Source organism: Gopherus evgoodei, chromosome 4 (genome assembly GCF_007399415.2).
Source record: "Gopherus evgoodei ecotype Sinaloan lineage chromosome 4, rGopEvg1_v1.p, whole genome shotgun sequence".
Lineage (NCBI taxonomy): Eukaryota > Metazoa > Chordata > Testudines > Testudinidae > Gopherus > Gopherus evgoodei.
This window is the reverse complement of record NC_044325.1, coordinates 151,662,324-151,720,593: the sequence shown is the minus strand read 5'-3', so window position 1 is coordinate 151,720,593 and position 58,270 is coordinate 151,662,324. Positions and strand designations below refer to the sequence as shown.

The 58,270-nt window shown below is 53.8% G+C and overlaps 3 protein-coding genes and 1 long non-coding RNA gene across 4 annotated transcripts; 2 read left to right on the top strand and 2 right to left on the bottom strand.

Annotated features, from left to right (window-relative positions):
• Positions 1-6,391: 6,391 nt before the first annotated feature.
• LOC115651498 lies at positions 6,392-8,863 on the top strand. Its single transcript, XR_004000366.1, has 2 exons — positions 6,392-6,444; positions 6,490-8,863. It is a non-coding gene; the product is annotated as an uncharacterized LOC115651498 (long non-coding RNA).
• Positions 8,864-9,719: 856 nt separating this feature from the next.
• Positions 9,720-16,494, top strand: NUDT8 (nudix hydrolase 8). The gene is given in 8 exon segments (XM_030562584.1): positions 9,720-9,734; positions 9,736-9,986; positions 10,692-10,824; positions 11,818-11,871; positions 11,873-11,893; positions 15,929-16,027; positions 16,029-16,094; positions 16,097-16,494. Coding segments are annotated over 8 exon segments (696 nt in total). The 3' UTR covers positions 16,154-16,494.
• An 846-nt stretch (positions 16,495-17,340) lies between these two features.
• NDUFV1 (NADH:ubiquinone oxidoreductase core subunit V1) lies at positions 17,341-22,412 on the bottom strand. Its single transcript, XM_030562518.1, is given in 11 exon segments — positions 17,341-17,723; positions 17,964-18,109; positions 18,512-18,593; positions 18,697-18,863; positions 19,224-19,259; positions 19,262-19,435; positions 19,643-19,832; positions 20,045-20,228; positions 20,637-20,805; positions 21,507-21,588; positions 22,276-22,412. Coding segments are annotated over 9 exon segments (1,086 nt in total). The 5' UTR covers positions 20,660-20,805; positions 21,507-21,588; positions 22,276-22,412; the 3' UTR covers positions 17,341-17,639.
• A 19,941-nt stretch (positions 22,413-42,353) lies between these two features.
• On the bottom strand, positions 42,354-45,313 carry GSTP1 (glutathione S-transferase pi 1). The gene is made up of 7 exons (XM_030562555.1): positions 45,203-45,313; positions 45,077-45,115; positions 44,117-44,223; positions 43,522-43,609; positions 43,217-43,320; positions 42,784-42,891; positions 42,354-42,601 (listed from the first exon to the last, which is right to left on the bottom strand). Coding segments are annotated over exons 1-7 (636 nt in total). The 5' UTR covers positions 45,204-45,313; the 3' UTR covers positions 42,354-42,412.
• Between the last annotated feature and the right edge of the window lie 12,957 nt (positions 45,314-58,270).

The window sequence follows — 58,270 nt, the reverse complement described above, 5'->3', positions numbered from 1 at the left end:
GAAAATGCTACAGATGGGTATAATCCGCTCATCTACCAGTGCATGGGCATCTCCAGTGGTTCTGGTACCCAAACCAGATGGGGAAATACGCTTTTGCGTGGACTGCCGTAAGCTAAATGCGGTAACTCATCCGGACAACTATCCAATGCCACGCACCGATGAGCTATTGGAGAAGTTGGGACGTGCCCAGTTCATCTCTACAATAGACTTAACCAAGGGGTACTGGCAAGTACCACTAGATGAACCTGCCAAGGAGAGGTCAGCATTCGTCACCCATGCGGGGGTGTATGAATTCAATGTCCTTCCTTTCGGCCTTCGAAATGCACCCGCCTCCTTCCAGAGGCTGGTAGATGGTCTACTAGCTGGACTGGGAGAATTTGCAGTTGCCTACCTCGATGATGTGGCTATTTTTTCAGACTCCTGGCCCGAACACCTACTACACCTGGAAAAGGTCTTTGAGCGCATCAGGCAGGCAGGACTAACTGTTAAGGCCAAAAAGTGTCAAATAGGCCAAAACAGAGTAACTTACCTGGGGCACCAGGTGGGTCGAGGAACCATAAACCCCCTACAGGCCAAGGTGGATGCTATCCAAAAGTGGCCTGTCCCAAGGTCAAAGAAACAGGTCCAATCCTTCTTAGGCTTGGCCGGATACTACAGGCGATTTGTACCACACTACAGCCAAATCGCTGCCCCATTGACCGACCTGACCAAAAAGACCCAGCCAAATGCCGTTAAGTGGACTAATAAGTGTCAAAAGGCCTTTACCCAGCTTAAGGCAACGCTCATGTCTGACCCTGTGCTCAGGGCCCTGGACTTTGACAAGCCATTCCTAGTAACCACGGATGCATCTGAGCGTGGTATAGGAGCAGTGCTCATGCAGGAAGCAACAGATCACAACTTCCATCCTGTCGTGTTTCTCAGCAAGAAACTGTCTGAGAGGGAAAGTCACTGGTCAGTCAGTGAAAAGGAATGCTATGCCATTGTGTACGCCCTGGAAAAGCTACGCCCATATGTTTGGGGACGGCGGTTCAAACTACAAACTGACCATGCTGCACTAAAGTGGCTTCATACTGCCAAGGGGAACAACAAAAAACTTCTTCGTTGGAGTTTAGCTCTCCAAGATTTTAATTTTGAAATTCAACACATCACAGGAGCTTCTAACAAAGTTGCTGATGCACTCTCCCGTGAGAGTTTCCCAGAATCCAGTAGTTAAAAAGTGTTCTTAAAATGTAAAAGTCTGTTAGTTATATACTTAGTAGTATATGTAAAGGTGCATGTGTTGTATTAACCTGTTTATTTTCAAGTTCTAGAAGGAAATTGCCGCCAGTGAGCTTCCCCACTGTCTGCAATTTGGGGGGCGTGTCATAAACAGATAGCTAAGGGTTAATGTCTCTTTCACCTGAAACACCTGACCAGAGAACCAATCAGGAAACCGGATTTTTTCAACTTTGGGTGGAGGGAATTGTGTGTCTGAGTCTTTTGTCTGCCTGCCTGCTTTCTCTGAGCTTTGGAGAAGTAGTTCTACTTTCTAATCTTCTGTTTCTAAGTGTAAGGACAAAAAGATCAGATAGTAAGTTCTATGGTTTTCTTTTCTTTGGTATTTGCATGAATATAAGTGCTGGAATGCTTTGATTTGTCTTCTTTTTGAATAAGGCTGTTTATTCAATATTCTTTTAAGCAATTGACCCTGTGTTGTATCATCTTAATACAGAGAGCACATTTGTATGTATTTTTCTTTCTTTTTATATAAAGCTTTCTTTTAAGACCTGTTGAAGTTTTCTTTACTTCAGGGAAATTGAGTCTATACTCACCAGGGAATTGGTGGGAGGAAGAAACCGGGGAGATCTGTGTGTTGGATTGCTAGCCTGATTTTGCATTCCCTCTGAGGGGAATAGGAAAGTACTTTTTGTTTCCAGGATTGGGAACAGAGAGGGGGGAGTCTCTGTGTAGTTTCACAGAGCTTGTGTCTGTGTATCTCTCCAGGAGCACCTGGAGGGGGGAAGGGAAAAAGGATTATTTCCCTTTGTTGTGAGACTCAAGGGATTTGGGTCTTGGGGTCCCCAGGGAAGGTTTTTCAGGGGGACCAGAGTGCCCCAAAACACTCTAATTTTTTGGGTGGTGGCAGCAGGTACCAGGTCCAAGCTGGTAACTAAGCTTGGAGGTTTTCATGCTAACCCCCATATTTTGGACGCTAAGGTCCAAATCTGGGACTAAGGTTATAATACACCCCCCCCCCATGAGCTTGAAAAAATAATCCATGTTGGGTTGTGTTTACCTTGGAGCATGTGATTATTCTGGAGAGGCGATTTCAATAATACACTGAGCTACCACACGCAATGAGGCATAAACTGACCGACCCTGTAGCCCAATAGCCAGACTTCCCTAAACTGACACCAATTAATCTAGCTGTTCAGATTAGCTCTTTTAGCTGCTGTTTATATCCCTCAGTCCACTTTGCAAATATTATGGAGTGTGCAGCAGGCAGCTATGACCACAAGAATATTTTCTTCATTTAGGTCTAACCTGTCATAAAGGCAGCACCAGCGCGCTTTTAATCTGTCAAAGGCTCATTCTATGGTCAGTCTGCACCTGCTCAACTTATTGTTGAAGCTCTTCTTGCTTCTTCTGTCCGGGTTTCCTGTGTAAGGCTTCATGAGCCACAGGACCAAGGAGTAGCCTAGGTCTCCCAGGATCACTATGGGCATTTCAATATTCCCCACTGGAGTCTTCTGGTCTGGAAAGAAAGGCCCTGCTTGGAGCTATCTGTACAGGCCAGTGTTCCTGAAGATGTGTGCATCATGCACCTTCCCGAACCACCCTGTGTTGATGTCAGTGAAATGCTCATAGTGAACTACAAGTGCCTGTAATACCATAGAGAAGTATCCCTTTCTACTGATATACTCCATCGCAAGATGGTCTGTGGGACAAAACTGAATATGTGTGCCATCTTTCACCCATGGGAAATGGGAATCCCATTTCATAAATCATAGGACTGGAAGGGAACTCAAGAGGCAATCTAGTCCAGTCCCCTGTCCCCCTGGCAGGACTAAGTATTATCTAGACCTTCTGAAAAGCCATCTAATATTTCAAGCACATTGCCAAGAGTCACAGTCCTTCGTAGCAGGATGCAATTAATGGCCCTGCACACTTGTGTTACTGCAGCCCCAGTGGTTGACTTCCCAATGCCAAACTGATTCGTGACCAACAGGAGTCTGGAGTCCAGTAGTCTGGAGTTGCCAGCTTCCACACAGCAATCACCATGTGCTTCTCCACTGAAAGGGCAGCTGGCATAGCCCAGAGGAGAGGGTTTGGGTGCCTGAAAGGCTGGTGGTGTTAGGGGGCTGACACCCACCCACCACAGGCAAGACTCCCTCTCACTAGGGGTGTGTGTGTGGGAGGGGTAACAGGATGACTCAGACTCCTAGATTCCACAGGAACTGCCACAGCAGGGTTCCTGGGAGGCAGGGACACAATTCCCAGAGGGGAGGAGGACTTCTCAGGGAAAGCAGGTAGGTTCCCAGGGACAGAGTTCCTAAGGGTGTCAGGGCACATAATGTCAGCAGTCTGACCTAGGAGCTGGAGCCCAGAGTAGAGTCAGGGTCATAGTCAGGAATCACACCAAGGGTCCCAGTCGGTCAGTAACTAGAGTTAGTGTGAGGAAGCAGGGACAAGGAGCAGGAGCCAGTCCAGAAGGCAGGAACTTGATCTCAGGGGTCTGCTCAGCCCAGCAGCAGCTGCTCAGAGGAGCGATTTGGCAGGAGCAGGATGCCATATGCCCAGAGGATCTATGGCTAGTCAGCAGCATCTGCTAAATCAGTGGGAGCAGGCCCTGTCTGTGGGGGATCAGCCACAGTTTCCATGCTGAGCCTTGCCATGGGTGGCAGGGGCTTGAGAGCTGCAGGGCCTGATCAGGAACGGGTGGGGTTTCTGCAAGAACAGTTCTCGGGGAGAGGGGGGCTCAGGGGACTCCCAGGATGTGATTCCCAGAGGTCAGGCAGCAGGGTTCTGTGGGGGACGTGAGGGGGTTCCCAGGGGTTGGGTTGTGGGGAAGGGGGTGAGATTCCCAGAGGCTGGCAGCAGGGCTGGGGAGAGGTGAAGGGGCTCCCAGAGGTGGGGTTTGTGGGCTGGGGGATAGGATTCCCAGAGGCCAGCAGCAGGGCTGGGGGGAAGTAAGAGGGCACTGGCCGGTTGTGGGGAGAGAGTGGGATTCCCAGAGGCCAGCAGCAGGGCTGCGGGGAAGTGAGAGGGCATTGGAGGGGTTGTGGGGAGGGGGTGGGATTCCCAGATGCCAGCAGCAGGGCTGGGAGGAAGTAAGGGGGCACTGGTGGGGTTGTGGGGAGGGGGTAGGATTCCCAGAGGCCTGCAGCAGGGTTGGGGGGAAGTGAGAGAGCACTAGGGGGGCTGTGAGGAGGGGGTAGGATTCCCAGAGGCCAGGCAGCAGGGCTGGGAGGGAGTGAGGGGTACTGGGGGGGTTGTGGGGAGGGGGTGTGATTCCCAGAGGCCAGGCAGCAGGGCTGGGAGGAGTGAGAGGGCACTAGGGGGGCTGTGAGGAGGGGGTGGGATTCCCAGAGGCCAAGCAGCAGGGCTGGGAGAGAGTGAGGGGGCACTGGGGGGGGCGGGGGTTGTGGGTAGGTGGTGGGATTCCCAGAGGCCTGCAGCAGGGTTGGGGGGAAGTGAAAGGGCACTAGGGGGGCTGTGAGGAGGGGGTGGGATTCCCAGAGGCCAGGCAGCAGGGCTGGGAGAGAGTGAGGGGGCACTGGGGGGGTTGTGGGGAGGGGGTGTGATTCCCAGAGGCCAGGCAGCAGGGCTGGGAGGGAGTGAGGGGGCACTGGGGTGGTTGTGGGGAGGGGGTGGGATTCCCAGAGGCCAGGCAGCAGGGCTGGGAGGGAGTGAGAGGGCACTAGGGGGGTTGTGGGGAGGGGGTGTGATTCCCAGAGGCCAGGCAGCAGGGCTGGGAGGAGTGAGAGGGCACTAGGGGGGTTGTGGGGAGGGGGCGGGATTCCCAGAGACCAGCAGCAGGGCTGGGGAGGAAGTGAGAGGGCACTGGGGGGGGGCGGGGGTTGTGGGTAGGCGGTGGGATTCCCAGAGGCCTGCAGCAGGGTTGGGGGGAAGTGAGAGGGCACTAGGGGGGCTGTGAGGAGGGGGTGGGATTCCCAGAGGCCAGGCAGCAGGGCTGGGAGGGAGGGGGCACTGGGGAGGGGGTGTGATTCCCAGAGGCCTGCAGCAGGGTTGGGGGGAAGTGAGAGGGCACTAGGGGGGTTGTGGGTAGGTGGTGGGATTCCCAGAGGCCTGCAGCAGGGTTGGGAATGAGGGGGCACTGGGGGGGTCCCTGGAGAGGGGGTGTGATTCCCAGAGGCCAGGCAGCAGGGCTGGGAGGGAGTGAGGGGGCACTGGGGTGGTTGTGGGGAGGGGGGTGTGATTCCCAGAGGCCAGGCAGCAGGGCTGGGAGGGAGTGAGGGTACGGGGGGGTGTGGGGAGGGGGTGTGATTCCCAGAGGCCAGGGAGCAGGGCTGGGAGGGAGTGAGGGGTACTGGGGGGAGTGTGGGGAGGGGGTGTGATTCCCAGAGGCCAGGCAGCAGGGCTGGGAGTGAGGGGGCACTGGGGGGGGGTCCCCTGGAAAGGGGAGGGCTCTGAATGGTCAGGTGTTTCAGGCCTGGATCACTGCCCCAGACCCTCTGCCCAAGCTCCCTCCCCACGTGCCCACCAGGAGGCAGCAGGCTCCAAGCCCAGCCCAACAGCGAAGAGGGAGGGTCCAGCAAGGGGGCGCGTCTGCGCCTCACCTCGCCCTCCCGTGATCTGATTGGCTGTTAGCGTCGGGAGGCGGGGCTTATTCCGCCATGTTGTTCCGGGGCGGAAGGCGCCTGGGGCGGTCGGAGAGGCTGGCGCAGAGGCCATCTTTGTTGAGGGCAAGCGGGCGGTTTGACCCCGCGGTGTCCGAGGAGCTGCCCGGTGAGACTCGGCCCTGCGGTACCTGCCGGGGGGGCCTGGTGCCGGGACGAGCGCGGCCAGGGGCGCCCCAGAGCACGTGGGGCCGGACGCTGCCGCGCGAGCCCCTGCGAGTGGGGGCCGGGGTGGCGGTACGGCGGGTGCAGAGAGATGGAGGGGGTGGAGGGTGCGGGGGGTGATACAAATATGGTGGGGGCGTGCAGGGGAGGGGGGTGCATGGAGTGGGGGGGTATAAATGTCGGGGGGTGCAGGGGGTGGGATGCAGGTGGAGGGGGTGCATGGATTGGGAGGGTGCATGGAGTGGGGGGGTATAAATGTCGGGGGGTGCAGGGGGTGGGATGCAGGTGGAGGGGGTGCATGGATTGGGAGGGTGCATGGGAGGGGGGTGCATGGAGTGGGGGGGTATAAATGTCGGGGGTGCAGGGGGTGGGATGCAGGTGGAGGGGGTGCATGGATTGGGAGGGTGCAGGGGGTCAGATGCAGGGGATGGGGATGCAGGTGGGGGGGTGCATGGATTGGGAGGGTGCAGGGGGTCGGATGCAGGTGGGGGGGGTGCATGGGCAGTATACACTGTTGCCTTGGCTCCCTCCAACAGAAGGGGAAAGGTCAGAGCCTGGGCTTGCCCCTACCCTGCAGGGTGTGGGAAATTCCCTATGCGCCTTCTGCAAACCCATCCCGGGACTCCCAGGCACAGAAGCCTGTTGGTGGGGAGCTGCCTAGCCCGGGCCTTTGTTCCTTGGCTGGGTGGCTAGAGCGTGGCTGCTGCACATGGACTCAGTACGCATGGTGACTCCAAGTTCAAATATTTCAGCACGAGCGAAAGGTGGAAAAACCACTTGGCCCAATTCATGGCTATTGTGAGAAAGTTTGCGAATGTGGCGAATTGAGACAGAGCTGCAGAATTTGCAAAGAACAAGCGAGTGGGCCAACCGAGATCTCAGGCGGGGAGCCTTTTTGCTGAATGCATGGAAAGAAGAAGGAGAGGCCCAGAACGGACTGACTTTGGCTAAACATCTGTGAGTGTTAGACTCAGACTCTGAGGATGAAGGTACTGATATTGCTGCATTGCCAAGTACATCAGAAGGAAGCTGGATCCAGGTCAGCCAAAGACAAAGAGCAGGAAGTATTATGTTGTTTTCAATCATAAATGCTTTTGTAACAAAAACAACTCCAGAACTTAAACAAAAGAGAGACTGGAAAATTGCTAATTTTTTTTAAAGCTGTAATATTCCCTTTTCTGTTATTGAGCATCCAACTTTTCTAGCAATGAGCAGCTGCCTATGGCCAGGCAACCAAGACCCAGTCAAAAGCAGGTAGCAGGTAAACAGTGAAATGAAGTTACTGATGGCTTGAGGGGCGGAAGCATGCAACACATTAAATGGAAAAGCAGTTACATTATGGCTGGCGTAATGTGCACAACCAGTGATTGCTAACTGTATGCAAACAGGGAAGACTGTACTTCGTGCATCAGTGGTTGATACTGGATGGAATGAGAAGACAGGACTGGACAGGACAGTGCTATGCTACCCTGGCAAGAGAAGCCAAGGCATTAGCAAATGAACTGTACGGTTGCATTGTGAAGAGCTACATGACAGAAAACAAGAGAAAGATGCAAAGTCTGACGAGTGATTTGGAAGAAGGTGACGGCACTTGAGTAATGTATGGATGTGCATCATATTGACTCAATCTACTTGGACAAGAACGTAAACCAAGTGCTTTGATGAAATGTTGTAGATTGCCAAAAGTATTTTGGCAATTGTGTGCAGCCTGGAACTTGGCTAAAAGAATGCCAAATCCCCAGTGACACGATGGAACAATCAGATAACATGCCTGAAAACGTATGTTAAAGTCGGCCATATTATGTCAGAATGATTTAGTTGGGGATTGGTCCTGCTTTGAGCAGGGGGTTGGAATAGATGACCTCCTGAGGTCCCCCAACCCTGGTATTCTATGATTCTAGGACAGTGAGAAATTGTGAGGCAGAATTTGAAGATAGAGCAATCAGTATAATTAATACTCAAGGAATTTTCCAAGAAGCAAAGAACCTGATCGCTCAGTTGAAACCAGTTGCTGTGGCACTTGACTCACTTCAAAAGGACACATATCAACAGTTGCTGTTACAGATGAAGTATGGTTGGATCTGCAGATAAATGAAGATCTTGCACCGCATAAAGCAAAAGTACAAAAGAGAGGTCATGAGGCAATTACTCCTGTACACATGTTGATCAACCATACGCAGGAAAAAAAATTGTCAGCTGAACAAGAATATATTTCAAGGCAGTGGGTGCTTGGCAAAAATCCAGATGTTGTGCCATATTTACTTGCCTTTAAAGCAGAAGAATCTCTTGATTCAAAAATCTGCGTTTTTCATCCGCTATGAAGAAAAAGGATGGAAAAATCTGAAGGCTGCTGATAGTCCATCTAACTTCATAGAACTGGTGGTGCAATTGCATCAGTGCCCAGAAAGTGCAGGAAGCATAGAATGAATTTGAAACTTTGGATACATCCATTCATAACTGAAGAATGGGCTCGGTCTATCCGCTGCGTCAGAGTTGGTCTCCTGCTGCAGAATGCTGCATGGCCAAATGGACCCAGACCGGCAGCCTGTAACTCTGCATGCTTCTGATTGCATAATGTGTCAAGCTAGCACCTCTGCATTACTGTCGCTTTCTTATCATCAAGTGTTTTTAATTATTTGTATAATCAAAACCGAAATGAGTCATGATCTGTATGATTTCCTTGAGGAAAACACCAAACCAAATCAGACACAGGCATTCTGACATTCCTAATCACATACATTCGTATTATGCCCTGTGTAGTTTTACTTTTTATTTGTACAACCCTAAATTAATCACTGAATCTACTGCCATATGGAACCATAATTTGAATATGTAAATAAACCAAGTATAAAGTGGTATGCATTACTGAAACAGTGTTTAAAATGCCTTAAATTGGGACTAATTAGTTTTTCTCAGGGAGATAAAAACTCTGATTTTACCTGGTAAAAAAACCCACCTCTGATAAATACCATGCTATCCCTGGTGTGCATAGGGGTGGAGGAAGGGATGGGTGAGTGTACATAGCAATGATGGGGGGAGGGGGAGGAGAGATGGGTGAGTGAGAGTGCATGGGGTTGAATGGGGGGAGGGATAGGAGGGGTGGGTGTTCTTAAGGGTGGCATAGTGTGGTGGTGGGATGGGTGGGGATCGTGGGGGTTGTAGCAGTGGGGGGGTGGCATGGCAGTGGGTGAGTGGAGGCATGGGGGGATGTGTGAGTGGGCATGGTAGTAGATGGGTTCTGCTAGGGCTGCTGTGAGGGGAAACCAAGCCTTTGTACTCGGGATCCCTGGGGTATATCAAACACCCGGAGCCTGAACAGAGTCCAGCTACTGCCCCAATCTCAGGGTCTCCAGGCACACACTCAGAGGAGACCTGCTATCTGGCACCCCCTGTAAGGCTGGAACCCACTGTCCAGCCACCTACCCCCTCTAGACTCCCCAATACTTGAACTCATCTGCCACAGATCCACAGGATTGGAGCTAGGCCCCCGTTTTTAAACAGTGCTTAGAACCCTTCAGTGCACCAGACCCCCAAGGGGTCCCACTCTCCTTCAGGGCAGGCCACCCGGCCTCACTGCCTCCGAGATGGAGCCTCTGGCCTCCAGCCCCCTTGCTCCACCCAGTGAGCTCTGCCCTGCTAGCTGACGTGCCCATGGTTCGGTGAAGGGCAGAGGGCCTCAGTTGTGCTGTCCTCTCGCTCTCTCTGCAGGGTGTGATGTTCCCTGCCCTGTAACCATCTCCGCCTGGGCGCCTGCCCCACACCCGGTGCCACGAGGGCAGCTGGCTCTGCACGGGGGTATCTGTCCCAGGAGAACGAGCAGCGGTGCCGAGGGCTGCTGGAAAGCCTCCACCAGACGTTACCAGGGCAGGAGGCGCTGGCAGCGGCTGTGCTGGTGACACTGTGTTCTGTGGGCGGGTATCCTGCGCTGCTCTACACGCTGCGCTCCAGCACACTGACAGGCCAGCACAAGGGAGATGTCAGGTACCCCGGCCCTCGGCTCACCGAGTGCCCTGCAGGCCCTGCTCCCCATGCCCTACCTCCACTGCATGCACAGCTCTGCCAGTGCCCCTCAATTCCAGCCTGCCCCCCTGCTATCCCCGCCCTGCCCCCCCCCCCCACTCGAGCTCTGCCGGTGCCCCTCAGTCCTGACCCACAGCCCCTGCTAGCCCAGCCCTGGGCTATCCCCACCTCTCCCACAGCTCTGCCAGTGCCCCTCAATTCCAGCCTGCCCCCCTGCTATCCCAGCCCTGCCCCCCCCCACACGAGCTCTGCCGGTGCCCCTCAATCCTGACCCACAGCCCCAGCTATCCCAGTCTTGGGCTCCCTCCCACCCCCCTCTGTAACCCTACTGGTGCCCCTGAATCCCAACTCACATCCCCCTGTTATCTCAGCCCAGAGATACCCCTCCCAGCTCTGCCAGTGCCCCTCAGTCCTGACCCACAGCCCCATTATCTCAGCCCAGGGCTCCCCAGCCCTACTGGTGCCGCTCAAACCCACCTCGCAGTCCCCTACTAATCCAGCCTGGTGCCCCCCTGTTGTTTCAATAGTTAACAGAAGCTCTTCTCTGCAGCCCCTTTCACCAACCCTGAGCATCCGGTGCCAGGGTGGAAGATGCCCCTCCTGCCTGCCACGGCGCCTGGGGCAATGGATCCTCCCTCCCTCTAATGAGATTCTGGCTTGTTGCAGTTTCCCAGGCGGCAAGCGCGACAGCGCCGACCAGGATGTGATCGCCACAGCGCTGAGGGAGACGCAGGAAGAGCTGGGCCTGCACCTGGGGGCTGAGAGCGTTTGGGGGGTCATGAGACCCCTACCCACCGGGGTAACACCACTCTGCTCCCCTAGCAGTGTTAGGGAATCACTGGGGCAGGGAAGGGGTGGGGTCTCTCTGGGGCGGGATCACTTTGGGGCAGAGTGGGTTTCTCTGGGGTGGGATCATGTGGGAGGAGCAGCGTGAAGGGTGGGTGTGTTGCTCTGAGCAGGGTCCCATGGGGGGCAGCCATGTGAGTTGGGGTCCCCTTGAGGCTGGGGTCCACTGGGCGTGGCAATGTGAGGGGAGGTGCTATGAGGCAGGAGGGTCCTTTTGGGCAGGGGGGGTGTCCTGCACGACAAGGAAGGGTCCTATGGGGGGGTGCACTGTAAGGTGGGGATGTCCCATTGGCAGTGTTGCTGAGGTGGGGTGTTTCCTAGGGGGGGTACGGTGCGAGGTAGAGGGCCATAGGCAGGTCTCAGAGGAGAGAGGCTACTGTGAGATGAAGGGGGGTGTCTCTGAGAAGGGGGAGATGCTGAGGTTGAAGGCCTGGGGGAGCGGGGGTGGATGTCTCTGAGGCAGGCTGAGTCCTGTGGTGTCAGGGTGGTGAGGCAGAGAGGCTATCGGAGGGGGCCCTCTCTGAGGAGGGGGAGATTCTGTGGGGGGCAGTGCTGTGAGGCGGAGGGGGTCTCTGGGGTGGGGAGATTGGGGGTGTGGGGAGTGCTGTCAGGAGGAAGGTCCATGGGGAGGCCTCTCTGAGGAGGGGAGATTCGGAGGCAGGGGGAGAGCTGTGAGGCGGAGGGTCCATGGGGGGCTTTTCTGAGGAGGGGGAGATCCGGGGTGGGGGGGCAGTGCTGTGAGGCGTAGGGTCCATGGGGGTTCTCCAAGTAGGAGTGGGTTCTGTTGGGGTAGTGTCGTGAGGCTGAGGTGTCTCTTAGGGAGGATTCCGGGGGTGGTGCTGGAAGTTGGAGGTGGATCTCATGGGCAAAGGTGGGTCCCAGATGGGGGGGGGGGGGTTCCTAGGAAGCAGTGTCAGTGGGGGTCTCACTCTGGTTTCCTTCCGAGGGACTGACTGTTGCTCCTGTCCTGGCACATCTGGGCCCCTTGGAGTGTGTGTGTTCTGAGCCCCAACCCACAAGAGGTGAGCCCCACGCAGACCCCACCCTGCCATGACTGTGCTGCTTTCGGCTGCCCTTAGCACGTGCAGGGCCCTCACCATCCTTCAGGTCCCTGGCCGGAGGGCGGTGCCCCAGCCTGGTTAGCATGCTGGCCTCCTGCAGGGAGGGGGATCAGCAGAGCCCCTGGCCCATGGGCAGCTGGGGCCAGTGTCACCGTGCACGTGGCTGCCTGCATCAGGCTTCCCCATTGCAGAGTGACTCATTATCTGGCCAGAGTGGACCTTCCCAATCACCCTGGCTGAGTTCCTCCCCTGCCAGCCCAGAGAGTCCCGATCCAGCAACTGAGACCAGCCCAGTGCCCCTTGCTTGGGGACCCCTGCCCCAGCAGCTCCCGTCCTGCAGCAACTGGAGCCCCCTTCCTAGCAACCCACTCGGGCAGAGGTGTCCTGGCTGGGGGAGAGCCCATCTCCTGTAAAGAGACCCTGAGGCCTGCTGGTCTACACTTAAATTTAGGGTGAGCCAGCTACAGCTCTCTAGGGTGTGAAGAATTCCCCTCCTGCCCGAGTGCTACAGCTGCACCAGCCTAGCCCCTGGAGTGGACAGGGCTAGGTCAACAGAAGAACGCTTCAGAGGACCTAGCTGCTGCTGCTCAGAGAGGTGCAGTTCCTGCAGCGATGGAAAAAATCCCTTCCATCCTTGTAGGAAGTGTCTCCACTGCAGCAGCGTAGCTGCACCACCCTAGCTGTTAGCACCCTTAGCATAGACATTGGCCCGAAAGTTCATTGAAGAATGATGGGGAATCCGCCCTGCCCTGGGCACCTTGTACCAAGCATTATTTTTCCCTCCCTGTTAGCCACTTGTGCCTCATTTCCAGTCTGACCCCAGCTCTGGGGCCTCACTTTGCCTGTGTCTGAATCAGAAATGCTCTCCCTTGGAGATCCTTCTAGACCAGAGCAAGTCGCCTCTTCATCCTCTGTGACTGTGGAAATTTTTGTAATATGTTTATGAATGCTATGCGTGCCTCAGTTGCTCGCCCCTGTACTTTGCAGTGCTACCCTGCGGTGGGAAGGTGTTAAATGGGAAATTGTATTGAGAAGGTGCGTTTCCACTACGTCTCATGGGAATTGGTCCTTGGCCCTATGCTATTTAACATTTTTGTCAATGACCTGGAAGAAAAAACAGAATCATCACTGATAAATGTTTGAAGATGACACAAAATCAGGGAGTGGTAAATAATGAAGAGGACAAGATCACAGATACCGAGTGATCTGGAACCTTGGTAAACTGGTGGCAAGCAACAATATGTTTTAATTACAGGTAAATGTATACATCTAGGGGCAGCAGTCCCCAACCTTGTCATCTGGCAGGCGCCAGATGAAGGACCGTGGCAGCGTTGCAGCATCTGCCGAAATTCGCGGCAACGCCTCTCGATGTCACTTGTCAGTGGCATTTCAGTGGATGCTCAACCACTGGCCAAAACGCGGCCCAATTTAGATGCCCCCGCGGGCGCCATGGGAACAAAAAAAGTAGGTTGTGTTTACAGGATGGGGGATGTATCCTCAGCAGTGACTCTGAAAAATATTTTGGAGCTGAACATGAGCTCTCTGTGTGATGCTGTGGCCAAAAGAGTTATGGATCCTGCCTAATCTTGAGTAGGACAAAGGAAGTTATTTTATCTCTCTGGTTGCCACTGGTGTGACCATTGCTGGGTCCGTCCTGAAGCCCACAGTTCAAGTAATATTTGGATAAGTTGGAGAAGGTTCAGGGAGATTCATGAAAATGATACCTGCCCTATAGTGATAGACTCAAGGTGCTTGATCTATTTATCTTAAAGAGAAGATTAAGGGGCAACTCACTCGGAGTCCATAGCTATGTACATGGGAAACAAATTATTAACAATGACCTCTTCAGTCTAGCAGAGAAGGTCTCTAACAGGATCCAAAAGCTGGAAGTTGAAGTTAGACAAATTCAGACTGGAAATAAGGGTGTAAATGTTTAACCAGGGAGTGTAATTAAGCATTGGAACAATTTACCAAAGGTCATGGTGGATTCTCCATCCTGACAGTTTAAGTCAAGACTGGATGTTTGCTAAAAGCTCTGCTCTAGGGATTGGTTTGCAGCAGTTCCCTGGCCTGGGTTAGACAGGAGGTCACATGAGATGACGGCAATTGGGCCTTTCTGGCCTTGAAATCTATGAAAGAAGAGTTGAATTTGTGTGTGGGGCGGGCAGCATAGGAGACGTGAAGTGTGGATGGCATTTTGCTGTGTAGGGCGCAAGGCACTGGCTAGAACCTGCCAAAACTGAGCCACATCGATGCCTAAGCCCAAAAAGATAATAGGAAGCCCTAGTGATGAGAACATGCACACGCAGCAACCAACCAACATGTGGAAGGAGGTTTCCCCCACCTCACGGCAGGATGCAGAGCCGAGGCCAGCTCAAGACCCAAGGACGAGAGGCCAGGAAGGGATAGGAGGGGGTTTTTGAGAGACACCATGTGCTCACTTGAGACTGGAACAGGACAGACAGAGCCTGAAATGGAGGCCAGCTTGGCTGTTGATGGCACTGGCTTGGCCAGATGGACAGTGTCTTAACCTTATTCTCTCAGCTGCCCTAAGAACCTCCCCAGACTGGTTCAAGGTCATTAATAAACCCTGCTCTATGTGGAAAAAGGCTGCCTTGTGTCACTGCACACACGGCCGGGGTCCATTAGTCCCCTGAAGAGTGTGAAAGTCTCTGAGCAGGGATCTGGCTCAGAGGGATGTGCTAGGTAGAACAGGGGGGATGGAGCCCAGTGCTCCCTCTCTGAAGCAGTGAGGCTGCATGGCCTGCCTAGGAGGAAGAGTGGGACCCCATGGAGGGCAGGGGGGGGCTGGCACAACTGAAGGGCTCCTATAAGGCAATCTCAAAGGTGGAGTGCAGCACCCATCCCATGGATCTGTTACACCTTCTCCTGGACAGAGCCATGAGATGGTGTTGGCTGTGCTGGGCCAATCCCAGCACTGGATGCAGTAACCAGTGGTGTCTCTCCCCCACCCACATGCACACAGCTGCTCCTACTCGCTATCTCCACTTGTACACCAAGGACTGCACTCGCCCTCAGCCACCAGGACTCCTGGGGGCTAGTCAGGGTCCCAGTTTGCCAAGGACAAGCCCTACCCTTCAGCATGACCTGCGGCTCCATTCCCAGCCACAGGAGCTGGCACTGAGCAGATGGAAGGGACCAGGATCCTGGTCTGATGTGTCCCTGCCACCTTTGGGGATGTCTACACTGTGTTTTAAACGTGCAGCAGATAGTGAGCCCAGCTCGCAACCCTGAGCTTGTGCTGTAGCTCTGAAAACAGCTGTGTCCAGCGTGCAGGGTTCGAGGCCTGAAGCCTGGGGCAGGGGATGGTTCTGAAGCTCAAGCCCAAGCCACAACATCTACAGGGCCCTTAGCACTGTAGGGCGAGCCCAAGTCTGGACCCAGGCTCTGAGGCTCACTACCACAAGGTTTTAAGAGTGTAGAGGTCTCCTCTGTACTGCCTTTTGCCAGCAGCCATCCCTCATAAAGCTGCTGAACACCAGGGGGGCTGAGCTCAGCTCCCAGAGGGCCACCCTGTAGAGGCCTCCCCCTTGACAAGTCCACTGCTGAGCTGGCCGATCTTTAATCCTTTGCTGAGTGCTGTGGTGCCCTGCTCCCGCCATCACCTTGTCTGGAGCATGGAGCACAGCTCAGGGTGCTGCAGCAGCAGCATAACAGAGGGGAATGGCCCAGTGGGGAGCTCCCAGGGGGACAGGATGAGCCAAGTCCAGCCAGCCGCTCCTTGGGGGCAGGGGGGACCAGTTGACAAGATGCTGTCCTGCTCGAGAACACCCTCCTCTAGTGGAGAGGGGGTAGACATGGGCTAGAGAGGCTTGTCAAGGAGGGTACCGCGTGCTGGGGGGCGCAGGGCACTCAGGTGTGCTGCTTTCCTAGCCCAGGCCAGCCAGCAGTGGGCCGAGGGCTAGGTGCTGGGGTAAGGGGACCCTGCCGGGCAGGCCAACACCAACATGCCCTTCTGTCTCTCTTCGCCCCCAGGTGGAGGATGTTTTCACCATCCCCCTGTCTCACCTGCTGCAGGCCCAGAACCACGGTTACACCCACTTCTGCCACCAGGGCCGCTACAGCTACACGCTGCCCCGTCTTCCTCACCGGCCGCTACCGGGTGTGGGGGCTGACAGCCATCATCACGGACCCTCACGTTGGAGCTGGCTGGCACCCAGCGCCTACCGCCGGAGAACACACCCACCCAGCCCCCGCTGAGTCTCCAGCCCGCCTGCGCTATGGCCTGCCCTGGCCCTGCAGCATGGACACAGCCAGCTGGCCGAGGTCTCCCTGAAGGCAGAAGAGAGTCAGCGGGACAGCCTGGGCGAGTGTCCCCCCTCCTCACGGGCAGGAAGAAGAAGGGGGCATGCTGGGCGTGCCCCTCCCAGAGACATGGGACAGAACTGAAGGGGTGACCCAGGAGGGAATCCAACCCATGATAACACTGGGGGGAGGTTCCATGGTGGCGGGAGGGGGGATGCTGATGAGACCTGCATGAGCCGTGATGCTGGCGCCTGCTGTATTCCATGTGGGGCCCAAGCATAAACAAATCTCCCTGAGCTCAGTGTGCATCTGTGCTGGGGTGGAGGGGGGCACCCAGGGCCGGTGCTGCCCCCTGCTGGGCCTCAGGAGACACCAACAGGAACTCATGACATACCCTTCACCCCACCCCTGCCAGCAATGGGGGCTGGAGCCAGCAAAGAGTAGGGGAACCCCTGGTGCCCCAGCCGGCCCCCTCCCACCCACATGTGGGCCCCAGCCAGGCCCCCTGGGGCCAGTCCTCACTTCGCCCACCAGACACTGTGGATGACCCGCCCACACCCACCGCATGCACTCCCCCACACCCACTGCCCCCACGTCTTCCCCCCCAACACACACACTTGCAGTGCCACTCCCCAGCCACCACTCTGCCCTCCCCCCCACACTGCAACCTGTTCATTAGGGTTCGGTTTGGATTGAAGTGAGGTCAGAAACAGCCCAATCCCGTGGGATCCGGTCAGGCTGACCACCACCTGCTGCCCTTGGGGTTGGCACAGCAGCAGCCGCACCTCGCCGCTGCACACCCAGACAGGAACGGGACACGGCTGCTGCCTCCCCGAGCTCCTAGACAGGAGGCAGCGTTGACAGATCACATACAGAGGGTCTGGGGACAGGAAGCCCCAGGACAAGGAGGCAGCAGCAGCTGGCTCAGGCTTGGGGAAGTGTCGGGTTGGGCTTTCAAATGAGACCCAAGCAGAGCTCAACTGGTACTGGATCACCCCAAGAACAGCCAGAGCGCTACAGCTGTAAGGGAACCCAGCCCGCCGTTCTCCTGGCAGGGAGGGGGCGGCCGTGCGAGGGACAGCAGCTTGTGGCTGGCACCCAGCTGCTCCCTGGCGTTACACAGATGAGTGTTCATCCAGGAAGGAGATACCAGCTGCCACCACAGCACATTTATTGGGGAGCTCACCCAGCAGGGGAGGGTGAGGAGACAGCACAGCCAGGGGGTCTCCCCCTCATGCAAGAGGAAACCCCAATATACACACAGGTAAGTCACCCACCCCGCAGCCAGAGAAACCCATCAACACCCAGAGTCACCAAGGGCTGCCCTCATCAGATCCCAGCTACTGTGTCAAGTGCTCAGCCCCTCCCACACATTGTCGTGGGGGAGGGGCACTGACTACGCATGGAGAGGTGGGATCCGGCCCCTTCCATCACCCAGCCCTCACACGGACGCTTGCCGAGCCTGGGTCTCCTCGTGACACCGCATCCGCTCCTCCAACTCTGGGCGGAAGTGACGGATCAACCCCTGCAAGCAAAGAATGAGTGCGCAGGGCTGGCAAGGTAGTGCCGCACCCCATCCTGCATCTGCCACCCACCCCTCATCACACACAGAGCAGCCCCTGAGATGTACCGCCATCTGCAGGAGCTCCCCCACCCCCAACACTACCCTTTTGCCAGGCTAGTTTATGAGCACACCCACCATCTACCCACACATCCCTCCCCTCTGCCAGGACACCTCCCACTTCGGTGCCCAGCCACCCGCTACCTGCACAGGCCACGCGGCCCCATCGCCCAGGGCGCAGATGGTATGACCCTCAATCTGCTTGCTGATCTCCCAGAGCGCATCGATCTCGGCTGCCTGCGCGTTGCCTTGCACAAACCGCCACATCACCTTGTTCATCCAATCCACACCTGGGGGGGTAGGGAGGGCAGGCGCCACAGCCAATCACAGCCCGCACACTGGGGAGAGAGGCTGCATCCACAGAGCCACCTTCCCCTGATCCCACTCACAGGCCCTGACTGCTGGGCATCATCCCCACAGCATGGAGCCTGCCAGTCCAGCATCCTCACCCCCAATTCCACCCATGGTCCCAGCTAGTTGGACGTCCTCCCTCCTCCACCCTACCCCCAGTGACCCCAGCCCGCCCGGCATCCTCCCCGCCACCCCCGGTGACCTCAGCCAGCCTGCCCGCCCCCACCCAGTGACCCCAGCCAGCCTGCCTGCCCGGCATCCTCCTCCCCCACCAGTGGGCAGTCTGGCATATCTCCCCCAGCCGTACCCAGATCAGCAGCAGCCCAGCTCCCAGCACTCACCCTCCCTGCAGGGGGTGCACTGCCCACAGCTTTCGTGCTTGTAGAACTCGATGAGGCGGGCGATGGCTCGGACAATGTCTGTCTGAGGGAGGAGGAGAGGGTGAGTGCCATGCTGCAGGAGCTAGGCCGGCTGACGGGGGGGGGGGGGGGGGTGCCACAGGGTCCGGGCAGGCCAGGGGCCTTACCGATTTGTCCATGACGATGACAGCCGCTGTGCCGAGCCCGGTCTGCGCCTGCACCAGCCCATCGAAGTCCATGGGCACCGTCTCACACACTGACTTGGGGATGAGGGGGGTGGAAGAGCCTCCTGGGATCACTGCCAAGAGGTTGTCCCAGCCCCCGCGCACACCTCCTGCAGAGGGGGCAGGGTTAGGCCTAGGCACTACCCCTCTCCATGGCAAACCAGATCCATGATGCCCAGTGCTGTCCCCATCCCCATAAGCCTCCCCTTAGTGTGACCTGCTACTCCAGACTCTGGGTGGAAGCGACGGATCAGCCCCTCTGACTGGCCACAAGCAGGGTTAGCAGGCCACCACCTGTCCCCTCAGCCTTACTTTTGTAGGGTGAGCCCCCCCCAGCCGCAACTGCTGGACCTAGACCTGGGGACAGCCCTGAGACGAAGTGGCCCAAGAGGGGAAGTGGGGGAGGAGGGGGGCGTCCAGCCCTGTTGCTCACCCAGCAGTCAGGGGAGGGACAGGGTTTGGCATCTCACCCGCATGCTTCTCGATCAGCTCCTTGAGCGGCACGACATCTCCTCCTCCACGGTGCAGGGTGTGTTCACGTGCCCGGAGATGTTGAAGAGCTTGGTGCCCGAGTTGCGTTCACGCCCGAAGCTGGCAAACCAGGCTCCCCCGCGCCGGCAGATGGTGGGCGCCACAGCCACCGTCTCCACATTGGCCACGGTAGTGGGGCAGCCAAACACGCCTGGGAAGGAGAGGGCAGTGATGTGGACACAGAGCAGGCTGAGGGTCCTGGTGCCCCCAAAATAGTGTGAACCCCCCAGCCACACAAGCAGCAGGGCAGGGCTACCCAGCTAGAACACTCCATCCCTCAGTCCCAAGAAGGCAAGCGAACCCCCACTAAGGCATCCCCCATCTGCCCGCCACATCACAGTTCCCCAGTGGGTCATACCAACATCAGCCGGGAAGGGCGGTTTGAGGCGTGGCTTGCCCTGCTTGCCCTCGATGGATTCGATCAGTGCTGTCTCCTCCCCACAGATGTAGGCCCCGGCGCCCCTCACCACAAACACGTCGAAGTCATAGCCTGAGCTGCAGGCGTCTTTGCCCAGCAGACCGGCCTCATAGGCCTCACGGATCGCCACCTGCAGGGAGACAGGTCAGCACAGCTGCTCCCCTGGCCCTGCCGCTCCACACCTGCCTGGCCTGGCTCACTGCCCTGCCCTCTGTGCCTGCAGAGAGACCGGTCAGAGCAGCTGCCCTGCCCTCTGTGCCACATGGGGAAATGGCAGCTGCTGCCCCCACTCCCCAGGCTCTGTGGGTCAGTGCACCTTCTCCCCCTATAGCTCCTGCTTACCTGAAGGTTGGAGGCTTCATTGTAGAATTCCCCACGGATGTAAATGTAGGCAGCCCGGGCCCCCATGGAGCGCCCTGCCACCAGGCAGCCCTCCACCAGCTTGTGTGGGTCATGGCGCATGATCTCACGGTCCTTACAGGTGCCTGGCTCCCCTTCATCCGCGTTCACCACCAGGTACTTGGGCCTAGAACACAGACCCGATTGGACCGACCACAGCAGCCCTCCCTGTGTGAGCTACCAGCCCATGGCAGACCCAGCTCCACCCCCTTGCTGCCAGCGAGGAAACCCGTTTGGCCAGCATGGCCAGCTGTCCCACCCCAAGGAGCCAGTGGGGCCCAGACACACTGCAGCTCAGCAGCCCTATGGCTTCCAATGGGACTGCCCCCAGAGTGGAGGTATTCTGGGAATGTTTGTTAGTACGGAGGGGGCTTGCAGCCAGGATGTCTGGGTTCTAGACAGGCATCAGCACTGCCCACCCCCCAAGCCTACCCGACAGGGATGTGTCAGACTCAGAGAAGGAGCTGTATCGCCCTGAGCCATTGTCCACCCCATGCTGTAAAGGGCCCAACAGTAGCAGCCCTGCCCCCCTCACCTGCCATCTGAAGGCTTGTTCATGAAGCTCCATTTGAGACCTGTGGGGAAGCCAGCCCCACCCCGACCTCGCAGGCCAGATCTTGATCTCGTTCAAGATCCAGTCGACCCCCTTCAGCAAGATCTCCTTGGTTTTGTACCAGTCACCCCGGCTCAGAGCCCCCTTCAGCCTGGACAAGAGAGAAGGCAAACAGCTGGTTACGTTATGGGGATCAGCAGTACCAAGCCTGGAGCACAAACCAAGCAGATACAAGGAACAAAGAGTCCTGTGGCACCTTATAGACCAACAGACGTATTGGAGCATGAATGTCGTGGGTGAATACCCACTTCGTCAGATACAGGCTCTTTTACCTCCATGGGCACCAGCTCCGGCCCAGCCCCAGGATAGGGAAGGGGGACTGGCAGACTCAGGGTTGGGGAATGGAATGCAGGACCTTTCCCATCCAGGGGGCACGACTCCAATCTGATTCTAGGGTGGGGGAACCGGTGGCTCAGTGGGTGGGGAATGTGCAGGGTTTTTCACCTCTAGGAAGTGCCAGCTCCAGTCCAGCCCGGGCAGGAGAAGGGGACCCAGCAGGCTCAGCGGGATGGGGAATGGGACCTTTCATCTTTGGGGGGCACTGCCTCTGATTCAGCTCCCTTCCTTGGGGAGGCAAGGAATTGGACATGGGGCTTTTCCTCTCCGGAGGGTGCCAGCACCATCCAGCCCCAGGGCTGCCGGGGTGGGACTGGAACATGGGATCCTCCAACCCATCCCTGGGATGCCAGTACCCACTGGTCCACACTTCAGATGCAACCAGGTAGAAGTACAGGGCAGTATCGAATAGTCCAGGAGTGAGGAGTCACATAGGCTGTGCAGCTTGGATCTCACCTCCAGTCATGGCGTCCATAGAGATTTGTGAAGATCCGGTCCTCGTCCTTCAAAGAGCCAAACTGGGTTTCTTAGGCGCTGTCTACAGAAGACACATTGCCAAGGTGAGTTGGTACCAGCCCACAGCAAACAGCACGCTCCTCCTGTGCAGACATTAACCTGGGACTATACCCCTCTCCCACACTCCCCAGCATTACCCCAATCGAGATGACCAGATGTCCTGATTTTATAGGGCCAGTCCCAAATTTTTGGGTCTTTTTTTTTTTATATAGGCTCCTATTACCGCCCCCCCCCCAAATCCCTGTCCTGATTTTTCACACTTGCTGTCTGGTCACCGTACCCCAATCCTACCCAGAGCAGCCCTGGCACCCAGTGGTGGCACAGGAGGGACAATGTAGCGGGGGATAGCTCAGTGGTTTGAGCATTGGCCTGCTAAACCCTTAAATCCTTGAGGGGGCCATTTAGGGAACTGGGGCAAAAATCTGTCTGGGGATCGGCCCTGCTCTGAGCAGGGGGCTGGACTAGATACCTCCTGAGGTCCTTCCCACCCTGATGTTCTATAATTTTTGTAATGAGCGACAGTGTGCCTAGTGGCTAGAGCACTGGCTGGGACTTGGGAGACGTGGGTTCTAGTCCAGACTCTGCCACTGCCGGTGGGGGGCAGGCTCGGGATGGGGCCGCGGGTGCAGGGGCGGGGCCGGCGTCACTCGGCTCCAGAGTCATCGCCGGGGGGGGGCGGGGAGAGGAAGGCCCCCCCCCCCCCACTCACCGAGCCGGCGGCGGCGGAGAAGCGGCGCAGGAAGCGGGGCTCAGCAGCTGCCGCGTGGCCATGGCGGGCGGCGCCCGGGATCGGGTCTGTCCGGGCCGCGCACTCCGACCCGTCACCTTCACCCAGCCCGGGGTGAGGGGGGAGGTGGCGTCGCGCGCAAATAACGTCACGTCGCCGGGACCCACTTCCGGCGCGTCGGACGTGACGTCACGTCCCGGAAGCGAGGACCCCAGCGTGGAGCCTGCTGGGAGACGTAGTCCGGGGGCCCGGCTGGGGCAGCCCAATAAGTCGCGCCCAGAACATTGACACGCGCTGGCCGCGCGCTCTCGCCTCTCCTGCGGTCGCTCATTGGCCAGGGCGCTCTGCCCCTGCAGCCCGCGCTCTGGTTGGTTAGTTTCCGCCCAGCGCCCGGGGACCAGGGTCGCACGGCCACGTGGTGCCTGGGCCACTTGCCAAACTGACGCCCGGGGGGGGGGGGTTATGTCAGCTAGAACCTCATCCAGTTTGTGAAAACTCACCACGGACCTGACAGTTTTTCACCACTGACACTTGTGTCCGTGCACGGACGCGGTGCTGAGCCCTGCGGGGAAGAGGGTGTTCACCTAGGGTGGCGTGGCCAGACAGCAAGTGTGAAAAATCAGGAGGGGGGGGTAATAGGAGCCCATCTAAGAAAAAGACCCCAAAATGGCACTGTCCCTATAAAATCAGGACATCTGGTCCCTATGTTCACCTGACCAGAGCTCGGCGCTGCCGGGAGCAAAGAAAGTAGATTTAAAAAGAAAAATCCATCAGCCAGACCCCCCCCCCCACCCCCCACTTCCAGGGTTTGATTTCTGAAAACAGCTGGGTAGCTAACCACTGGCCAAGCCAGGGAAGGAGTAAAGGGGAACTGAAATCAAGCTAGTTCAACCTTTGATCCATCCTGTAGTAAGGGCTTCATTCCTGGAGGCACGGTGCCCCCACATCCCATTGGGGCACATGGCCCTGTCTCATCCCACCCCACCTTCCATCTGTCCCGCTCTCCTTGCTGGCTAAACTGCCTCACCAACCCTGCCCACTTCATTAGCCATCTTTCCCTGAATCACAGGGTGTGCTCCTACTATGGAGCGGCAAGAAAGACACATTTGGGTAAAAACAAGCCCTGGCTATGTGCTGCTCACTCCAAAGTATGCCTGGCTTTAGCAAAGTATTTAATTAGTCTCCACAAACTTGCTTTCCTCACCTACAGATTATAGTGATCTCAGCCTGAAGCCCTGGAATGTGATTCCTTCCGAGGATGTCCTCAGTTGAGATGTAATGACATTCTGTTGCACACCAAGTCAATGTGGAATGGATTTTATTAACACTATTGAGCTGCTTGTGAATGATTTTGTCACTATAGATATTGGAGACTTCTTTCTCTGACTATCACTGTAATTGGCAGTGGAAGCTGCTAGATTTGTCACTGGTCACTTTGACACTTATTTTCTCGCTAAGGAAACCAAAAAGTCATTAAGTCTAGTGACAAGTTTGCTAAATTGGCAACACCGCTAGCAAGGGCATTTTTGCCTCTGAGACAGAGCATCTGCAGCCAGGATAAAGATGATCCTTGTGCTACCCTAGTGTTGGTTGGTGTCAGGGTCGGTGCTACGCCCCAGCTTTTAAATGGTCCCTTGGAGAAGCCTCTTCAATGTACCAGCCCCTCAACTGGTCCCACTCTCAGGAGTGCCATTTAAGGAGGGCACCTGCCCCCCCTGCATGGACAGAGATTGGGGTCCCCCCCAACTGGATACATTGCAGAGGTGATGCATGGGGGGTAGAAGGATGACATCCAGATTTCTGCCTTCCATTTGGCCCTGCTCCCTCCCCAAGCCGTGCAGGGCGGCCCTGTGCCCTGCTAGAGGGTTCGGGATGGCGCAGAGAAATGTTGGGTGCAAGGGGTGCAGTGATGCCAGGGCCTCTGTCTGCCCCAGTCAGTTTCCCCACGTGGGCTGATTAACAGCCGCTGTGCTTTACAGGCTCAGGTAGGCGTAGTTCTCAGTGTTCATGAACCACTGGGACTGGTGGCCAAGGTGACCACATAGGATGGCGTGGCCTGGACTGGTGTGTACATAACGACATGGAGCAGAGCGCTCCCACTGTGCCATCTATGGACTGACACCTCACCCTGTAGCCACCCCCTTGGACACACACCTCCCTGCCCCCTGGGTCACCCCACTCCTGCCACACAGCCCCTAGCTACCCCTTCCCTGCACCCTGAGTGGTTTTTAAACTTTTTGAGCTAAGTCCCCCCTTTGAGTTATAATTTGTGGCTGTGTTCCCCCTATTATCTGCCAAAAACCTAGAGTTTTCAGGTGTCTAAGTAGCCCCTGGAATCATGGTTAAAGTTACCCATGCACACCAAAATCTGAAGTGGTGCCCCTACCCGCTATTACTGCAGGGCCGGCCACGTGGCCTCCCCACCTTCGAGATAGAGCCTTTGGACTCCAGCCATCCTGCTTCAACCCATGAGCTCTGCTCAGCGTTTCCCACTGAGCCAGACTCCAGAGAGAGACCTGGCCACTCTTCAGAGGCTCCGACACCCCAGCCAATGTTTGCAGTGTTTCCTGGCAGTGTTTGAAATCCTTATGGCAGCAGAGAGAAGTGAAGGTGGATACACCCATCTGGCCAGGCCATGGCTTCACCAGCCAAGCTGAAATGGACTCCCAACTCAAGCTCTGTCATGGTCTCTGCCCCTTTGTTAGTCCCAGTTAGGAGCAGGCCAGCCTCTCCCCAAAGCCCATGCTTGTCACCTCTCAGGGCTTGTACACACTACCACTTATGTCGGTATAACTTATGTCTCTCGGGGTGTGAGTAAGCCACCCTCCCAAGCAACGTAAGGCACACGACCTAAGTGCCCATGTGCACAGCGCTATGTCCTGGGAGAGCTTCTCCCGCTGCCAGAACTACTACCCTCATGGAGCCGGAGTTGTTATGCTGACGGGAGAATTCTCTCCCATTGGCACAGATTATCTTCACCAGAAGCACTACACCAGGGGAGCTGCATTGGTGCAGCTGTGCCGATATTGCTCTTCTAGTATAGACTGGCCCTCTGTCCTTTGTTCTCCAGCTGGTCTTTGCTCAGTGTGTCAATGTTCTGGTCACTGGGGCTTCCCATTGTCTCCTTCAGATTCTTCTTTAATATGGGTTGGCTTCAGCCAGTTCCTTAATGACCCTATTCAAAAGAAACCTGATGAGGTTCAGCAAGGACAAGTGCAGAGTCCTGCACTTAGGAGGGAAGAATCCCACGCACTGTTACAGACTAGGGACTGAATGGCTAGGAAGCATTTCTGCAGAAAAGGACCTAGGGTTACAGTGGACGAGAAGCTGGATATGAGTCAACAGTGTGTCCTTGTTGCCAAGAAGGCTAACGGCATTTTGGGCTGTATAAGCAGGAGCATTGCCAAATCGAGGGACATGATCATTCCCCTCTATTTGGCATAGGTGAGGCCTCATCTGGAGTACTGTGTCCAGTTTTGGACCCCACACTACAAGAAAGATGTGGAAAAATTGGAAAGAGTCCAGCAGAGGGCAACAAAAATGATTAGGGGGCTGGAGCACGTGACTTATGAAGAAAGGCTGAGGGAACTGGGATTGTTTAGTCTGCAGAAGAGAAGAATGAGGGGGGATTTGATAGCTGCTTTCAACTACCTGAAAGGGGGTTTCAAAGAGGATGGATCTAGACTGTTCTCAGTGGTAGCAGATGACAGAACAAGGTGCAATGGTCTCAAGTTGCAGTGGGGGAGGTTTAGGCTGGATATTAGGAGAAAATTTTCACTAGAAGGGTGGTGAAGCACTGGAATGGGTTACCTAGGGAGGTGGTGGAATCTCCATCCTTAGAGGTTTTTAAGGTCAGCTTGACAAAGCCCTGGCTGGGATTTAGTTGGCGTTGGTCCTGCTTTGAGCAGGGGATTGGACTAGATGACCTCCTGAGGTCCCTTCCAACCCTGATATTCTATGATTGGGGCCCAGACACCTCAGGACACACATACCTCGTGTCTCCTGCTCCCATTTGCCTCCACTGGGTAGCTGTGCAAAGTAGGGAGGGAAACTGAGGCTTGCGTAGGATTTATAAAAATATTCAGGAAATTTCCACGTTGTCACATCTCTTCCCCCTTTGAGACTGAAGTGAGCAGGGTCACTTTAACCAGTGACCTGTTATCCATAGCTGCTACTACACATTTCCCATCCCCCTCGCAGCTGTCCTACCAGGCTCTTTTTAGATTCTTACAGCAGTTTCTAATCAATGAAAACTTACAGTTTCCAATACACAGCTCAGAGCAATCTTACATCCCCTCCCTTAGGGCAGGTCTGTTCGATGACGCTGGCAGGGGGCAGTGGGGAGTTTTCATGCAGCTCTGTGCTCTTCTGCCCCCCAAAAACTTTGGGTTTGAAACTGAGATAGGATCCTGCCACTCCATCCTCACCCCATCATCTGCCAAGGAGTGAGGAGGGCCATGACCCCAGGTTCCTCCATATGTTGGTCGTCTTGGCTGCAGCCTGGGGTGTCCTGACCCCTAGGCTGGGATATGGAGTGACCCCTTGGGCATTTGGGGGATCAGTGTAGGTTTGTTCCCTTGCAAAGCTGGTCTTAGCCGACCCATGGCTCTGGGGCTCTGGTGTCCCAGGGTCTGGTGAGGCAGGGGGCTCCCCCAGGCTGGCAGCCCCCCTCTGGAGTTTGTAGTGGAGAGAGAGAGCCTAGAGCAGTGGGCCTGGTGCCAAATCCGAGGCCTGAACCAGAGGCTGTGAGCCAAAGTCAGGACACATTAACGCAGATGCTCACGAGCTCACTGTCCAGTACATGAACTTAGCAAACTTGTTGCTGGTGTACTAGGCACTAGATATTTAGGTAAATATATTCCAGCTAGTACAGATACATCCCAATCTAGTACAAGATAAGATGGTGTGAAAAATAACGAATAAGGGTGTTCTGTCCAAGATATGAGGAGCAAGGGGAGGTAACAAACATGTAAGGTGGTACGTAAGGTGTTTATCCCCAGTTGTTTATCTCAGTCTGTAATTGTTGGGGTCCCTGACCATAACCTTTTGTGTTGTCATGGAGACAGCAGAGATTCCCGCTGATGATGAGCTACTCCTTGCCACTGGGCACTCATGTGTTAATGTACCTGTAACCATGGAGCCAGGCCACTAAAACTGTGTCTTGAGGGCATAAACCTGGTTGGTGCCTTTGTCACTGAACCCTGCTGGTGGTCTTTCTTCATGAGTAACTGTCATAAACAGATAGTTAAGGGTTAATGTCTCTTTTACTTGTAAAGGATTAAGAAGCTCAGTAAAACCTGGCTGACACCTGACCAGAGGACCAATAGGGGGTCAAGATACTTTCAAATCTTGGTGGAGAGACGTCTTTGTTTGTGCTCTTTGTTTTGGGGGTTGTTCGCTCTTGGGACTAAGAGGGACCAGACGTCAATCCCGGCTCTCCAAATCTTTCTGAATCAGTCTCTCTGTTTCAAACTTGTAAGTAACAGCCAGGCAAGGCATGTTAGTCTTATTTTTGTTTTCTCAACTTGTAAATGTTCCTTTTTTTGCTGAGAGGATTTTACCTCTGTTCGCTTGTAACTTTGAACCTAAGGCTAGAGGGGTTCCTCTGGGCTATATGAATCTGATTACCCTGTAAGTATTTTCCATCCTGATTTTTACAAAGGTGATTTTTACTTTTCTTTCTTTCTTTAATTAAAAGCTTTGTTTTTAAGAATCTGATTGATTTTTCCTCGTTTTAAGATCCAAGGGGATTGGATCTGGACTCACCAGGGATTGGTGGGGGGAAAGGAGGGGCGATGGTTAATTTCTCCTTGTTTTAAGATCCAAGGGATTTGGATCTGTGTTCACCAGGGAATTGGTGAAGTCTCTCAAGGCAACTCAGAGAGGAGAAAATTTTGGGGGGACAGAGAGTGCTCCAGACACTGGAATTCTGGATGGTGGCCGTGTACCAGATCTAAGCTAGTAATTATAAGCTTAGAAGTGTCCATGCAGGTCCCCACTTCTGTACCCTAAAGTTCAGAGTGGGGAAAGAACCTGACAGTAACACTGAGATCTGCTGAACGAGCAGGCTGCCTGGTCTGCTGCTCGTACTATAACGTGGGAGCTCCAAGGCGAGATGCACAGGGCAGCCTGAACAGCAATCCTAAGGCAACAACATTCCAGCCTTTGACAATTTACAACAGCGCTGTGTCCCAATCCCAGAGCTGTGTGTATGCCAGGAACCCATTTTCCCTTTTGGGTCTAACCTGTTGCCATTGCCTCCAGGACAGAGGCATTATTTATTTAAATAAGTGATGAAGGTACCGTCAGAATTTTACCAGTAGCAGATCACCAACAGAGAGCTGCCTTAGCAGATGTACCCACAGAAATAGTAATTTTACAAGTGCAATTATCATTCTTTTCTCAGCCCTGGCTCCCACCTGTCAATAATGAACAATTAGCGAAGGGGGAGGGTAGGTGTGTAGCCAGATGTGTATATTTTTGTCATATTTGAATGAAAATGTCTATATTTAGAGAAAGCAGCGAAGAGTCCTGTGGCACCTTATAGACTAACAGACGTTTTGGAGCATGAGCTTTCATGGGTGAATACCCACTTCGTCAGATGCATGTAGTGGAAATCTCCAGGGGCAGGTATATATGCAGGCAAGCTAGAGATAATGAGGTACTTCAATCAGGGAGGATGAGGCCCTGTTCTAGCAGTTGAGGTGTGGAAAACCAAGGGAGGAGAAACTGGTTCTGTAATTGGCAAGCCATTCACAGTCTTTGTTTAATCCTGAGCTGATGGTGTCAAATTTGCAGATGAACTGAAGCTCAGCAGTTGTCTCTTTGAAGTCTGGTCCTGAAGTTTTTTTGCTGCAGGATGGCGACCTTAAGGTCTGCTATAGTGTGGCCAGGGAGGTTGAAGTGTTCTCCTACGGGTTTTTGTATATTGCCATTCCTAATATCTGATTTGTGTCCATTTATCCTTTTCTGTAGCAACTGTCCAGTTTGGCCGATGTTACATAGCTGAGGGGCATTGCTGGCATATGATGGCGTATATTACATGGTGGATGTATATTTAGAGACAATCTTCTTTTTCCCATATCTCCTTTATTTATCAAGCGATTTCGATAAAATCTGAAATGGAGTCAGTATTTTCTTTGTAGAGGGCCCTCATATTGTGGGCCCAACCTGTAGCTTAGTTAGTTATGTGTTAATCCGGCACTGCTTGGCCACAGCTGGAGAGTGCTGGGCGATGGAGCGGCACGGCCCCTGTGGAGTGGGCTGGGGCTGGGAGTGCTGATTGCAGCTCCTGTTTCATGGGCTGCCTCTGCATGGTGAGGGAGACTGGGGTGGGCATGGCAGGTCAGGGTCAGCCTGGTGCTGCGGCAGATAACAATCCAGGGCTCTGGGAACATATCCTGATAAGATATCCCTCCCCACCTCCTGGCCAGGCTGTGCTAATCCCCTTCCATCTCCCTCTGCCCGCCATGCTACTCTTCTACCGTCCCCCCCTAATCCTCCCCATCTCTTTTGCTGCTCTCCTCCAGAGCCTTGCTTCCTTGCTCCAGATTAACTAACTATCTGGCTGTGCTAACCCCCGTTAAATGGATTAAGAAGTGGCTAATGGAGGGAGCTCAAAGGAGTGGTCGATGGGGAATCACCGTCCAACAGGCGCTTATGCCGGGATCTGCGCTAGGCCTCACCCTACTTAACGTTTCCATCGATCCGGCAGCAAATATTAAACCTCAGCTGAGGAGCTGGGCAGCTGGCACCATTGGGGTGTGGGAAAGAGTGAGGCGGTTGGGGCAGTCAGACAATGCCATCGGAGCTCTGGTACGCTGGGCACATTCCAACAAAATGCATTTTAACACGGCCAGCTGCAAAGTCACCCATGCATAAGTAAGGCCTGCAGCCCTCACCTCCAGACTGGGGAGCTGGTCCTGGAGAGCAGGGAGTCTGCAGAGGATTTAGGGGTAGCATGAGTCTCAGACAAGGGCCCTCTCTCCGCCGCTCACTAGACTGCTGGGGGTGTGGTGGGAGCCTGCTGCTGGGTTTCCAGGTGTTTTAAGCCTCTGTCTCAGTCTGAGGGTCCCCAGGCCGACTCTCAGGGTGAAGACCCTCTGGCTAGCACCCCCTCCTGTCCAGGAGCCCAGCCCCTGGGCTCAGAACTGACCCTTCCTCCGCCATCCCCTAGCTTAAATCCCTCTCTCCTATAGGGTTGCCAAGTTTCTAATGGCACAAAACCGAACACCCTTGCCCCACCCCCTGCCCGGCCCCTTTCCCAAGGACCTGTTCATTCCCTCACCCCTTCTCTGAAGCCCTGCCCCCACTCACTCCAGCCCCTCTCCCTCTGTTGCTCACTGTCCCCCACCCACACTGGGCTGGGGCAGGGGGTTGGGGTGCAGGAGGGGGTGAGGCTCCCATTGGGGGTGAGGAGTTCAAGGTGCGGGAGGGGGCTCCAGGCTGGGGCCAAGGGATTTGGCGTGTGGGAGTGGGCTCAAGGCTGGGGCAGGGGGTTGGGGTGCAGGAAGGGGCGCAGGCTCCAGCTGGGGGTGTGAGCTCTGGGGTGCTGCTGGGGATGAGGGGTTTGGGGTGTGGGCCTCAGGAGGAAGTTTGGACACGTGAAGGAGTTCCGACTTGGGGCAGGGGGCTGGGGTGGGGGTCCAGGGTCTGGGAGGGAGTTAGGGTGTGGGAGGAGGTTCCAATCTGGGGCAGGGAGTTCGAGGTGTGGGCTCTGGCCTGGCAGCTCTCGTTCGGCAGCACCACCCTGCCTGCCCTGGCTCCGTGCTGCTGTCATAAACAGATAGCTAAGGGTTAATGTCTCTTTCACCTGAAACACCTGACCAGAGAACCAATCAGGAAACCGGATTTTTTCAACTTTGGGTGGAGGGAAGTGGGTGTCTGAGTCTTTTGTCTGCCTGCCTGCTTCTCTGAGCTTTGGAGAAGTACTTTCTACTTTCTAGTCTTCTGTTTCTAAGAGTAAGGACAAAGAGATCAGATAGTAAGTTATATGGTTTCTTTTCTTTGGTATTTGCATGAATATAAGTGCTGGAATGCTTTGATTTGTATTCTTTTTGAATAAGGCTGTTTATTCAATATTCTTTTAAGCAATTGACCCTGTGTTGTATCATCTTAATACAGAGAGAACATTTGTATTTTTTCTTTTTTTTTTATATAAAGTTTTCTTTTAAGACCTGTTGGAGTTTTTCTTTACTTCAGGGAAATTAAGTCTGTACTCACCAGGAATTGGTGGGAGGAAGAAATCAGGGGAAAGCTGTGTGTTGGATTGCTAGCCTGATTTTGCATTTCCTCTGGGTGAAGAGGAAAGTGCTTTTGTTCCAGGATTGGGAACGGAGAGGGGGACTCACTCTGCGTAGTTTCACAGAGCTTGTGTCTGTGTATCTCTCCAGGAGCACCTGGAGCGGGGAAGGGAATCAGGATTATTTCCCTTTGTTGTGAAACTCAAGGGATTTGGGTCTTGTGGTCCCCAGGGAAGGTTTTTCAGGGGGACCAGAGTGCCCCAAAACACTCTAATTTTTTGGGTGGTGGCAGCAGTACCAGGTCCAAGCTGGTAACTAAGCTTGGAGGTTTTCATGCTAACCCCCATATTTTGGACGCTAAGGTCCAGAATCTGGGAATAAAGGTTATAACATGGTGTAGCAGCGGCGGGATATAGACAGAATCCAGAAGCCAGTAGGAATATTATATTTTTCTTTTCTCTGCTAAGGGCTTTTTAGCAGAGAGAAACAGTTTGGTTTTAAAAGGGAACCAGAGAGAATTTTTTTTTCTGCTCTCTAGCAGTTTGTGGTTTGCATATTAAGCGAGAAGACTGTTAAGGGTCTTTTGTCATGCAATAGCCCTCCCATTAGGAGGCAAGTACCAGCACTTATATGCATGCAGATAAAGTGGTTTTTTCTGGTTTCCCTTAATTGAACATTAGCTAGAGAGAGAAAAGGAAAAAAAGCACTGTTGCTAGGCAGACTTCAGGAGGCAACAGAGAGCCTGCAGTTCAGAAGATAAACATCGGAGGGCACCCCAACACAAGAAAACAGGAACCATGACTTCTAAGGCAAGGATTGACGCCGAAGAACAAATCAAAGACGCTGAACACAGGCGACAGATGGAGATGAAAGAAAAGGAAGAAAGCCTCAAACTGGCAGCCTTCCAAAGAGAACAGGCAGCCCAAGAGGCAGCACACAAAAGAAAACTAGAGAAGAAGAGGTGGCCCACCGCCGAGAAATGGAAAAGCACCAAAAGAAATGGAAAAACAACAAAAAGAAATGGAAAAACAACAAAAAGAGAATGAAGAGAAGGAAAACAGAGAAAACATGAACTGGAGATGGCAAAAGCTGGGCTGCATGTGCCAGCCAACCCTAACAACCCGGCGCCAATTATTGCTCCCCAGCACAGGAAATTTCCCACCTACAAGGCAGGTGATGACACCGAGGCCTTCTTGAAAAATTTTGAAAGAGCCTGTCTTGGGTACAGCATCCCCGAAGCCCAGTACATGGTAGAATTAAGGCCACACCTCAGTGGACCTTTAGCAGAGGTGGCAGCTGAAATGCCCAAGCCGCAAATGAATGACTATAAACTTTTTCAAACCAAGGCCAGATACAGGATGGGGATAACCCCAGATCATGCCCGTCGGCGCTTCAGAACCCAAAAATGGAAACCAGAGGTGTCATTTCCCAAACACGCCTACTACATTGCAAAAAACTATGAGGCCTGGTTAACAGGAAACAACATTCAAACCTTGGAAGAAGTGAACCTTCTCATACAAATGGAGCAGTTCTTGGATGGTGTTCCTGAAGACATCACACGGTACATACAAGATAGAAATCCCAAAACTATCGCTGAGGCGGGGGAGATTGGAGCCAAATGGATGGAACTGGCAGAAAGCAAAAAAGCTACTGTCAAGGGAAACGATTACCCCAGGGGGCACACAGACCATAAACCCTACAACCGAGGACAGCCAAAGACCCTACATACCACCCAAGTAAAGCCACAGATACCCTACTCTTCAACCTCACCAGTCTCCAGTAACTCACCTCGGCCCAGTGACCCATCAGATGGAAGATGCTTTCAGTGTAATGAACTGGGACATATCAAGGCCAACTGTCCCAAGAACACCATGCAAGTGCAATTCATTACACCACCATCACCCCAAAGATCCCCAGGCCCAGATGCCTCTCAAATACCCTTGGAGCGAAGGGAAAATTTGAGAGTGGGCGGAAAGAAGGTTACTGCGTGGAGAGACACGGGGGCACAAGTGTCAGCTATCCACCAATCCTTCGTTGACCCCAAATTCATCAACCCAAAGGCCAAAGTTACAATTTACCCCTTCATGTCACAAGCTGTAGACTTGCCTACAGCTCAACTGCCTGTCCAGTACAAAGGCTGGTCAGGAATGTGGACTTTTGCAGTCTATGACAATTATCCTATCCCCATGCTACTGGGGGAAGACTTGGCCAACCAGGTGAGGCGGGCCAAGAGAGTGGGAATGGTTACCCGTAGCCAAACCAGGCAAGCTTCCAGACCCATTCCTGTTCCTGAGCCGTCCACAGAGGCCCCGTCTGTGTTACCAGAGACCCAGACAGAGGTAGTGGACCCGGATTCCATGCCTACCACTGAAACAGCCACAGCATCTCCAGTCCCAGGCCCGGAACTGGAACAGCAACCAGCACCAGCAAGTGCAACCACATCTTCAAACTCAACGCCAGAGGGCGCCAGCGAGCCAAAACTGGCAGAAGCACACGACAGCCATACCCAAAAGGCTCAGCCAGAGCCTGAAATACCCTCAGGTGCACCAGCGGAGAGCGGTTCACCAGCAACGGAAACAACCCCATCACCTACATCGCTTCCAGAGGGACCAAGCCCAAGTCCACAGTCTGAGGAAGAACTGGTGACCCCAGCCTCAAGGGAACAGTTCCAGGCTGAGCAGGAAGCAGATGACAGCCTTCAGAAAGCGTGGGCGGCGGCACGGAGCACCCCACCGCCTCTCAGCTCTTCTAATCGATCCCGGTTTGTTATAGACCAAGGACTTTTATACAAGGAAATTCTTTCTGGTGGACACGGGAGGAATGGCAGCCGCAAAACAGTGGTGGTCCCAACTAAGTACGGGAGAAGCTCTTAAGCTTAGCCCATGATCATCCCAATGGCCATGCTGGGGTGAACAGAACCAAGGACCGGTTGGGGAAGTCCTTCCACTGGGAGGGGATGGGCAAGGATGTTGCCAAGTATGTCCGGTCTTGTGAGGTATGCCAAAGAGTAGGTAAGCCTCAAGACCAGGTCAAGGCCCCTCTCCCGCCACTCCCCATAATTGAGGTCCCATTTCAGCAAGTAGCTGTGAATATTCTGGGCCCTTTCCCAAAAAAGACGCCCAGAGGAAAGCAGTACGTACTGACTTTAGTGGACTTTGCTACCCGATGGCCAGAAGCAGTAGCTCTAGGCAACACCAGGGCTAACACTGTGTGCCTGGCCCTAACAGACATCTTTGCCAGGGTAGGTTGGCCCTCCGACATCCTTACAGATTCAGGGTCTAATTTCCTGGCAGGGACCATGGAAAACTGTGGGAAACTCATGGGGTGAATCACTTGGTTGCCACCCCGTACCACCATCAAACCAATGGCCTGGTGGAAAGGTTCAATGGAACTTTGGGGGCCATGATAAGAAAATTCATCAACGAATTCTCCAATAATTGGGACCTAGTGTTGCAGCAGTTGCTGTTTGCCTACAGGGCTGTACCACATCCCAGTTTAGGGTTTTCACCATTTGAACTAGTGTATGGTCACGAGGTTAAGGGGCCATTACAGTTGGTGAAGCAGCAATGGGAGGGGTTTACGCCTTCTCCAGGAACTAACATTCTGGACTTTGTAAGCAACCTACAAAGCACCCTCCGACACTCTTTAGCCCTTGCTAAAGAAAACCTAAAGGATGCTCAAGAAGAGCAAAGGCCTGGTATGACAGACATGCCAGAGAACGTTCCTTCAAGGTAGGAGACCAGGTTATGGTCTTGAAGGCGCAACAGGCCCATAAGATGGAAGCATCATGGGAAGGGCCATTCACGGTCCAAGAGCGCCTGGGAGCTGTAAACTACCTCATAGCATTTCCCAATTCCTCACTAAAGCCTAAAGTGTACCATGTTAATTCTCTCAAGCCTTTCTATTCCAGAGACTTACAGGTTTGTCAGTTTACAGTCCAGGGAGATGATGCTGAGTGGCCTGACGGTGTCTACTACGACGGAAAAAAAAGACGGTGGCGTGGAAGAGGTGAACCTCTCAACCACCCTGGAACGTCTGCAGCGGCAACAAATCAAGGAGCTGTGCACTAGCTTCGCCCCATTGTCTCAGCCACCCCAGGACGGACTGAACGGGCATACCACTCCATTGATACAGGTAATGCTCACCCAATCAGAACCCCACCCTACCGGGTGTCTCCTCATGCCCAAGCTGCTATAGAACGGGAGATCCAGAACATGCTACAGATGGGTATAATCCGCCCATCTACCAGTGCCTGGGCATCTCCAGTGGTTCTGGTACCCAAACCAGATGGGGAAATACGCTTTTGCGTGGACTACCGTAAGCTAAATGCTGTAACTCGTCCGGACAACTATCCAATGCCACGTACTGATGAGCTATTGGAAAAGTTGGGACGTGCCCAGTTCATCTCTACCATAGACTTAACCAAGGGGTACTGGCAAGTACCGCTAGATGAACCTGCCAAGGAGAGGTCAGCATTCGTCACCCATACGGGGGTGTATGAATTCAATGTCCTTCCTTTCGGCCTTCGAAATGCACCCGCCACCTTCCAGAGGCTGGTAGATGGTCTACTAGCTGGACTGGGAGAATTTGCAGTTGCCTACCTCGATAATGTGGCCATTTTTTCAGACTCCTGGCCCGAACACCTACTCCACCTGAAAAAGGTCTTTGAGCGCATCAGGCAGGCAGGACTAACTGTTAAGGCCAAAAAGTGTCAAATAGGCCAAAACAGAGTGACTTACCTGGGGCACCAGGTGGGTCGAGGAACCATAAACCCCCTACAGGCCAAGGTGGATGCTATCCAAAAGTGGCCTGTCCCAAGGTCAAAGAAACAGGTCCAATCCTTCTTAGGCTTGGCCGGATACTACAGGCGATTTGTACCACACTACAGCCAAATCGCTGCCCCATTAACCGACCTAACCAAAAAGACCCAGCCAAATGCCGTTAAGTGGACTAATGAGTGTCAAGAGGCCTTTACCCAGCTTAAGGCGATGCTCATGTCTGACCCTGTGCTCAGGGCCCCGGATTTTGACAAGCCATTCCTAGTAACCACAGATGCATCTGAGCGTGGTATAGGAGCAGTGCTCATGCAGGAAGCAACAGATCACAACTTCCATCCTGTCGTGTTTCTTAGCAAGAAACTGTCTGAGAGGGAAAGTCACTGGTCAGTCAGTGAAAAGGAATGCTATGCCATTGTGTACGCCCTGGAAAAGCTACGCCCATATGTTTGGGGACGGCGGTTCCAACTACAAACTGACCATGCTGCACTAAAGTGGCTTCATACTGCCAAGGGGAACAACAAGAAACTTCTTCGGTGGAGTTTAGCTCTCCAAGATTTTGATTTTGAAATTCAACACATCACAGGAGCTTCTAACAAAGTTGCTGATGCACTCTCCCGTGAGAGTTTCCCAGAATCCAGTAGTTAAAAAGTGTTCTTAAAATGTAAAAGTCTGTTAGTTATATACTTAGTAGTATATGTAAAGGTGCATGTGTTGTATTAATCTGTTTATTTTCAAGTTCTAGAAGGAAATTGCCGCCCGTGAGCTTCCCCACTGTCTGCAATTTGGGGGGCGTGTCATAAACAGATAGCTAAGGGTTAATGTCTCTTTCACCTGAAACACCTGACCAGAGAACCAATCAGGAAACCGGATTTTTTCAACTTTGGGTGGAGGGAAGTGGGTGTCTGAGTCTTTTGTCTGCCTGCCTGCTTCTCTGAGCTTTGGAGAAGTACTTTCTACTTTCTAGTCTTCTGTTTCTAAGAGTAAGGACAAAGAGATCAGATAGTAAGTTATATGGTTTCTTTTCTTTGGTATTTGCATGAATATAAGTGCTGGAATGCTTTGATTTGTATTCTTTTTGAATAAGGCTGTTTATTCAATATTCTTTTAAGCAATTGACCCTGTGTTGTATCATCTTAATACAGAGAGAACATTTGTATTTTTTCTTTTTTTTTTATATAAAGTTTTCTTTTAAGACCTGTTGGAGTTTTTCTTTACTTCAGGGAAATTAAGTCTGTACTCACCAGGGAATTGGTGGGAGGAAGAAATCAGGGGAAAGCTGTGTGTTGGATTGCTAGCCTGATTTTGCATTTCCTCTGGGTGAAGAGGAAAGTGCTTTTGTTCCAGGATTGGGAACGGAGAGGGGGACTCACTCTGCGTAGTTTCACAGAGCTTGTGTCTGTGTATCTCTCCAGGAGCACCTGGAGCGGGGAAGGGAATCAGGATTATTTCCCTTTGTTGTGAAACTCAAGGGATTTGGGTCTTGTGGTCCCCAGGGAAGGTTTTTCAGGGGGACCAGAGTGCCCCAAAACACTCTAATTTTTTGGGTGGTGGCAGCAGTACCAGGTCCAAGCTGGTAACTAAGCTTGGAGGTTTTCATGCTAACCCCCATATTTTGGACGCTAAGGTCCAGAATCTGGGAATAAGGTTTTAACAGCTGCTCCCTAAGTGGAGGTGCTGCCAGGTGGATCTGCACGGTGCGCACTGCCCATGACTGCAAGCATCGCCCCTGCAGCTCCCATTGGCCAATGAGAGCTATGGGGGTGGCTCTCAGGGTGGGGGCAGCACGTGAAGCTTCCCTGATCACCCTTGGGCCTAGGGGTCAGATGTGCTGTCAGCTTCCCGGAGCTGCGCTCAAGCCAGGGCAAGCAGGGAGCCTGCCTTAGCCCTGCTGCACCACTCACCAGACTTTTTACAGCCCAATCAGCAGTGCCGACTGGAGCTGCCAGGGTCCCTTTTCAACTGGGCATTCGGGTTGAAAACCGGAGGCCTGGCAACCCTACTCTCCCAGCACTCCACTGAAGGGGTGAGCTGGCTGGGTTCCCAGAGGCCTACGGTATGTGAAACAGAGACACACACAGCCCCTTTGAGTCTCCCCCATGGCTGCCCTTTAACAGCACAATAGTCAGACCTATGCAAGGCAACAACTTTGCCAAGCATTTCCCTGCCTCAGCATCCTCCCTACTCGAGCACATTCCTGGGCTGGCATCAAAGTCCTCTGGGCCAGTCAGGCCCTTGTGCTTCACAACAGAGTTTATCTGCTGCCATTTGGCACATTCTACCCCAGCTCAGCTCTTCTCACGTGGCTGTCTGCTCTGCACCCTCCGTCCTGCCCAAGCTTCCTACATCTTGCCCCAGCTCCCCGGGGTCTGTTTAATGTACCCCCCCATCAACGCTTGAGTCTTTTTGGTAATTTCCCACTGCTCCCAGGGCAGCACAGCCAAGGAGGGAGGATGTGCTTTGTCCAGCAGCCCCCTTAGCCATTCCTGTTATGATCTGAGCGTTCTCCATTGTCCTGGGTTGGGATGCAGTTCTGCTAGTCAGTGGGGCACAGACAGGAGGGTATTTGTGCTTTCCATAGCAACAGCTTCCTACCATCACCTGTCCAGATGAGGCCTCAAAATCATCACAGGGCCAAACATCTTGTCGTCCGCTCCCGGTGCGATGCTGTGGCAAAAAGGGCTGGTGCAACCCTGGGCTATATAAACAGGGGAGTGGTGAGCAGGAGCAGGGCGTTGGATTTACCTCTGCATCCGGCACTGAGGAGACCCACACTGGGATGCTGGCGTCCAGTTCTGGGGGCCAGGTTTACAATGGATGTTGAAAAAAATTGGAGAGGGTGCAGAGAAGAGCCACCAAAATGATTCGAGGGCTGGAAAAAGTGCCTGACAGGGAGAGACCGACAGAGCTCAATCTGTCTAGCTTCTCAAAGCCGTGCCTGAGAGGTGGCTGGATAACAGGGTCGAAGTACCTTCAGGGAGGGAGAAGAACAGGTACAAAAGGTCTCTTTGATCTAGCAGAGCGAGACGGGGCAAGACCCAGCGGCTGGGAAATGGAGCCAGGCACATTCCAGTTAGAAAGGAGGCACAAATGTCTAATGGTGCAGGTGAGGAACCCCCATAGCAAACTCCTGAGGGCTGGAGAGGAGGCTCCATCGCTGCTGTCTTCAGAGCCAAACTGGAGCCTTTCGGGACACTGCTTTGGTCAAACACCAGGGACAGGGCTCAGTACAGGGGAAGCGAGTAAAAGTCCCCGTCCTGTGCCCTATGGGAGGTCAGACGGGGTGAGTCAATGGGCCCATCTGGCCTCCCCATCTCTCAGCCCCCTAGCACCCTTCCTGAGACCGGCATGGTCCCTGGGCCTCTCCTGCAGCAGCTCCTCCTTCCACCTTTTCCTACTGGAGTGAAGCTCCCCTGGCCTTGGGGTCCCCCTGGGGAGTCTCCTGGGTGGCATCCCCTCCCCCCATGGCAGGCTCCTGCAGCTGTTCCACGGCCATGGCAACCCCCTTCCATGTGGCTGTTGGAGACAGAAGAACACCATGCCTCTCAGATCCTTCTGGGCTGGCTGTGACCAAGGACCCACCCCCCTCAGGAAAGGGGAGGGGTCTGTGCCCTGAGCAGTGAGACAGAGCAGTGGGAACAGATGCCCAGGGAGGGGGATCCCAGCCCCATGGCACATCCACAATGACAATTCTCTCACCACACCGGGCGACAGGGCGCAGCGGGGCTGATGGGACCCCTGTCTGGGGAGGTGCCAGTCCTGCTATGGAAATTGCCCTCCCACCCCGAAATCAGACCTGCTCACATGGCAGTACTGACTGTGTGCCAGGGGAGCCTGTCCCAGCGGGAGGCTCGGTTCGATGTGCTAAGGTCTGTCTATGCTTCACCAGCAACCCCAGCTCCCACTCATCCCCTCTCCTTGGCAGCCAGGCTGGATCAGACATGTCCAGGGGCAGCAGTGGGTGAAAGCAGGGAGACAAGCTGTGACAAAGGCGGAATTCTTTGTAATAGTTTTTTTATGAAGCCCAGGGCCAGCTCTAACTTTTTTGCCACCCCAAGCAAGAAAGAAGATGGCCACACCGCCCGAAGCCCTGCCCCCGCCCGAGCGCCGCGCTGCTCTCAGCCCCCACTCCCCCTGCGCCGTGCTGCTCTCAGCCCCCCCCAGCACCATGCCAAGCCCCCGCCCCCCTGAGCACCTCTTGCTGCCTGAAGCCCCACCCCCCAAATGCCGCCCCACCCGAAGCTCCGTCCCCCGAGCGCCGCACCGCTCAAGTGCCACCCCGCCCGAAGCCCCACGCCGCCAAAACAAAAAAAATCCTCCAGTGCTGTGCTCACGAACCAAAAAAAAACAAAAAAACAAACCCCAGAGCGCCGCCCTGGCCCAAGGTGCGGCCCCAAGCACATGCTTGGTCGGCTGGTGCCTGGAGCCGGCCCTGATGAAGCCTCGGTGTGCCTCAGTTTCCCCCATAGTTTGCATGTGGCTACCCACTGGGGGAAACAGGATGAAGTTTGCTCTCAGGGCAGGCTAAGAGACGTGGGGGAAAGGTCCCCTAGCTGTCTGAGTAGGGATCATTAAAGAAGGACCAGTGAGGCCGAGCCTTATCGGCAGAAAACGCAAGGTGACAATGGGAAATCCAGTCACCAGGGCACGGACACCTAGCAACCCGTGCCCCAGCAGGAGGATTTTGCCACTTCTCAGCAGGGAGGCGGAAGGGAGGACGGCGCTGGGAGGTGGGGGAGGAATGGTGGCTGCTGGAGGGAGGTGGGGGAGAAAGGGTGGCTGCTGGAGGAAGCTGGGGGCTCCCGTCTGGGAACTGAGGAAAGAAGGAGTCAGAGACACATTCTGAACATGGAGTTTGGGCTAGGTTGGGGGCAGGTTTGGAAGGTGGGGGACGGCTTTAGGGGCAGGGTTGGGCTTGGCTGGTGAATAGTGGCTCGACCAGAATGAATGATGCTTTAACCCTCAGTTCTTCCTGCTGACCTAGGGCCTCGCTGGGCCATGGAGCAGGTTTGACAATGCTGCCAAGTGTCACTGCAAACAGGGGCTGGGGTGTCAGAGCTCACCAAAGAACACCCAGGTCTCTCCAGGAGTCTGGCTCAGTGGGAAACGCTAGGCAGCGTTCACGGGGTAAAGGATGGTGGAGCCCAGAGGTTCTGGGGCAGAGGCCACGTGACCAGCCCTGGAGGAAGAGTGAGGCCCTGGGGGGCTGGGGCACTGAAGGGCTCCTCCACAGGACAGTGTAAATGCTGCGGCCTAGCCCCGATCTTGGGGATCTGTGACACAGGGGCTGCCAACCGCCCAAGGGGCCAGGCCAAGGGTGGGGCCCATGGAGGAATCACACACCCACTCTGGGGATGCCTGGATTCTATCCCCAGCCCTCAAAGGGTGGGTGGGGCCTAGTAGGTACAGCAGGGGGCCAGGTCCCCAGACACCTGGTTTCCACCCCTCCCCAGTACAATGTGGATAGCTCTGCTGGCACCAGGGGCTGAGGAGAGGCAGATGAACAGCCTTTTCAGTTAGACTGGAAGAGAATTGGATTTTATGGGCTGAGGACCTGCTGGAGCAGCCCCTCCCTTTGGAGGGGAGTTTGCCATGCCCCACCCTGAGTCCTCAGGGCTGGTGTTTCTGTGCTTGTGGGCATGCACCTGGCAACACAGCCTGCCCCCGGCAGAGTCTGGCCTGATGGAACAGGGCAGGATAAGTGCAGGGCACGGTGTGGGCACCGCTCTGGGTCAGGGCACTGCCCCCAGGGGCTCCTGACCATCCCACTGGGCAATGCCCCATCTCGGGCGCAGCCACCAAGCAGAGTAGCACTAAGGCCCTGGGAGGAGGTAGCCCATGTGCCTGCGTATCACTGCCCCTCTGCTGTCCCCCAGCTGCACACAACAGCAGCCCCACAGGACCCAGCTCCCAGCACGGTCCTTGAGCTCTGGGCAGCAGGCACCTGCTGGAACCGTGCGTGGGGCTGCTTCCAGGAGTGGAAATGGGTTTTTAAGCACCAACTCCCCCTTGGCCACTATGCCCCCCCAACAACACACAGGGGCCTGGTCTGGTAGCTGTTTATTGTGCCACGAGAGTGCCCCCTCCCTCCATCCATGGGGGTCACTGCTTGCCGTTGCCATTGATGGGCCGGTCACGGTGGGTAGCTGACTCCAGGTAGGTGCGCAGGCGGGGCCGGGAAGTCACCCGCTCCACGTAAGCGGCCAGCAGAGGGCAGGAGCCCAGGCAGCCAGGTGCCAGCACCAGGTGGTTCCGCACCAGCTCCACCAGGTTATAGTCTGCAAAAGAGATCTGAGGAGAGGGGGTGGAGTCAACCCATGGCCATGCCCCCAGGCAGCTGATGAGACTCATCTGTTTTGGGGCCAGGGACAGTGAGAGCCTGGTCACCTGGCGAGGAGGAGACTGATAAACAGATACCCCAGCTACTGTAGGGGGCAGGAGTGGGGAGACTGCCCCCTCCCAAACACACTCACCTGATCTCCGATGATGAAGGCCTGGCCGGCGCGGTTCTGGGACAGCAGGGTCTCAAAGGGGCACAGCTGCGCTGGCAGTGCCTCCACATAGGCTGCTTTACCGTTCTCCTGCAGGAGACAGGGGTCAGGGCCCAGCTGCTCCCCCAGAAACCCACCCCCACTGCAACTCATCCTAGTGCTGGACCCACCGCCAACACGACTGGGACCACCCCCACCCAGACCTGTCCCAGCGCTGGAACCACCCCCACCACAACAGGACCTGTCCCCAGTGCTGGACCCATAGCCTCACTCCCAATGCCAGTACCAAAGTCAACCTTGCCCTTACTGAAATGGGGCCCACTCCCAACACCCCAGCCAGGCCTATGCCCCAGTGCTGGAGCTGCCCTCTCCTGCCCCCACCCCTCCCCCAACACAGACTCTAGCCTTGGCTCACGTAGTTCTGGTAGATGAGTTGGGCGTATTTGAGGCGCAGATCTTCCACTCCATCATTCACCATGTCCAGCAACGCCGCCTCCCGCTGGTCCTTTCCGTATAGCCCTGCCAGAGCGAGAGCTGCTATCAGCCTGGGGAGACCTCCCCCTCCCATTCCCCTGCCCACACCTGCTCCCTACACCCAGCCCTGCCCCCCTCAAGCTCCTTCCCATACAGCACTGCCAGAGGAGAGCTGTGGCCAGCACAGGGAGCCCCGCTACACCCAGCTCCCCCCAGCTGCCCAGTCCCTCCCTCCCCCAGCCATACCATAGGTCCTGGCCAGGTGCCGCAGGAAGGCATTGGACTGGTACAGGGTCAAGTCTCCATCCTGAAACTTGGGCAGCTGCCCAAACAGCTGCAGGGAGCACAAGGTGAGGAGTCATAAGCCCCAGATTGGGCTGACAGGGTGAGGCCGCGGGATGGATGGACGGACAGACAGATGCACGCACACCGCAGAGCAGCCACCTCAGTGGGCCAAAATCAAGATGGGCCAGAAAGCCATTGGGGGAGGTGACTCTGAACCAGTGCTTCAACCTCTGCTGGGATCCCCCTCCTCACCCCTCCAGAGGGTCATGCCTCTATCTCCCCTGAGGATCCCCCCACCCCACCACGGGATCATGCCTCCCACCTCCCCCAAGGGTTCCCCCACACTTGCCATTTCCCCCAGTACTCCCTCCCACCCCCATAGGGTCACATCCACAATCTCCCCAGAGATGCCCCCCACCCCTCATGGTGTCATGCCCCCCACCTCCCCTGGGATTCCCCCCCATCCCCACAGGGTCACTCCCCCCACATCCCCCACTCTGCTCAGGGACCCCACCCTGAACACTCAGTGTCAGCCACCCCCAGGGGTTTCACTCACACAGGATTTCTTGAGCTCTCCCTTCTGCCACCGATCCATGGTCACTACATCCTCCTGCCACTCCTGCCCCTGGTCGGCCAGCAGCATTCGCACAGCCTCACAGCGCCCTGCGCCATGGGACAGATAGATCCTCACTGGCTACCCCCGGGCACAGATAGACCCCTCCGGTGCCCCCAGCCCCCCAGCAGCTCCCTCAGGCACAGACAGATCCCCTCCAGTCCCATCCCCCTCCTGCAGCTCCCCAGGGCACAGGCATCCCCATCTCCATCCTTCTCACCACCCAGCCCCTGGAGTCATCGACACCGCTGCCCCACGCCCCCCTCGCTGCCCGGCCCCAACAGGGCACAGATCGGGCAGAACAGACACCCCTGGCCAATGCTGCTCTCTGCACCCAGGGCACCAGTAGAGCTAGAGGGGACGGGGGTTGCTGGGGGAGCCCAGGGCTGGGCTGGCAGGGGCTGCGGATCGGGAGTGAGGGGTACCGACAGGGCTGGGGGGGAGCCCAGGGCTGGGCTGGCAGGGGCTGCGGATCGGGAGTGAGGGGTACCGACAGGGCTGGGGGGGAGCCCAGGGCTGTGCTGGCAGGGGCTGCGGGTCAGGAGTGAGGGGCACTGGTGGAGCTGGGGGCGGGGGGAGCCCAGAGCTGGGCTGGCAGGGGCTGCGGATCGGGAGTGAGGGGCACCGACAGGGCTGGGGGGGAGCCCAGGGCTGGGCTGGCAGGGGCTGCGGATCGGGAGTGAGGGGCACCGACAGGGCTGGGGGGGAGCCCAGGGCTGGGCTGGCAGGGGCTGCGGGTTGAGAGTGAGGGACAGTGGTGGAGCTGGGGGCGGGGGGAGCCCAGGGCTGGTCTGGCAGGGGCTGCGGATCGGGAGTGAGGGGCATCAGCAGGGCTGGGGGGGAAGCAGGGGCTGCAGACCAGTATCGAGGTCCCCTCGCTGGCTGTGCCCCCCCATCACTCACCGCGCACGGGGAAGTAGGTGATGGTGAAGGGTCCAGGCACTGCGGAGAGAACAGAGAAGGGAGGGGAGTTAGCGGGGTCCGGGACGCGGCGGGGGGGGGGGGGGCGATGGGGATCCTCGGACTCACTCTTGGTCTCTCTCTGCAGCTGCGGAGCCAGACAGAGCCTGATCCGGACCAAAGGGAGCCAGGGAAAGTGCTGAGTCACTTGCCTCCCGGTGCCTTAAGAGCAAAGGCAAAGGCACAGGCACCGCCCCCTCCCACCCCCTTCCCCCCCGCAGCGAGCGGGGCGGAATTTGCTGCGGGGCTGGGAGCGTGCAGCGCCTAATCCGCTTCCCAGGGCTCTGGTCCTAAAGCCCCAGGCTGGCCGGCGCCAGCCCGCACCGCAGGGAGCTGCTGCAGGAGGAAAAATACACTAGTCGGACATTTAAAACTCCCCCCTCGGTTTCCGGGTCTGTCCCCGCCGCTTCAGGCCTTGGTACTGTTCACTTTAGAGAATGTGACTCTTATTACATCGTCCTGCACCCCCGTTCCCCTTGTGCAGCTGGAGGTCCCCGGGGCATATTGGGGATACCAAGTAATGGCTGAAGATGTTCCTACTTTGCTCCCAGCTCCAGGCAGCGATCGCACTTCCTGCTTGTGTTGCAACAGGCGTTTTTCGTTTTACATTTTTGTTCTTTTACTGTATTTTATTTTTTTAATACCCAGGGTTATTCTTTGGGATCACATGACATCCAGGCTGAGTAATTTCCTGGCTTGGTGGCCAGACTTTTTCAGGTTTAAGAGTAGCAGCCGTGTTCGTCTGTATCAGCAAAAAGAACAGGAGTACTTGTGGCGCTTTAGATACAAACCTCTTTATTTGGGCATAAGCTTTTATGGGATGCATGCTGCGGAAAATACAGAAGGAACACACACACACACACACACACACACACACGTGTGTGTGTTGGTGTGCTATTTTCAGCAGGAGAAAAAAAAACTTTTGTAGTAATAATCACCCACCTTAATTGATTAGTCCTGTTGTAGTTGGTATGGCAACATCCATTTTTTCATGCCCTCTGTTTATATATCTTCCTACTGTATTTTCCACTGCATGCATCCAATGAAGTGGGTTTTAGCCCATGAAAGCTTATGTCCATATAAATTCGTTACTCTCTAAGGTGCCACAAGGACTCCTCGTTCTTCAAACTTTTCCAGTTTCCGTTGATCCACCAATGGGAATTGCATTTGTCAGTGGTTGCCTCCCTATCCAGCACCCTCCTGCTTTTTCACCTCACCGCTTGTGTGTAGAAGTTGGTTCCCAAATATTCAGCACAGGCCAGATGTGTAAAGGTTGAAAGCACTTCGATACTTTGAAAATCCCACTAGGTGCCTTTATTTAAGCACCGTGCTATCTTGTATGAAATCCTTTTCAAAGGCAAATTTCTACTGTAATTTTAGGTATACAACTCCAACATAGACTGACAGCCACAAACATTCAAAAATAACCAATTATACACCCCAAAGACATGAGATTTAAATACATTCATTCTGGGTTCTTTTAATTTGCATTTTTTATGAGCCTTTAGGGTGCACTGGGTTGGTACTTTTATCAGTTACCTCTCCCCAAGAATCCATATCCCTAAAACAGTTGCACATTCCTGTAACATCCTGTAATGTTTTGGACTTCCAGTAACATGTGATTCCTCCTCCCCACACACTTTGTAATTGAAAACTTATTAAAAATTCTCTTTGTGTAGGTAATCCCCATCTTGCAGACGCTGAAGTGCAGACTTCACTCTTCTGTGACTTCATTTGTTGCATACCTAGATGTGGATTTTCTACAGAATTGTTCCTACTTCTAATTGCATATTTTCATAGCCTTTTTTTTGTATGCCACATGTTTTATTATGATACATTTGAATGTGATACATGATGTTCTTCATTCTGACAAGTTTACTGTTTCGTACTGCCAAAATCAAGGACTAAAAAAAATTAATTATCCTGTTCCTCCTTTGCATTGATTGGGCAGCGGGCATAAGTGCTCACTGTGATACTGCACCCCTTATTCTTCACAGTGATATGATATGATTGTGGCATAATTATGATGCATTTTGTATAAGATAAGTCATGTGAGGTGTCATTGGAAAAGTTATGATTTACCAGATATGATTATCTTATTTGTGTGCATGTATCAGTTTTGTATCTGAAGTTGTGAATAGTGACTATGCATCTGGATTTCAGATATAGTTACACCTGGGTAACGGCCACTAGACAAGATGTTTTCAGTCCAGATAGCTGGATGGGAAGGGCCTGTTTCTGGTAATGGGCCATTAGGGAAAACAATTGGTCTTAGGAGATGTTTATCCACCACCTGAGCCTTTCTGAGCGTGCTCCAGACAACCTGTGAGTAATGGCTGCTATGACTCAGCAAGGTATGCAAGAGCCTGTGACCAGGTCACGTGATTCCAGACTCCACTTTGGGATGTCAGTGTTTTTCACAAACTGAGTTTGGGACAAAGGGTTCCCACCATATGCTAAAACTATATTAGGCAGGGAGTGGCATCATCTGTGGTTCTGCCCTCCCCACCATAAGAAGACTCCTGGAAATATCCGAGGAACAAAGACTGAACTGGAGGAAGTGCTGGACCCAGGCTCAAAGGGTTTGTAGCTTGTGCAAGAAAGACCTGGGGCTTCCAAGCTGTAAAGAAAGGGCAGCTTGCCCCTTAAGAATCTACAGCCTGCTTGTACCATCAGTTAGTGTGAGAATCTGCTATTCAGATCCAATCTATTTAGTAAACTAAGGTTAGTTTGTATTTGTTCTTTATTTGCTAGGTAATCTGCTTTGATCTGTTTGCTATCCCTTACAATCACTTACAATCTATCTTTTGTAGTTAATAAACTTGTTTTTGCTTTGTCTAAACTGGCGAGTTGGAGTGAAGTGTATGAGAATCTTAGCTCAAGGGGCAAAGACTGTGACATATTCCTCTCCATATTGGGGAAGGGGCAAACTTTATGAGCTTACACTGTACAGTTCCCTGTGCAGCATGTGACGGTATTACTTTGGGTTTATACTACCATGGGGGGGGGGGAGGTGCCTGGAGAGCTGCGAGTTGCCTTAGCTGTATCCCAAGAGTAGGCAATCTATGGCACGGGTGCCGAAGGTGGCACATGAGCCGATTTTCATCGGCACTCACACTGCCCAGGTCCTGGCCACCGGTCTGGGGAGCTCTGTATTTTAATTTAATTTTAAATGAAGCTTCTGAAACATTTTAAAAGCCTTATTTACTTTCCATACAAGCATAGTTCAGTTATATATTATGTATTACTGGCATGCGGAACCTTAAATTAGAGTAAATAAATGAAGACTCAGCACAGCATTTCTGAACGGTTGCTGACCCCTGTTGTAGCCTTTCTGTTGTAAATTGATTGCAGGGGCGGGAGAGAGAGCCTGCATGTGCTGCATCTGGGTGTGTCCCTACCTGTGCGTATGCTAGTGAAAGTCCAGGCTGGAGGGCTTTGCAGCTTGTCCTAGCAGCATAGTGAGAGAGGGAGCCCAGGCTGGTAGGTCAGAGGGCTCAGTGGTACTTCAGTTCCAGGTGCACCCCTGTGGAAACCTGTCACAGTGACATGGTCAAGCAGGGTTATATGCACAGCTTGCTCCTCTGAGTCAGATTTGCACTTCATACACTGGGAGTGATTTTAAGTGTAGTGGCTTGAGGTTACTGGTTGTTGTTTTCTGGCAAGGGAGTTAGGGACAGAAAAGCAGCAAGATGAGTGAGAATAGTGAAACCATGGTGAATTTGGAGCTGTGCAGAGTGCAGGCAGAAGAAAAAGAGGGAGAACCCCAAAGACTGTTGGAGATAAAAGAATTACAGAAAGAAGTAATTGAAGCCCAGCAGCAAGTCAGGAAAGCAGAGAATGCAAGGCAAGAAGCTGCACACCAGAGTGTTTTGGAACTGAAACAGACAGAGGAAGACAAAGATATTAAGATCCAGAAATTAGCCATGGAGGGTGGAGAGAGAGAGGAGAAAAAGCACCAACTAAACTTGTGAAAGAAGCAGAACCACATGCATCTGAGGAAGTGGGTATTCACCCACGAAAGCTCATGCTCCAAAACGTCTGTTAGTCTATAAGGTGCCACAGGATTCTTTGCTGCTTTTACAGATCCAGACTAACACGGCTACCCTCTGATACTTGACACATGAAAGATTTATTGAAAAAGGGATTGTACTTTAAAAAAAAAAAAAGTAATCATGTTGAGTATTAAGCTGAAACCCCAGAGGAAAAAGATAAAGTCTCGGGTACTGCTGGAGTAAAGGAGAGCGTGTCTTTAAGTCCTCTGCAACAATGGGAAACTGTATACTCCCTGGGCGAGCGAGTGTGCTTGAGATCAGCTCTCGCATGGTAGCTGAAGGCAGCATTTCCCCTAGAAAGGAGGTCGAGGGGAGGGGCACTGGTGTTGCCTGCCAGTGAGAAAACTATCCAGGTTGCTGGCTGCAGATAAGCAAGGGACGGACCTCACCTGCATAGGGAGATGTGTCCTAGAGGGAAGCCCAGCGGAGGGTGATGGAATTGTAGAGACCACTGAGGTGGGTGAGGGTTGCATTGACTCTGTAGCTGGAGGCAAACCCAACTCCGAGAGGAGGAGAGTTTAGTCCCTGCCAGTGAAAGAACTGTTCAGGCTGTTAACTGCGAGCTCATCACAGCTGGAGAGGGGATAGATCCCACTCTAGAGAACACAGAGGTGTGTGTCTTGGGGAGGGAGGGTCAGAGGCGGAAACTGAAAAGGAATTAGTGGGAGTACGGGGATGTCTCCTCACTGATCACATGGGGGGAGGGCTTTGCCCAGGACAGAAAAGCTGGGTCAGTTTCTGAGCAGGCAGGCACTCAGCCTGTGGCTTAGGTTTTAAGAGGGAACTGTGTAACTGATCTCTCAGTCACACAACTGACCTCTTGGGGATACCCCAGTCCAGGTCCCACTTTTGCAAAATGCTCTTCCTGATGCACTTGTGGAAACTAACTCTGTCTCTTTAAGACCAGATGAGAATCCTACTAAAGACGTGAGTGTCAGTGAAAATGCTAATGGCCGACCTGAGCAATGGGAGGAGGAAGCAATTGCTGTGTCTTACCCAGCCAGGAAATCAGCTAAGGAAAAGCTGCTGGAGGAGCACAGCCCTCTAGAAAAAGAGAGTGGGGAAAGTCCCAGTGCTGGGAGGGTAAATCACAAGGAAATCCTAGGAGTGGGGGTGTGGCTTTTTGTGTATGGGCATAACCCTGGAGATCAAATGCCGCCCGACAGAGGGCCAGACCCCAACGCAAGGTCCCCTCACATCCTTGCCTCACCAAAACCCCAAAGACATACATAAACTGAGAACCCTTTGTGACATTCTATACCTTGGGGGAGCATCCTGGAACCCCCATATTCCTCATTTTTATATAATCATGATCTTACATATAAAACATGCCTTGTAAGGTACCAGGGGAAAGGTTATGACCTGCTGAAAGTCATTTCTCTATCCATATATGATATCATTAATGTATATGATGTTATGAGAATTGTTTGTATGGTGGTCACTAAAACATGCTGTAAGTTGGGGAATCAGGCAGATATTAGCTCCCCAGAGGCAACAGCAAGGAAAGTAACCAACACCCGTGCGGGGTGTTAAACAACCCATCAACAACCATTGTCCAGCAAGGGAGCTACAATTCAACGACTCACCTGCATGAATCCCCATCAGGAGAATTGCTCAACATTGCCTGGGGACTCAGCAATGCCCCCCAGATGCGCCTGGACTTGTGCTCCCCCAACGCATAGGACTCAGAGTATAAAATCGAACACAGGGGGCCCATGGTTGGCCTTTCTCCCGTCCCCACGTACATTGCAAGCAAGAAAGACACTCTGAAGACTCCAACTGAGGGGACTGGCCCAGATTTCAAGGATGAAATCTGTGTACTATGAACTGCAATATCCAGTGAGGCGAGAAAAACTGCTGAATCTAGTTGTTGCCCAGTCTAACAGGGCTGAGAGTTCAGACTGTGTGGTTATATTTTATTTCTTTTGGTAACTCTGAGGTTTTGCCTATCACTTAAAATCTCTCTTTTGTAATCAATAAATTTGTTTTACTGTTTGTCTTTACCAGTGAGTTTGTAGGAAGCGTGTGGCAAATCTGCTCCGGTTTTGCAAAGGCTGGTGTATGTCCACTTCCCATTGATGAAGTGGTGAACCAATTAATGAATTTGCACTGCCCATCTTGTGCAGTGCAAGACTGTATATGCCTGAGATACAGTACTGGGAGGATTCAGCTAGTGCCTTTCTCTGTGTGATTCATGAGTGGCTCTTGGAACATTCGTGCAATCTAGCTGGGTGTGGGGCTCTACTTGCTGTTGTGCTGAGTGATAACAGTACCTGGATGGGTTTGCTGCTGGTCACTAGCAAGGCATTGTAAGAGACAGCCCAGGCTGGAGAGAGTTTAAGGGGGCACAGCGGTCTCACAATCCCAGGCTGCACCCCAAGGATCACATCACACCCTTACTGAAGGGGACACTGGAAAAAAACACTAACCAGAAAGAAAGACCACTATCTGATCACCTGCTATGGTTCAGGGAGGAGCTGGGAAAAAAACAATGAGTATTAAACAAACCAGACTGTCTAAACAGAACGTGTGGTACTTGGAAACACCTCCCTGTCATGAATTTGCTGGTACTGTTAAGTCTCATTATTATGTCAAAGTTAGACTCAGGACTCACAGTTTGTGAGACCACTCTGTTTTATTAGCACAGCGCTCTGCTAATAACACCCAGATAATGCGAGCACCATGCAAGACACAAACTACCTTATTTATACAGATAAAAGGGCGAGCACTTAACAAGATAACAAAGGAAGCAGAATCTGATAAGTTTACCTGGGCTAGGCATGCATATCTTATTTCCTTACTAACTATTACCGATCTTCTGTTAATGTTTCACCATTAGCACCCTTGTTTATGCCTAATGTTTCTTTTCCTGGCACCTGTATTTCAGCAGTTCTTATTTCTGCTTAAAGGTACATACAACATTTCTTTAATCCATTCTTATTTTTACAATATAATTTATTCTACTTTCACAACAGTTTGTTGGTTATATTGAAGGTAAATCCTTTGAAAAGGTCTAACATTGTTGGGAAGAACTTTTGAACATGCTCGGAGTGGTACCAGGGAAGTCCTATAAGATACTGCTTCCCAACTAATACCTGTAAACAGGATTAGAGCTTGGCACAGCAGAAAAAGCATTAAAAAACCCAGTCTGCTGTGTGGAAGGGGAAACTGAAGTACACTATCTCAGGGCATTGGTGGCTAAATGCCAAGACACCTTCGCTCTAAAATATATTAATATCTGCATTGTGTTAACAATGCTACACACAAGAATATTTTCAGGCAACTTGGGAAAAGAAACACAGAAAAGAAACTGGCTGACAGTTTGACCCTTTGACCTCACTCCCATTAAAAAAAAAAAGCCAAAACACTTCGGAGTTGTAGAGCTAAAACCTAAAGAGGGCATTAGGCATACTGCCTCCAGATTAGTCAGTGACTAACCCTCTGGCAGTGATCTAAAGGGTAAGGTGTGGCACTGTGCCCCATATTCTTCACAGTGATATTATGATATGATTGTGGCCAATTATGATGCATTTTGTATAAGATAAGTCATGTGAGGTGTCATTGGAAAAGTTATGATTTGCCAAATATGATTATCCTATTTGTGTGCATGTATCAACTTTGTATCTGAAGTTATGGATAGTGACTATGTATCTGTATTTCAGATGTAGTTACACCTGGTAGGGGCCACTAGATAAGATGCTTTCAGTCTAGATAGGTGGATGGGAAAGGCCCATTCCTGGTAATGGGCCATTAGGGAAAACAATTGGTCTTAGGAGATTTTTATCCACCACCTGAGCCTTTCTGAGGACAACTGGTGAGTAATGGCTGCTATGACTCAGCAAGGTATGCAAGGGCCTGTGGCCAGGTCACATGATTCCAGACTCCACTTTGAGATGTCAGTGTTTTTCCACAAACTGAGTTTGGGACACAGGGTTCCCATCATATGCTAAAGCTATATAAGGAAGGGAGTGACATCATCTGTGGTTCTGCCCTCCTCACCTAAGAAATACCTGAGGAACAAAGACTGAACTGGGGGGAGAGATTTCTAGCCTGTGCATGAAAGACCTGGGGCTTCCAAGCTGTAAAGAAAGGGCAGCTTGTGCCTTAAGAATCTGCAGCCTGCTTGTACCATCAGTTAGTGTGAGAATCTGCTATTCGCATCCAATCTATTTAGTAAACTAAGCTTAGTTTGCATTGTTTATGTTCATTTGCTAGGTAATCTGCTTTGATCTGTTTGCTATCCCTTATAATCACTTAAAATCTATCTTCTGTAGTTAATAAACTTGTTTTTTGCTTTATCTAAACCAGTGAGTTGGAATGAAGTGTATGAGAATCTTGGCTCAAGGGGCAAAAGCTGTGACATATTCCTCTCCGCTTTGCATCTGATGAAGTGGGTATTCACCCACGAAAGCTCATGCTCCAATATGTCTGTTAGTCTATAAGGTGCCACAGGACTCTTTGCTGCTCTTACCTTAAACAGTTACCCAGAGACTTCAATTTAAACACACTGGATTAGATAAAACAGTAAAACAAGTTTAATAAGTACACAGAGAGAGAGATTTTAAGTGAGTACAAGTAATGAGCATAGGCGCTGGGTCCATGGGTGCTCTGGGGCTGGAGCACTCACATGGAAAAAAAATGGTGGGTGCTGAGCACCCACCGACAGCACCCCCATCAACTCCTCTCCCTCCCCCCAGTGCCTCCTTCCTGCTGGGGGGCTGCACTGATCAGCACTTCCCACAAATCAGCTGTTTTGTGGCATCAGGAGGCACTGGGGGGGAAGGAGGGAAGGTATAATGTGCTCAGGGGAGGGGGCAGGGCCTGGGTGGAGCCAGAGGGGAGCACTCCTCCCCCCAGCAGATTAGAAACTCGCTGCCTAAGGTAATGAGGCATAAAAGTCAGAAATGGTTACAAGAAAAAGAGATAAAACACTTACCTAGCATCTGCTTAAGAAACTGCCTCAGTTGCAAAGCAAATTTTCTCACCACATGCTGCAGCAGATTACTGATAAAACTTTCAGGTCAGGACCTGACGCCTAGTGTCCAATGGCTATTTCAATTGTCGTCTTAAGTGCAGCGAATGAGGTGGGCAGAGAGGGAGGGTGTCTTGGAGTGTTTGCCCTGTCTTGTTATAGTTCCAGTCCCACTGTTGAAAAACATTTCCAGCTAAGAACCAGGAGTCAAAGAGGGATTTTTTTCCATCTGTTTGTTTCCTTTGTTTCCATTCCTGCTTCATGACTCTGTTATGGCTTAAATGCAAACAAAGGCAAGCATACATTCCTTTGTTTAGGACAGACCTGTTTGCTGACTTTTCTTTGGGTAGGGCTGGGGGGACGGGGTGTTGGAACATCTCTCAAAACCACTGTACAGGAAAATCTTATTATTTCCCATACAATGTTGTCACACCTATTTAAAACAGCTAAGTGGCACCTAAACCCCCTGACTCCAAGAGATGGGTTCCTATTTGCGGATTGCCAGGCAGAACTAGGATCCTACCTGCAGCGGGGACTTAGGTTCTGAACTTGGGGGAGGGGTCCCTCTGTTCAGCATCTGCTATTGGCTGGTTTAGGGAGCTCCCCACCCAGCACCTCGCTCAGGATCTGTGCTTTTCAGGGTGGCCCTGTGGCTATTTTGTTGCCTAAAAGCTAGTGAGGCTGATCGTTCAGTGCCTAAGTCCCTTAGGCCTCCTCCTCACTGCTACAAAAGGTGATCTTTGTTCTGTTTAACTCGGGGGAGCTATTCTGAGCTAAAACCACGAGGACAAGGCACTTTGGTTTTAGCAGTGAGGAAAAGACCTGAGATACTGTCTCTAGAATAAGATGGTGAGCTGGGCTGGGCTGGGCTTGGGAGAGGACAAACACACCCATATGTATGTGTGCCAAAGGAGAGAAGTGTAAATTTGGTTTTGAAAACTGGATCAATGTGTGTAACCGTGTCAATGGGGCAGGGCAGGGTTGGCATAAAGAGCAACAGTGGGTTTTCCTTCCTAACTGCTTGTGTTGAAAAGTTATTCATAAGTATTTCAAATACTGTTTCCAACACTTCCCGCTAGTGACAGTGTCTGGCGTACGTTAGAAACTGCACAGCCGGCAGGAAACAAAACACTAATCTACAGTGGAGGGGGACAAACCCCTTCAGTCAGGGTTTTATATAGAGCAGCTGTGCACACTGGTTCTCCAGCTTACAGAAATACTGGTCTCTGTCTGTCTGTGTCCACATTTAAACGGGAGATTTCACCACGGTAGCAAAGGGGGCAGCAGTGCCCCCAACCATCACAACAGGCCACCCGTGGACCAGGACATGAGGAAAGGGGAGAGGTAGCGGATGGTGAGGGCCTCTCAAAGAGCTGTAGCCCACAAAAACTTATCCTCAATAAATTTGTTAGTCTCTAACAAGTTCTCCTGTTCTTTTTTCTAAAAGAGCTGCTAGGTGTCAGTCATAGTTGCTGGTAGCGCATTGTGCTGGTAGCAGTTTCTATTTTACAGCCCCTGCCAGGACCTTGCCCTATGGCCTGTCTGATCCTTGGGTCTGTGACCTGCATCTTCCTCACCCTGTGACATGGATTGCATTGCACCCCCCGGCCCTTCTGCCTCCACTGGCTCAGGCTGGGTTCAGTGCCCCACAACTGGGTCAGACTGAGCTTGGGGATCCCACTCGCCCTTGCCCCATAATGGGGTGAGACTGGGCTCAGGGCTCCCACCCGTCCTTGCCCCCACAACTGGGTCACGCTGGGCTCTGTGGCCACCGCCCCATCCCTCCCCCCATCAATTGATGCTGGACTCGCTGCCTCGCCCCCCAGCTCCTCCCTGCATCAGGTGATGCCCTGCTCACTGTCTTGTTTCTCTGACCCCCCCCACATGTGCCCCATCACATTGGGCTCTGTGCCCCTGGCCACTCCCCCTTCTCTGGGTGCGGGGAGAGGCAAGGTACATTTGATTTGTTTCCTGGACCGGTTTAGTCCTTGGATTGCATTTCTGCCATTATCTTGCATAATTTCATACTTCACCCATTCACAGAACCAGCCCTCTGCCAGTGCCAATCGGTCATGAAGAGGAATGGTTCTGTAATATTTTTATGATGCCGATGTGTGCCTCAGTTTCCTCCCATGCCCTGCATGGCTACCCAGTGTGTGTGTGTGTGTGTGGAGGAGGGGGGTTGATGTGCTCTCAGGTGGACAGATGTCATCTCCCTGTCTGGGCCATTAAAGAACAGCTGAACCTGACCCAAATTCACAGAGGGGCCAGCCAGCCAGAGGCCCCAAGGCCTGAGAAATCCATACCAAGGCCCGCTGGGAGGTGGGAACCGAGCTAGGGAACAACAGGGGAAAAGGTGTCAGGGGATGAGGAGACGGGCAGGACCTCTCTGGGGGCAGGGGTGGGGGCACAAAGGGGGCTGGGACTCCTGTGGCTTCACCTTAGCTTCTCTGGAGGAGGAGAACTGATCCCCCAGCCCCCTGGGGCAGCCTTTTGTTCCCACATACTGAGTCCGGGGGCTCCCCTCCCCCACCCAGCTTGTGTGTGTGTGTGGGGTCTTCATAGCCCATCAGGCAGTGAGGGGGGGTCCCCCTCCTTCCTGCCTGTAATTACCTTGGTCATTCCCCCGGCTGCCTCCCTGGTATTCGTTTCCACACCACCTGGTTTCCTGCAGATACTAGGGGGAGGGAGGGGTCCATGCCCCTCCCTGTCAGCCACCCCACATGCATTGCGGCTAATGCAGGCAGGGCTACTGGGGGGGTAGGTGTCTGAATCACCCCTTCTGCTCCCAAAGCAAACAGATGGCATGTCTGACACAAACCCTATCCCCCACACACAGCCCCACAGGGCTAGAGAGAGCTCTGTGTGCACAGACAGCGACCACTTTCCCCCAGGAGCCTCCCCCCACGCTTCACAGCCAGGGCGCATCTGATGGGGGAGGGGGAGGGCTAGGGGGGCAGGTAGAGGTTGGGGGGCAGGGTGGTTGGGTGAGATGAATGGGTTGGGAGGCCTGTGGGAGGCCTGGGTGAAGGTTATGTAAAGGCTGGGGGGGATGGAAGGGGTTGGATGAGGCCTGTAGGGGGGCAGGTGAGGTGAGCTGGAGGTAGTTGGGGAAAGCTGTGGGGGGGTTGGGTAAGAGCATGGTGGCTGGCAGGAGGTTGGAGGAGGGCCGAGGGAGGGTATGCAGGCCACAGGAAAGGGAGTGGGGGGGCTCTGTGGGGATGGTGGGATGAGTGGAGTTGTGTGGGGGAGCTGGTCCAAGGACTAGGGGGGACACAAGGTGGTACTGGGGGGAGGGAAGATCTGGTGGGAGCTCAAGTGGTCTGTGTTGGGAGGGCACTGGTAGGAGCTGAGGGAGGAGCAGGCTGTGGGGGGAGAGTTGTGGGAGGGGGCTATAGGAGGATTTGGGAACAGAGATATGGGGGGTGCAGGCTAGGGGCAGAGCTAAACTGGCTGGGAGAGCTATGGGGGAGCATGGGAGCAGGCTGTGGGCAGGGAGCAGCTGCGGGGGGCTGTAGGCAGGGAGTGGCTCTGGGGGCAGCAGGTGTGGTCAAGGAGTTGCTGTGGGGGGAGCAGGGTGTGGGCAGGGAGTGGCTGTGGGGGGTTGTAGGCAGGGAGTGGCTGCAGGGGCACTGGAATGTGGGCAGGGAGTGGCTGTGGGGGGAGCAGGTGTGGGCAGGGAGTCGCTGTGGGGGGAGCAGGGTGTGGGCAGGGAGTGGCTGTGGGGGGTTGTAGGCAGGGAGTGGCTGCGGGGGCACTGGAATGTGGGCAGGGAGTTGCTGTGGGGGGAGCAGGGTGTGGGCAGGGAGTGGCTGTGGGGGGTTGTAGGCAGGGAGTTGCTGCGGGGGCACTGGAATGTGGGCAGGGAGTGGCTGTGGCGGGAGCAGGTGTGGGCAGGGAGTTGCTGTGGGGGGAGCAGGGTGTGGGCAGGGAGTGGCTGTGGGGGGTTGTAGGCAGGGAGTGGCTGCGGGGGCACTGGAATGTGGGCAGGGAGTTGCTGTGGGGGGAGCAGGGTGTGGGCAGGGAGTGGCTGTGGGGGGTTGTAGGCAGGGAGTGGCTGCGGGGGCACTGGAATGTGGGCAGGGAGTGGCTGTGGCGGGAGCAGGTGTG

Excerpts from the sequence above, each read along its gene's own strand:
- GSTP1 (XM_030562555.1), bottom strand. Across the intron at positions 44,224-45,076 it reads CACCTACTTCCCCGTGCGCG|GGCGCTGTGAGGCTGTGCGA; the intron begins GTGAGTGATGGG and ends CCCATGGCGCAG. Across the intron at positions 42,602-42,783 it reads CCTTCATCATCGGAGATCAG|ATCTCTTTTGCAGACTATAA; the intron begins GTGAGTGTGTTT and ends CCCTCTCCTCAG.